The 71,100-nt window shown below is 45.9% G+C and overlaps 2 protein-coding genes across 3 annotated transcripts; both read right to left on the bottom strand.

Annotated features, from left to right (window-relative positions):
• Positions 1 to 10,742: 10,742 nt before the first annotated feature.
• PLPBP (pyridoxal phosphate binding protein) lies at positions 10,743 to 23,748 on the bottom strand. Its single transcript, XM_001513208.6, has 8 exons — positions 23,640 to 23,748; positions 19,723 to 19,830; positions 19,568 to 19,603; positions 17,850 to 17,925; positions 14,964 to 15,098; positions 14,130 to 14,272; positions 12,474 to 12,572; positions 10,743 to 12,170 (listed from the first exon to the last, which is right to left on the bottom strand). The coding sequence occupies exons 1-8, from the start codon at positions 23,736 to 23,738 to the stop codon at positions 12,042 to 12,044; spliced, it is 825 nt and encodes a 274-aa protein (XP_001513258.2). The 5' UTR covers positions 23,739 to 23,748; the 3' UTR covers positions 10,743 to 12,041.
• A 10,025-nt stretch (positions 23,749 to 33,773) lies between these two features.
• Positions 33,774 to 53,355, bottom strand: ERLIN2 (ER lipid raft associated 2). Of its 2 annotated transcripts, none has more exons than XM_007669862.3 (12): positions 53,268 to 53,355; positions 50,086 to 50,205; positions 48,927 to 49,008; positions 47,608 to 47,654; positions 45,820 to 45,881; positions 45,478 to 45,603; positions 41,768 to 41,841; positions 41,550 to 41,608; positions 40,924 to 41,015; positions 39,731 to 39,820; positions 37,926 to 38,005; positions 33,774 to 36,981 (listed from the first exon to the last, which is right to left on the bottom strand). In XM_007669862.3, the coding sequence occupies exons 2-12, from the start codon at positions 50,190 to 50,192 to the stop codon at positions 36,784 to 36,786; spliced, it is 1,017 nt and encodes a 338-aa protein (XP_007668052.2). In that variant the 5' UTR covers positions 50,193 to 50,205; positions 53,268 to 53,355; the 3' UTR covers positions 33,774 to 36,783. The 2 variants fall into 2 exon arrangements, with proteins under 2 accessions (XP_007668052.2, XP_028921346.1); XM_029065513.1 differs by lacking the exon at positions 53,268 to 53,355 and adding an exon at positions 52,678 to 52,768.
• Between the last annotated feature and the right edge of the window lie 17,745 nt (positions 53,356 to 71,100).

The raw sequence follows: 71,100 nt of genomic DNA, 5'->3' as shown, positions 1-71,100 counted from the left end.
CCTCAGTTATCTCATCTGTAAAATGGGGATTAAGACTGTGAGCCCTATGTGGCACATGGACTATGTCCAATGTGATTACTTTGTACCTATCCCAGCACTTTAGAACAGGGTCTAGCACATAAGTGCTTAACAAATGCCATAGAATAAAATAAATAATAAATAAATTGATCGATTGAGCAAATGCATATGTCAGGGGTGAAGGCAGGACTTAGCTGTGATTTTCTGAGGAGCCACAATCCTTCATCCAATTTCCAAGGGACTTTCTACCCCATACCCCGCCCCCTGCCCTCAGGCCGATTCTTTGGCTTTTACTAGTCACCCGCCATTAGGGTGGGAAGTAGGGGGAAGGCTGTCAACTTTCCCTCTCTGTTGCTTAAGCCCTAGGCGGACCTCAGCATCTTACCTTCTGATTCCCTCTCCTACTCTGACCAAATCAACAAACCGATCAACTTCCTCGGGGTTCTGGCTTCCTCATTTCCTACTCTCTTCTGCATCCCTCTGACTTTCTCCCTTTGCTCTCTCCTCCTCTCCCAGCCCCACAGCACTTATGTAAATATCTGTAATTTTATTTATTGTATTGATGTCTGTTTATATGTATTGATGTCTGTCTTCCTCCCCACCCCCACCCCCCAGACTGTGAGCTCTTTGTGAGCAGGGATTGTCACTGTTTATTGTTGTATCGTACTTTCCCAAGCGCTTAGTACAATGCTCTGAACATAGTAAGCACTTAATAAATATGATTAAATGAACCTCTGTGACTCTATCCTGACCTGCTGGTCTCCCCCTTCAGCTGCCTTAGCTGGTCCTCATTCTCTCCTCCACAATCTCTCCTAATCCTCCTGCCTGCTGAGAGCCCAAGCACAGTTTGCCTTCTGCCCTGACGCACATCTCCTTAGTGGACTCTTCTTCTCATTTGTGGGTCTCAGTTGTTTTCTCTAGACTCTGCTGTAGCTCCCGATGTAGACTGATTGGGTCCAGCAGATCTGGAGCCTGGTTCCGCTGGGACCTGGAACCTGGCAATGAGTGCATTCTGGTTTCTGAAAGAATAACACACTGGATTTCCAAGGTGCCTTTCTTTCACAGAGCACAAGGCCTCCCACATATATAGTCTCATTTCATTCTCTGTCAGGTAGGGAGGGTCCCGGGTTCTCGTTCTTTCACAGATGAATAACTCGAGGGATTGCAGATGTGGAGTGACTGACTCATGGTCACTAAGTGGTGGGGGTAGAGTCAGATCAGAATTCAGGCCCTGTGGCTTCCAGCAGCACCCTCTCTCCATTAACCAAACCCCCTCCCCTTGTGAAATCTGCCCCCACTGAGTTTTCTGGGGGTGTTACCTCAACTCTTGCAGTTCTTCAGTCATGACCTCTCCCATGCCTATCATGGAGCTGGCCCAGGAGGCTGGACCCTTTAGCTTTACCTTTACCTGGCGAAGCAGCGTGGCTCAGTGGAAAGAGCACGGGCTTTGGAGTCAGGGCTCATGAGTTCGAATCCCAGCTCTGCCACTTGTCGGCTGTGTGACTGTGGGCAAGTCACTTAACTTCTCTGTGCCTCAGTTCCCTCATCTGTAAAATGGGGATTAAGACTGTGAGCCCCACGTGGGACAAGCTGATTCCCCTATGTCTACCCCAGCGCTTAGAACAGTGCTCGGCACATAGTAAGCGCTTAACAAATACCAACATTATTATTACCTCTTTTTGTAGCCCAGGGCTGTGAAGCTGCTGGTCTAGAACTTTGGCATCAGCACTTTTCTCTCTTGGGAGTGTTCTCAAATCTGTTGCATAAAGTTCTTTATATGAAAGGATTCCTCAGAGCACAAACAGTGGAGGCCCTGTTCCCTCCATTTTGGGTTGGGGATTGCCTTGCCAGAAAAAAACAAAAACCAACAAACAGAAACGGGGCTGGGAGCTTAATCAGTGACCACAGTAGTGATGGAGAGGTAACAGAGTAGACACCTGCCCAGAGTCTGGGTTACACATACGTCCCCACCCAGCAGAACCTCTGACCTGTACATATAGGCACCCCTTCAAGCTGAGGCACAACTATGTACACTCACAGAAAGACAGGAGCACAAATGTATGTTCACATGGACCAAAATACATATGCCTAAAAAGCAGAAACATATATGTCCTCCCCTGTGACATATCCCAAACACAGAGACTCACTCTTCTTGCACACCCACCCAGAGACAGAGAGACAGGCACATACATACCATCTTACAAAACCTTGCAATTAGAATGTTGTCTTTTGGAAAAGCCCCTACTTCAACCCTCAGATCTCCCCCTAAACACACTGGCCACCAGATGATGGCATACATTAGTGCTGAGAGGATCTGGTGCCACATCAAAGGGAATTAGGGCAAAAGAGCAACTCAGCCCCCTCTGAGCAGCCCAGACCATCGGCTATTTTGGTCTCTGGTGGCATAATGAAGATGGGAGTGGGGGGAGGAGACTCTGTGTGTGTGTGTGTGTTTGAGAGCGAGAGAGAGAAAAGCAGCATGGACTAGTGGAGAGAGAATGAGATTGAGAGTCAGAGGACCTGGGTTATAATCCCAGCACTGCCACTTGTCTACTGTGTGAGACCTTGGGCAAGTCACTTAACTTTTCTGTGCCTCAGTTACTTCACCTGTACAATGGGGGTTAAGACTGTGAGCCTATGGAGGCGGGGACTGAGTCCAAACCGATTATCCTGTACCTACCCCAGTGCTTAGTACAATGCCTGGCTCACAGTAAGTGCTTAACAAATGTCATTAAAGAGAGAGGGAGAGACAGAGAGAGAGAGAGATTAGGAAAGGCAGAGAAGCTGATGGACTGATGGAGACTAGAGGTGCTCTTTATGGGCAGGCGAATGGAGAGGAGAGTTGGCAGGGCTGGAAACTCTAAGGTGTAGAGATGTTTTGTCCCCGCCCTTCCTTCTGGCCAGAGCTAGAGGTTCTTCCTTTCTGGAAGTCAATGGGAAACGGAGATATACTCGAGGCTCCAGAAGCCCAGCTCCCCTGCCAGCCCAGTTGAGTTGATTCCAGACCCCAAGCAGAGCAGCCACTCTCTTTGGGAAAGGCCACAGGCCGTCTCTGGAAGACCTGTGCCTACAGTGGGGAACGATGCAGGAAGAGAGGTCTGAAATGAAAGCCAGAAGCAGGGGTTCGGGTCTGGCCAGCAACGACCCTGCCTAGGCCTCTTCGTCACTGAAACTGCGAGGCCAGTGTCGGCAGCAGTGTTTGCGTGCAGATCTCTGGTTTGGTCTGCCAGACACATTGCAATGATCAGTCCTCAGTCCTGTCCCGCTGCAGTCTTCCCAGATCCACAAGCTACTCCTTCCTGGACGCTCCTGCCCTCATCCAAACTAAAAGTCCTAGGACTGCTCTCTGGGTGCCTCTCTGGACTCCCCTTGTGAGCCCCCCACTCCCAAATCTAAACTTTGGGACTTTCACCCCAAATCTAAACTTTTCCTCAAACACATACCAGCCCAAGCCAGGCTACTCTACTTCCACTCTCCCTCCACCCCCTCCTCCTCATTCTTGGGGAGCCAACTGCCGGCCTGCCCCATCCAAGCGGCAAAACACCCTTTGGCGCCCCTCGTTTGGGGGAAGCTGAATCAAAGGCAAATTCTGAATTCCTCTCACTCGCAGCCAATAAAAACCTTGCTCTGGCCCCGGCTTCCTCCACTGAAATCAGATATCTAAGTAATAAACAAGACCCAAGGAAGGAAAACGCTCTCTCTTCTCTCTTCTGATTAGTTGGAAAAAAAAAAAATCCTGCTCGGCAGCAGGATGCCAGCCCCAAGAAACGCAAGCCCAGAGCCTCCTCCCCCATCCCCTCCTCCCTAGCCCCGCTACGCCCACTCCCACCCGCCAACTATAACATCTGGGCCCGGGTGGGGCCCCCTGCTCCCCGGGAACTGGGACCCAAGACTATGGCAGTTGAAGGATGTTCAAGAGAGAGAGATTCCTGGGAGGAAGGCTTGTCTCTTCTCCTCCTACTTCCCCGCCTCAGGCCCAATGGGCCTCAGCCCTTTAAAGTCCAGGATGGGTCTTTTCTACTTTTATAAGATAGGATGGGGGGAGGTATTTTCCAGAAATGACTTCCGCTCTAAGACCTTCCCTCCCTGGGGTGCTTCCAGTCCCGCTCCAGCACAGGGGTAGAAAGACCCTCCGCATTTCTTGGAATGGCAGGGAAGGTCATAAACGACAAGGGCCCCTAGGAGTTGGGCAAATGAGGGCAGGCAAGCCAGACCAAAGGCCAACAGAGGTCAACGGAAGACGAGGCCTGTGGCAGTAGCTCCTGAGGTCAGCTTGACATAGGCTGCAGGGCTGACCTCTGTCCCCCTGCTCGCCCCCCGTCCCCCTCCCTGTCACGTCTCCAGAGTAAACGTTTCTCCACATGTGCCATCCCTGTCAGCCATGCGTTCTCCCCCAACACGCTGACATCTCTGCCGTTTCTCCCCAGATAGGTTTTTAAGTGACTTTGCCCTCAGAAGATGCTGTTTGGTTTGTTTTTCCTTCTGACATTATCTCTCCAGAGAGTTTCTGGTCGGGAGAATTATGTCGAGGCTGCAGATTGCAAGAGAATTGCGTCTAATGGGGAACAGACAGACAAGACACCTTTCATGTCCAGCCAAGTTTTTCTTTTTTCTTTTTTTCCTTTCCTTCCCCCCTCCCCACAGCGAGCCCTTCCCTCCCCCTTCCCTCATCTTCCCTCCTTGGCTTCAAAGTTGGTCCTAGCGTGTGCTCGTTCCTTTGAACATCTGGTGAATAAGGTCACACATTTATTTTATTTTGCAGTTCGGCAATGGGGTCAGCTTGGATCCAGAGATGCACAACAGTGCGGTGTCTGTCTGTCAGTGATTGGAAACCAAGTCAGCTTCTCTTGGGGTAACGATAGAGGCAACAGGCAGAAGGGATCCTGATCACCCTCTAGGGCTGGTTAAGGAAGAAGCAGAGTAGGATAGTTTCCTAAAGAGCCTTGGGCCTGGGAGGTGGCTTGGCTGCATTTCTATGAACCTGATGGAAGTATGGAGAAGCAGCATGGCTCAGTGGAAAGAGCCCGGGCTTGGGAGTCAGAGGTCATGTGTTTGAATCCCGGCTCTGCCACTTGTCAGCTGTGTGACTGTGGGCAAGTCATTTAACTTCTCTGTGCCTCAATTTCCTCATCTGTAAAATGGGGATTAACTCTGAGCCTCACGTGGGACAACCTGATTACCCTGTATCTACCCCAGTGCTTAGAATAGTGCTCTGCACATAGTAAGCGCTTAACAAATACCAACATTATTATTATTATGGAATTTGATTGGATTTTTTTTTTCAAAAGGAGGAATATACCTCAGTTCCTTCTTACCCTGTTAGCTCATCCCTTTTCACCCCAGAAAACAGAAACAGATCTGAGACCTTGGGGGGGATCCAGGAATTAAAATGGGGGGCTAAATGGAGGCCATGGCCCAGGACGATTGAGTTTTAGGCTCCCCCAGCCACCCACACCGCTCAGTTGTATAAAATACCATTCACCCAAACTAACAGTTTATGCGGGGCAAATTGTAAAGAGCACTGACTTTACTGCCCTTGCATCTCCTATAGCGAGGGATGGCCACTAAAATCTTTTTGTGAGCTGGTGAATTTTTTGTACTTAGCTGCAAGGCTGATTTAACTGTATGTATGGGATTTAATGGAATGGCAGTCATGGTTCCCAAAATAAATCATTGTTAGTGAAGTCTCCATCTGATCTAAGCCCTGGAGGAATCACTAAGGGGAGAGATGATGGGTCCTTCTTCTCCTCCTCCACTTCTTCTTCCTCCTCTTCCTCCTTCTGCTCCTCCTCTTCTGGGATGAGACCACAATAATGGGAATACTATTCTAGCCCTCCTAACTGGAATCAGAGTGCTGTCCAAACTACTGGACAGCACTGGATTGATCAGTGTCTTAAATCCCAGCTCTTCCACTTGTCTGCTAGGAGCCTTGGAGCAAGTCACTTAACTTCTTTGTGTTTCAGTTTCTTCATCTGTAAAATGGGGATTCAATACCTCTTCTCCCCAGTCTTTGGACTGTGAGCCCCATATGAAATAGGGACCATGTCCAACCTGATGATATTATAGCTGCTCTAGTTTTAGTATGGTGCTTGGCTGATAGCCTAAGTGCTTAATAAATACCATGATGATGACAATTTTATTACTTATTAGATGGTCCCATTGTCAGAGGATGGTCTGTGATTCCAACCCTGGGTCCCCAATTTCAATTTGTGCCATTGAGGACCCCAGTTTTAAGGGGCAGCCTGGGAAATTAACTCTTTCTTGGAAGCCATTCCTGGGAGGAGCAGAGTAGAGTCTCCCCATGGTCACAAGGAAGGCCACTTGTGAATGTTGGCGGTGAATGTTGGTGGTGGCCAAGGGGTCCCTCCCACTAGCCCCAGTGCTGGAGGAACAGCATTGCCATTTGGCTGCTGTGTGTCCTTGGGCAAGTCACTTCACTTCTCTGTGCCTCAGTTACCTCATCTGTAAAATGGGGATTAATAATAATAATAGTATTTGCTAAGCACTTACTATGTGCCAGGCACTGTCCTAAGCTCTGGGGTAGATGCAAGGTAATCTGGTTGGACACAGTCCCTGTCCCACAAGGGGCTCACTGTCTTAATCCCTGTTTTATAGATGAGATAACTGAGGTCCAGAGAAGTGAAGTGACTTGCCCAAGATCACACAGCAGACAAGTGGCAGAGCTGGGATTAAAACTGTGAGCCCCAGGTGGGACAGGGACTGTGTTCAACCCGATTTGCTTGGATCCACCCCAGCGCTTAGTAGAGTGCCTGGTACAGAGTAAGCACTTTTCAAATATGATCAAAATAATAAGAGTAATAATAATAATATCCCCCAGTGTTGGCCCAATTCTAGCCTTTAGGATTAAAACCCATTTTCTTGTTTCAGAAGAGCCCAGGCCTGAATGATGAGCTTGATTATATACGTAGCGGGTTGAGTAGGTGAACAGTTAGATCTTACTTGGGAGTTTACCTTATTTGGGAATTAGAATCTCTTGAGCTCAGTCTATACAATAACACAATCAGGATTCATTCATTCATTCAATCATGTTTATTGAGTGCTTACTGTGTGCAGAACACTGTACTAAGCACTTGGAACGTACAGTTCAGCAATAAAGAGACACAATCCCTGCCCACATCGGGCGCATAGTCTAGACATCAAAGACAGGATATCAAAACAACAGGATGAAAACATCTGGAAACCTATACAAGGCAATCATGCCAGGATGTAGCACATGCTTGGTGCATAGGAAGGGCTTGACAAAGATCACAATTATTATTTTTATTACTGGACATTTACAAATAAATACAGGACATCAAGCTGTCTAGGGCTCTCTAATTGCCACAGAGGAGACAGAACACTGAAAACCCGTCGATCTAGGATAAAGGTAGGTGGCTGCCCATCTCCCAGACCCAAAGGACTTATGTACATGTCTGTAACTTATCTGCTTGTATTGATGCCTGTCTCTCAGCCTCTAGACTGTAAGCTCACTGTGGGAAGGGATTGTGTCTGTTGTTGTACTGTACTCTCACAAGTGCTTAGTACAGTGCTCTGCACACAGTAGCGCTCAATACATACGATTGAATGAATGAATCTCCAGGCTGAAAGTAAGTGTGAAGGCTGGCTAGAGGTACACCGGTGGAGGACACCAAGTTTTGCTGCTGAGCCACGGAGCCTTCTTGCTCTTGCTCCTTGTAAACGGCTGAGCTGGGAGGACCAGGACAAGAACAAATGGGAAGTTGTGTTGTGTTTGGGGGTCTACCTCTATTTCAACCTTTTTTTTTCGTTCATCCACTGGGTGCTAAAAACACACACCTCAGAACTCACTGCAACAGTAATTTATTTATTTAGATTAATGCCTGTCTCCCCCTCCAGACTGTAAGCTCATTGTGGGCAGGGAATGTGTGTCATATTGTTGTATTGTACTCTTCTAAGTGCTTAGTACAATGCTGTGCACACAGTAAGTGCTCAATAAATACAATTGATTGATTGACTGATAGCAAGAAGGGTCCTGGGCTCAACCCCTAAACTTGGTGTGCCTCTACCCAGCCTCCACCCCTGCTTTCAGTCTGGGCGTGGGCAGCCATCTGGCTTTACACTAGATCGTCTGGTGTCCAGCTGGTCTGTCCCCTTTGTGGCACCGTGAGAGCACTAGACAAGTTTGATGTCCTGTATTTATTTTTAAATGTCCGGCAATAATAATAATTGTATTTGTAAAGCGCTTACTCTGCACCAAGCATGTGCTTCATGTTGGAATAGATACAATACAGATTGGACACAGTCGTTTTCTCATAAGGGGCTCACGATTTAAAAGGGAGAATATGTGTTTTATCCTTATTTTACAGATGAGGAAACTGAGAGGCAGAAAAGTTAAGTGACTTGCCCAAAGTTACACAGCAGGCAAGTCAGGCAGCATGGCTTAGTGGAAAGGGCCAGGGTCTGGGAGTCAGAGGACCAGGGTTCTAATCTTAGTTCTGCCAATTGCTTGCTATGTGACTTCTCTGTGCCTCAATTCCTCATTTGTAAAATGGGGATTAAATCTTCTCTCCAGTTTAGACTGTGAGCCCCATGTGGGGCAGGGACTGTGTTCAACCTAATAAACTGGTATCTACAAAAATGTCACCAGGAATGGACAGAAAACAAGCAAATATGTAGACTTTTTTGAGTTTGTTATTATTATAACTTATTAAAATAAAAATGTGGGAGGGGCTGGTAAAGGGTGTCCACCCCACCTTCGAATCCCTCCTAAAATCACACCTTCAAAAGGCCTGCATCACTGTCAACAGTGGTATTAATTCAGCACTTACTGCTCTTACAGCTCTGTACAAAGAGGTTGGGAGAGTACAATGCCTTCTTTGACCAAGTCCTCATTTTCCCCTATTTGCCTTCCTTTCTGCATTGCCTAGGCCACTTGGCTCTGTACCCCTTAAGCCCTTCATAATCACTCACACAGCACTGTATGTACCTGACCTTATCATCTCCCATTTCCCCTATCTCTAATTTATTTTGATGTCTGTCTCCTCCTCTCGTCTGCAAGCTTCTTGCGTACTTGTATTCTCGCAAGCGTTTACTACAACGCTCTGCACGTAGTCAGGGCTCAATAAATACCATCACTTGAGTGAGTGAAGCAGCACTGCCTAGTGAATAGGGCCAAGGTCTGGGTCTCAGAATGACCTGGGTTCTAATCCTTACTTTCCAAGCACTTAGTACAGTGCTCTGCACAAAGTAAGCGCTCCGTAAATATTGACTGACTGAATGAATGAATCCTGGCTCTGCTATGCATCTGCTATGTGACCTTGGGTAAGTCGCTAAAACTCAGTGCTTCAGTTATCTCATCTGCAAAATGGGGATTAAGATTGGGAGCCCCATAGGGGACAGGGGTTGTGTCCCACTGGACAACTTTGTAGCTACCCCCAGTACAGTGCTTGGCACATAGCATTTAACAAATACCATTGAACCCCCCCCCTCAAAAACAGCCCAAAAACCCCCCCCAAAAATTCACTTTACCTCTTTTCGGTAATGGAACAGTGCCACCTAGGGGTATATGTAAAATATTACATTTTGGTCACTTGGATTCTTCTCTGGAATGAGGTAGCGAACAGCTTTTTGAAATGCTTTTTCTCTTATGTCCAGAGAAATTCCAGTCAATCAGTGGCATTTATTGCGTCCTTATGATGTGCAGATCACTGTACTAAGCCCTGGGAAGAGTACAACAGAATTAGCAGACACGTTCCCTGCCTATAATACGCTTACAGTCTAGAGGGAGAGACGGATGTTAAAATACAAATAAATAATGCCCTCGATGTCAACCAGGGGCTAAACCGCCTCCTAGCTTTGTCTTCTCCTAAGGTCAGAGGTCAGCCTCCAGGCCACTGGCAACCTCATTCGTATTTCGGGGAGTGGGGGGGGGGGAGAGAGAAAAAAGCAAATCTTTCCTACTTTATCCAAAATGGGGGCGGGTGGGACCCCTTCCCGTATTTCTTGTGTTCCCTGGGGCTGCAAAGTGAGATTCCACAGTCCCCTTGATTCATGAGCTCTTCATCCAGTGGCCCTGGAAAAGTTGGGCACAATAATAATGGGGGAAGGGCTAAAGGGGCCTGCCCTCCCTGGGATCAGAGGTTCGGGCTTGCCTAACTAGGCCGGACCTCATGGCCTCAGTTAATAATGATAAAAGTATTTGTTAAGTGCTTATTATATGCAAGGCACTATATTAAGCACTGGGGTGGAAACAAGCAAATCGCATTGGATACAGTCCCTGTCCCACATGGCGTTCACAGTCCTAATCCCCATTTTACAGATGAGGTAACTGAGGCACAGGGAAGTAAAGTGACTTGCCCAAGATCACACAGCAGCTACATAGCACAGCAGGGATTAGAACCCACCTCCTTCTGACTCCCAGGCCCGTGCTAGGGTTGGCAGACACGTTCTTATAGTTTGCAGGGGAGACAGACACTAATATAAATATACTATATGATTTAAAGATTCGTACCTAAGTGCTAAGGGGTTGAGGGTGGGGCAACCATCAAACTCCCACAGGTCACAGATCCAGTCATCACAGGCAAAGGGTCTTTTCTACTCATGGGTTGAATAACTCCTACACTAGAAGTGCGAGGAAAACTGTGCTCCAAAGGCAGCTAATTTTATAAAAGGACGATTTGATAGAAGCGGCTCTTCCCACTGATTTCAGCTCCCCCCGCACCCCGCCATAAATGCAATCACCACACTTGAACATAAAAAAATTACATCTTTTAATTGCTTTGTAATTGGCACAGATGGTATTATTCAAACACATTTTAATTTAACAGGCTATGAAATATCACACTGTACAACTCTGATTAAAAGTTACATTCAGCACTATGTTCAGGAAGTCACTTCATAAAACAGTCCTGTGCTTGCATGAAGGAGGGGACAAGCCACTAAAAAGAGACACCCAAAAAACAATGCACACTTGAAGCCTTTTGTCATGAATCTGCAAATGCTCTTTCTGTGTAATTCTCTACTCACTACCTCTCTTCTTTTTGAGCAGACAAATAGGGAGACGGGGAAAATTTGGATTTAGAGAGCAATTGCCTACAAGCATTTGTCTATGCAGCTAAATGCTCTCCAAGGAAAATGAATCCCAGAGAGTGACACCTCACTGACAGGCTTCTTGGTTTGGCTCTGAAGGGTCTTCTCTCCATTTCAGAAGAACCACTGCGATTGGAAGATTTATTGTTGAGCTTAAATACCACCCCACGGGGTGCAGCCTAATCCAGGGGGAAAAGATGCAAGACTGCCAACCACAACAGTCGTTTTAATGCAATTCCGGAAAAGATGGGCCAGCGCACAGTTCCAATCAGAGCCCTTCCCCGGGGGCAGGTCTGGATGAAGACATTTCTTGGATGAGTGGCTTAAACCACTGAGTGTCATCCTGTATCAGCTGCCCCAAGGAGAGGGTGCAGAGACCATTTGGTCATCCTTGCGGGGAGGATGGGACGGGAGGAGGAGTAGCGGACAACAACCGCCTATCCCTTCTTCCGAGGCAGGAAGCGTGATGCTCTGCAGGCGAGTCTATTAAATGCACAGTCACCGAGAAGCCTTGGAAGCCCCATGAAAGGTGAGAGGCTATTAGTAGACGTGACAGCAGGGAACGTGGTTTTCAAGGTAACACGTGTCAGCCTGGAAAATATGCTCCTGATTAGTTGGTGCTGCTGGGCTGGATTCTGGAGGAAATTTGGCTTCCTTGCTCGGATTTCTGAACCTTCTCCGCTGCAGAGTCTGGATTCTTCAAATCTGGGGGGCTCCAGAGGCACAGCTCTAGATGAGCCTCTAATGCAGTCGGGGCACGAAAGTGAAGGCGACTCCCACCCACACAGACAATCGTCACTAGCACCCTCTGGCCAGGTCCTTTCCCCAAAGAGGAGCATTTTAGTGTTCGAACAAAGGGATCTGAAAATTAAAATCTGGGTTAGTGCATAGTTAAGTCTCCTGCGATGAGGTTTTCAGGTTGGCACCTGCAAAAGGTGCTTTTCTCGTTTGTTGGCTCAGAGTTCCTGCGCCATTCCCTCTTTGGCTTTCATGTCCATGGCCTTGTCCACGGCGGATTTCTTTGCGTAATCTCGTTCTCCAAAAATGGTGCTTCCGATTCGGACGTTTGTGGAGCCCACCTCGATCTGCGGGGAAGTGGAGAGGGACGTGAAGGGCTGGACAACAGAGAGCAGGCGGGCAGGGTCCCTGTGGCTCACTGCGAAGGGATTTCCCAGGGGGCAAGGAAAAAATAGGCTAAGGGCCCCATGTCAGATCCAGCCTTTGGGCTGTTGAGGTGTGTCCTCAGGGGATGGTGAAGGAGCTCGTTGTGGACAGGGAACGTGTCTATTGTTCTACTGTCCTCTCCCAAGCGCTCAGTACCGTGCACCGTGCAGAGTAAGTGCTCAGTATATACAACTGAATGAATGAAGGAGTAGAGGGAAGCTTACCGCATGCTGGAAATCCATGGACATGCCCATGCTCAGCTCCACGCTGTCAGTGGACATGTTCAGTTTCTCACATAGCTCCTTCCGGAGGGACACCAGCATCTGGCAAGAAAATCGGTCAATCAATCAATGGTATTCAATGGAATCAGGAAAGAGACGGACTTATGGGTAAACTCTGTTTCATTCCCACCTTCTCCAAAGGCGCTCGGTCGGTAAAGTCAGTGATTCCTCTGTAAAAGGTCGACATTGCTCAGGTATAAAGATTCAGAGGGGTCTGATTCAGTGACCAGGTGAATAAGGTTTCAGCGAATTCTTTTTAACTGCCTTCCCTTCTCTTCCAGCCCCAGAAAAATTAGTCAGTAGTAATACTATTAATGATTAATAATACTTAGTGTACTTGTTAAACGCTTACTATGTGCCAAGCACTGTTCTGAATGTTGGAGTAGATACATGTTAATCAGGTTGGACATAGTCCCTGGTCCCACATGGAGCTCACACTCTTAATTCCCGTTTTACAAATGAGGTAAATGAGGTCCAGACAAGTGAACTGACTCGCCCAAGGTTACACAGCAGACATGTGGCAGAGCCAGGATTAGAGCCCATGACCTTCTGACTCCCAAGCTTGTACTCTATCCACTGAGCCACACTGCTTCCAGTGTGGAAGTACACAGCCTAACCTTTCCTCGATAAACAGCAGCGTGGTCTGGTGGAAAGAGCGTAGGTCTAGGAGTCAGAGAACATGAGTTTGAATCCCGGGTTTTGCTACTTGTCTGCCGTGTGATTTTGGGCAAGTTGCAACTTCTCCTTATCTCGTTTCCTCACCTGTAAAATGACAATTAAATATGCGTTTCCCTGACCCTTAGACTGCAAGCTCCATGAGGGACAGGGGCTGTGTCTGACCTGATTGTCTTATATCTACCCCAGCACTTAGTACAAGATTTGGCACATAGTAAGCGCTTAACAAATACCACAAGTACTCATTATTATAAATCTCCTTCTCTCAAGTTCCAATTGGCTTAAGGAGTTTGGGGAAGCAGCTCCTTCCCTGCCAGGGTGGAGTCGCTTCAGACATTCCGTTTTGTCACACTGCGTGTTTTCGCTCCGCGTTTTGGCTAGAATGTATCCGTAGAATCAAGGATGATCCCTCCTACCACATGAGCCTATCTTGATATAGATTGGTGCAGTGCCAGAGGAAATGATTGTAAGCAGTTTTCCTAGACGTGGGGGTTCCAAAAAATGCAGCCCCTCGACTGCCAGGGAGCAGGTCCATTAGCCTTTACTTGGCAAAGGTTAGACAGTTACTACTTAACAGATGGGAGTAATAATAATAATAATAATAATGTTGGTATTTGTTAAGCGCTTACTATGTGCAGAGCACTGTTCTAAGCTCTGGGGTAGACATAGGGGAATCAGGTTGTCCCACATGGGGCTCACAGTCTTAGTCCCCATTTTACAGATGAGGGAACTGAGGCCCAGAGAAGTTAAGTGACTTGCCCACAGTCACACAGCTGACAAGTGGCAGAGCTGGGATTCGAACTCATGACCTCTGACTCCAAAGCCCATGCTCTTTCCACTGAGCCACGCTGCTTCTACGGCAAACCTGACACCGCTCTCCACTAAGTTATTACTGCCCAGGCTAGTGTGACTCCCAAACTGTACCTGGAAGTCCGGGTTGGGTCCCTGACTGAGGTCATGTCCAAAGCTCCCTATTGTCATCAGCCCCACGAATTCCAGGCTAGGACACTTGGTATTTATATGCTCCACTGTGGCCACTGTGTCGGCAGGCAGAAGACCATGTTTACCTTCAGGGGAAGAAAAAAACAAATGCACATGCAAATCAGTCAGGGATCTGCATCATTCTCCACCCCTTCCAGTCCCAAAGCCGCCAAATCTCAGATCAGGAGATACTCTTCTCTTTGAAAATTCCCATGCTACACTCTAGGATGCATTTACACTCAAAGTCCAAATTAGGGAAAACAAGATCTGGGCTCTGACCCTCTTTGGCAATTCAGGTTTTAGATTTTTGAAGGCAACCTCTGTCAACTGGCCTCTCTCTTCCTACCCCAGTACAGCTGCCTCATGTTATTCACGGGTGATTGGTTAGAGAAACCCCTGCTCTGTCATGAGGTGAAATCCAGGAGGAATGGGGAGAAAATGACAGGGGTGGCCATCCAGTCCCTGAAGAGGTAAGACTGTGGCTGCTGGCAACTAAAGAGACCCTCTAAAGAGGCTCAGTGCCACTGCATGTGTGAGTACAGCCGCTGCAAACAAAAAATCTACAAATGCCAAGAGACTTCTTTAACTCACCAAAGGGCTTGAACTCAGGAGACTGTAAGCTCCTTGAGGGATGGGATTTGTTTCTACTAACTCTACTGTGTTGTGCTTTCTCAAGCCCTTAGTGGAGGTTAAGGAGCACTTACACAGTAAGTGCTCAATAAATACTAATGACTGAACCTCAACGACTCCAGAGGAAGGAAAAGCTTGGCCACTTACTCTCTTCTCCACTGGTGTTAACCTGCACCATGACCTTCAACCTCTCAGGTGAGCCTTTCTTCTGCCAGGAGCTGTTCACTCTATCGGCCAACTTCACAGAATCCACTGTTTCCAGCATGAAGAGGTTAGGGACGGCTACAGGACAGAGGAAGAATTCAAGAGGTTTTCTTCCTGTGCGTCATCGACATTTCCTGAAGGGCTTCTCTGGCCAGAGAACTGAACTACGTGCTTGAGAGAGGTGGGGGTGGGGTTGTGGGGCGAGGGATCCTCTAAATTACTACTCAACTGGTCCAGAAAACTGCATCTTCAAGTTGAGATGTTGTCAGAACGAAATTTTCCAATGTTATAAATGGCAGTTTGGTTCCCAAGCCAAAGCCGGAGACCCTATTTTTACCAAAATATCACCCAAAATTGAATGCTCAATTACAAATGAGTAATAGAGCTATACTAATGTATCTGCATCAGGTGAGAGGATCTATGATAGGTTAGTCAACCTTTACCTCACTGAAAGTGGAAGAGGCATGTTGCCCTCTGATGACTCACCTGGGGATCGGGTAACCTCTTCACCCACCCCTGGCTTTAACTTCCTCCCCTTTTCTTCCCTCATCATAGCTTTCATAAAATTAAGTCTCCATTTCCCTATGGGTCACACAAGCCAACCCCACACCCCTGGAGCTAGGAGGAGCCATAAAGGAGACTAGTGCTTTTAAGGTCAAAACCTGATGCACTGTACAACTGAAAGGGTATAAGTTTAGAAATGTTTTAACCCTGAACCATCTCAAGCCAAGGGCTTCCTCTATACGTAGCACTTACGGCTTAAGACCTCATGCCAAGAGCTTAGAACAGTGCTCCGCACATAGTAGGCGCTCAAGAAATACCATTGATTGATGCCTCATCTTAAGGAGCTTACATTCTAACGGGAAATTGAATTGAACAGATAGATCATGTTTTTTTCCATTCCAGGGTCGCTGGTGTTTGTCGCTGAATTTTGCACTTGGATCTGTGACCTTTGGACATTTGATATTCATCTCATCCCAAACCCCACAGCACTTATGTACATATCTTTAAATTACATATTATACATTACTTGTTTATTCATAGTAATGTCTGTCTCCCCTTCTAGACTATAAGTTCGTTATGGGCAGGGAAAGTAACGGCTAATTCTGTTGCACTGTGCTCTCCCAGGTGTTTAGGACAGTGCTGTGTACACAGTAAGCGCTCAGTAAATACCACTGATTTATTGAGGTCCACGCCAAAGGAAAAAGCCACACAATCAGGCTAGGGGAGAGTTGCCTGGTTTGAGGAAGGAGGCCACAGTAATAATTATTGTATCTGTTAGGCACTTATAATGTGCCAGGCACTGTACTAAGTGCTGAGGTGGATACAAGAGAAGCAGCATGCTTAGCGGAAAGAGCCCGGGCTTGGGAGTGAGAGGTCGTGAGTTCCAATCCGGGCTCTACCACTTGTCAGCTGTGTGTCTTTGGCCTACTCACTTAACTTCTCTGTGCCTCAGTTACCTCATCTGTAAAATGGGGGTTAAGACTGTGAGCCCCATGTGGGACAACCTGATTACCTTGTACCTGCCCCAGCGCTTAGAACAGTGCTCGGCACATAATAAGCGCTTAACAAATACCATCATTATTATTATTACAAGCAAATCAGGTTGGACAGAGTCCCTGTCCCACAGGGGGGCTCAGTCTCAAGCCTCGCCTCCTAGAAATAGCTCCCCACCATACCAACAGGAAAGACTAAACATGGAAAGGGGAATACAGACTCACTGGGAACAAACAGTATCTCTGTCTCTTTTTCAGTGGCCTAAGAGAACTGGCAACCTGAAGCATTCGGTTCCTCACCCAAGCTGAGCAGGAGCAGGTCTGGTTGACTGCTGGGGGTTAAAAACGGTGTGAAGCCAGAGACCAGTTAGCCAGGTTCGCACCTTGCCAGAATGCCATGCCAACACAAACCCCAGGAATAAACCAGGGACTAAGTGAAATTGGGAAATCAGACACAAAGACGGGTAATTACCAAAACTGCTCCTTTTTTAGCTTAGGCATTGACTCAAATGTCCTTCCTACAATAGGCCGACCCTTAGAGCCTCCCTGCAAAAAGACCTAGAGTGGAATTAAACCTTCCCTGAGATTAAAAAAAGAAAAAAAAAGAAAGAATCTTCCTAACAGAACCAATACTGAACACAGAGGGATTTAAGCTGCAGTTTATTATTTCACACCTCTTAGTGTCTGTTGCCAAACACTCCCCCTGGCATATTTTGAGATTATTAGTTCCTGGAGGCCCAGGGAGTGTGCCTGTCACTTGTGTAATTTTTCCCATGGTTTAGTACAGTGCTCTGCTCACAGTAAGTGCTTAATAAATACTACTTCAGATTGCTACTATTCCCTGATTTCAGATGAATTCTTCTGAGTCCAGGAAGGACGAGATGATCTGGGGCATGATCAAATACTAGACTAGCTAGTAGACAGTGGGATTTTCTTTCCTACTGTGATTTTGGATTGTTTCAGCAGGAGCATAACAATAAAAACAATAATAATAATTGTGGCACCTGTTAAGTGCTTTCTTTGTGCCAGGCACTGATTTAGGCGCTGGGGTAGATACAAGCAAATTGGGTTGGACACCATCCCTGTACCAGATGAGGCTCACAGTCTCAATCCCCATTTTAAAGATGAGGTAACTGAGGCACAGAAAAGTGAAGTGACTTGTCAAAGGTCACTTAGCAGTCAGGTGGCAGAGCCGGGATTAGAATCCATGACCTTCTGATTCCCAGGTGCCTGCTCTATCCATTATGCCATGCTGCTTCCCTGAGTATGAGCTTCTTCTCATACTCCCCAATATGTTCAGGAGAAAATGGGGATAAAGCAATTCCCAACTTACTGATCAGTTTGTTGACGTTGTGCTTTTGCAGGTGGCCAATAAAATGCCATTTAATCTCAGGACAAGATGACAGGATCTGATGAAGGAGAAAAAGAGGACAGAGAAGTCATGCATTAATTTGGAGCAGAAAGCTCGATGCTTTGACTTTTTTTTAAAACAAATTCAGAAAAGACCTTTTCTCCCTTCCCAATTTCTCATGCTACTGCTAGAATCCAACCCAGATTCCGCTACGGTGCTGTATGTAGAGTTGCTGAGCCTGGGTGGGCTTTCTCCATCCCCTGTGCAGGAAGGTGGTCCCAAGATCGATAGCCTGGGGAGCCTGCTGGCACCTGACTTCCTACACTAGTCATCATATGTTTCCAGTGGCTAGAGTTTTCAGAATTACAGGTTTTAATAACAGTAATAATAATAATAGTATTTAAGTGCTTACTATGTACCAGACACTGTACTAAGTGCTGGGGTGGATACAAGCAAATCAAGTTGGACATAGTCCCTGTCCCATGTGGGGCTCACAGACAATCCCCATTTTATGGTTGAGGAAACTGAGGCACAGGGATGTAAAGTGACTTGCCCAGGCTCACAGCAGGCAAGTGGCAGAGTTGGGATCAGAACTCATTACCTCCTGACTCCCAGGCTCATGCTCTATCCACCACACCATGCTGCTTGAGCGCATTACACAATGAGCCGCCGGGCCCATCCTCTGACCCCACTGACTTTGTCATCCCAACCCTCACCCTGTATACTCTGTTGATGAGACGCTCCTGGTCTCATCTTCTCCAAAATGCAGCAACTGCAAGGAGGGTCTAGTCTACCATTTGTCCAGACCAACTTTCCAACTGCAGTAAAGGGGAAGGTTCAGGGACACTGCTCAGACTATTTCCACTCGGCAGTCCCATCATGTCCGGACAGAGCTGAGATGTTCAGATAAGGTCCTGCATGGGGCAAATATGGGAGTCCCTCTACTTGATGTAGCCTGACCTTTCTAGGTCATAGCTACTCATGAGGAACAGGGTTCTCACATTAGGGGGTGCTACGGATGGGCAAAGGTGTGACTCTTGGTCATCATGTTGAGTAAGGCCATGAAGGCCTCCACTGGCTAAAGCACCTGCCTTTCTGAAGAAATTTGGGCCATGCAAGGTGCTATTTAAAGCTCTTTAGATTCAAGCTACTATCATCTCAAACCAAGAGACAAGAAAATCCTGGTTAGATCTGGGAACTCCCAAGGTAAATGCTTAATACGGTGCTCTGCACACAGTAAGTGCTCAACAAATATCATGTGATTAATAATAATTATGGTATTTCTTAAGCACTTAAGTGCAAAGTATTAAGCACTGGGGTAATTACAACATAATCACATCAGATGGTCCCTGTCCCCTATGTGACTCGCAGTCTAAGGGGAAGGGAGAACAGTACTGAATCCCCATTTTACAAATGAGCAAACTAAGGCAGAAATAAGTTAAGTGACTTGTCCAAGGCCACACAGCAGGCAAGTGGTACAACTGGGATTAAAACCCAGTCTTCTGACTCCCAGGCCTGAGCACCTTCCACTAGACCATGCTGCTTCTCAGGAGATTGTCCTCTGATTGGGGAATATTCAGGACTAAAGTGAGAGAAATCAACCTTCCCCAGAAAACAACCCCAAAACTTAAGGTTTCAACTGAGGGTAGGGGGCACAGGATTAGAAGAGCGACAGAGCCCAGAATTTGAGAGACACTTACTTTAGCATTAGATGCCTTTTCTAACAGCTCCTGAACCTACAGGAAACCAAATGAAAACAGTATGAGTTAGAAAGATGGCAGGGAGGTCGCTTTTAGGGGCTAGTCTAGCAAGCTCTTTCCAGCCCATAGAACTCAGAAAGATAAAGGGCACTTACGTAGTTTTCCCCAAAGCTGCGTTGTCCATGAATATAGGCCTCAATCACCATATCAGCGGGCTTGGTTTTACTGACAGCCACTAGCCGGGGCTGGACGGCAGGGAGGTCCTGCCAGGAGGGAAAGAAGTTGAGTAAGTGAAGGGCTGGGGGAATTACCTTGGATCAGATCAGTGAGAGCTAAATTCAAACTCTCCACCTATGGATGGAAATCATTACTGGCCTTAAGCAATATTTAGTTGGTGCATTTGGTTCTATGACCTTCCCCTACTGAGCCAGATGGAAATATCACAGTGGAACTCCCATACGAGGAATCAGACTCTTCCTGGCCTCTGGCACTGCAGGGAACTAGAAGCCTTTGAGTTTCGTTCTGCATGGGTCGGTTCGGTTCATTCTGCACGGTTCTGTTCGTCCTCTTGTGAGTCGTAAAACTGACTCACTGCAGTTCTGAAGATGGGAGTGGGCAGGGAAAGAGAGATAATTACTGGGAACTTGTGACTCAGCGTTGCTTGGGGGAGCAAAAAGAAAAAAAAAATTCAAGCCTGGCTAATCTTGGTTTGCTTTCCTCACAACAGTCTGGGGAGAATCCACTTCTGCAGCAGTCTGAGTTTCCTGCTGCACAGGGGCATGGAGAACTTAAAGACACAGCCCCTCATTCCAAAAGGGGCAGACTTGAAAAGACCCACCCACTTCTGCTGCAGCAAGTACAAGATTTGCTTTTTAAAACTGTTTCATGGTATTTATTAAGCGCTTACTATTTGCCAGGCACTGTACTGAGCGCAGGGGTAGAAACAAGCTAATCTGATTGGATACAGATCCGTTTTCCACATGGGAGCCACAATTTTAATCCCCATTTTACAGATGAGGTAACTGAGGCTTGGAGAAGTTAAGTGACATGACCAAGGTCACACGGCAGACAAGTGACGGAACGAGGATTACAACCCAGATCCTGCTGAATAATAATAATGTTGGTATTTGTTAAGCACTTATTATGTGCCAAGCACTGTTCTAAATGTTGGGGTAGATACAAGCCCCTGTGTGGGCTCACAATCTTCATCCCCATTTTACAGATGACGTAACTGAGGCACAGTGAAAAGAGCACGGGCTTAGGAGCCAGGGGTCATGGGTTCTAATCTCGGCTCTGCCACCTGTCTGCTGTGTGACTTTGGGCAAATCACTTAACTTCCCGGTGCCTCAGTTCCCTCATCTGTAAAATGGGAATTAAGACTGTGAGCCTCATGTGGGACAACCTGATTACCCTGTACCTATCCCAACGCTTAGAACAGTGCTCGGCACATAGTAAGCGCTTAACAAATACCAACATTATTCATTAATAAGTGTCCTGCCCAAGATCACACAGCAGACAAGGGGTGGAGCCGGCATCAGACTGTGAGCCCGTAGTTGGGTAGGTCAACCTGATTAACTTTATCTGTTGCCCAGTTGTACTTTCCAAGCGCTTAGGACAGTGCTCTACACACAGTCCGTGCTCAATAAATCCGATTGAATTCATTCAATTGTATTTACTGAGTGCTTACTATGTGCAGAGCACTGTACTAAGCGCTTGGAATGTACCATTTGGGAACAGAGACAATCCCTGCCCAATAACGGGCTCACAGTCTAAACGGGGGAGACAGCAAAACAAAGCAGAAGAGAACAGGACAACGTCATCAACATAAATAGAATCAAGGGGATGTACACCTCATTAAGAAAATAAATAGGGTAATAAATAATATATACAAATGAGCACAGTGCTGAGGGGAGGGGAAGGCAGAAGAGTGGAGGGTTGGGGGGGAAGGGAGGGAAGGGAGAGCAGAGGGAAAGTGGGGCTCAGTCTGGGAAGGCCTCCTGGAGGAGGTGAGCTTTCAGTAGGGCTTTGAAGAGGGGAAGAGAGTTAGTCTGGTGGATGTGAGGAGGGAGGGCATTCCAGGGCTTTATTCCAGGGCATTCCATTCCATTTATCTTGATGATGCATGAATAGGAAGTACTCAATAAATACGATTAAATAGATGAGTAGGAAGCGCTCAATAAATATGACTGAATGAATAGTACACGCCCAATAAATGATTGAATGGATGAATGGTCAGCGCTCCATATATGCTATTGAATGAATGAATGAATAGGAAGCACTCCATAAACACTATTGAATGAATAGTAAGTGCTCCATAAATACAAATGAACGGATGAATGAATAATAAGTGCTCAATTAATATGATTGAACGAATGAATAGTAAGAACTCAATAAATACTATTGAATGAATGGTCAGCACTCCATAAATACGTTGAACGAATAGTAAGCGTTCCATAAATACACTGAATGAATGAACAGTAAGCGCTCCATATATACGACTGAAGGAATGAGTAGTAAGCGCTCAATAAATGTTATGGAATGAAAGAATAGTAAGCCCTCAATAAATACTATTGAATGAATGAATAGTAAGCCTTCAATAAATACTGCTGAATGAATAGTAAGCGCTCCATAAATATGATTGAAAGAATGAATAGTAAGCGCTCAATAAATAGTATTGAATGAATGAATAGTAAGCGCTCAATAAATAGTACTGAATGAATGAATAGTAAGCGCTCCATAAATACAATTGAATGAATGAATGAATACTGCTGAATGAATGACTACTACTGAATGAATGGTCAGTGCTCTGTAAATACAATTGAATGACTGAATGAATACTGCTGAATGAATGACTACTACTGAATGAATGACTACTACTGAATGAATGACTGAATGACTGAATGGTCAGCGCTCCGTAAATACAAGTGAATGACTGAATTAATACTGTTAAATGAATGACTACTACTGAATGGTCAGTGCTCCATAAATACAAGTGAATGACTGAATGACTACTGCTGAATGACTGACTACTACTGAATGAATGACTGAATGGTCAGCACTCCGTAAATTCAAGTGAATGACTGAATGACTACTGCTGAATGAATGACTACTACTGAATTCATTCATTCAATAGTATTTATTGAGCGCTTACTATGTGCAGAGCACTGTACTAAGCGCTTGGGATGAACAAGTCGGCAACAGATAGAGACAGTCCCTGCCGTTTGACGGGCTTACAGTCTAAACTGAATGAATGACTGAATGGTCAGCGCTCCGTAAATACAAGTGAATGACTGAATGACTACTGCTGACTGAATGACTACTACGGAATGAATGACTGAATGGTCAGCGCTCCGTAAATACAAGTGAATGACTGAATGACTACTACTGAATGAATGACTGAATGGTCAGCGCTCCGTAAATACAAGTGAATGACTGAATGACTACTACTGAATGAATGACTGGTCAGCGCTCTGTAAATACAACTGAATGACTGAATGACTACTGCTAAATGAATGACTACTACGGAATGAATGACTGAATGGTCAGCGCTCCGTAAATACAAGTGAATGACTGAATGACTATTGCTAAAATGAATGACTACTACGGAATGAATGACTGAATGGTCAGCGCTCCGTAAATACAAGTGAATGACTGAATGACTACTGCTGAATGAATGACTGAATGGTCAGCGCTCCGTAAATACAAGTGAATGACTGAATGACTACTGCTGACTGAATGACTACTACGGAATGAATGACTGAATGGTCAGCGCTCCGTAAATACAAGTGAATGACTGAATGACTACTGCTGAATGAATGACTGAATGGTCAGCGCTCCGTAAATACAAGTGAATGACTGAATGGTCAGCGCTCCGTAAATACAATTGAGTGACTGAATGAATACTGCTGAATGAATGAATGACTGAACGCCCCCCCCCAGGCTGGCGGAGGTGACCAGTCCTTCCTGCCGTGCGGTGGGGTGGCTGTGGCTGTGGCTGTGGCCGGGAGGCCCGGCCCTTTCCTCCCCGCCGGCGGCCGCCTCCCCCTCTCCCTCCCCGTCCGGCCGGTGTCACCTGCGGCCTCCGCGCCGCCGCCTGCTGCACCCGCTCGGTCACGGCCCGCAGCGCCAGCCCGAGCCCCGGCTCCCCCGCCATGCCGCCGATCCTCCTCATGCCCCGCGGCGGCGGCCCCTCTTTGCCCCCCCTCCTTCCGGTCTTCGGCCCGCCCACCGCCGGCAGCCCGACCAATCGCCACGCGCGGTCCGGGGACTCCCCGCCAATGGGAGCGCAAAGGCCGTTTGACGGACAGGAGGCGGCGGGGCTCGGGCGGGAGGTCGCGGCGGCCATCTTGGGGAGGTCGCTCTCCTCCGTCGCCCGGGGCGGGGCTAAATTCTCGCACTAGATGGGCCCGGGCCATTATTCACAATGTTGGTATTTGTTAAGGGCTTACTAATAATAATGTTGGTATTTGTTAAGCGCTTACTATGTGCAGAGCACTGTTCTAAACGCTGGGGGAGAGACAGGGTAATTAGATTGTCCCACGTGGGGCTCACATTTTTTAATCCCCATTTTTTTACAGATGAGGTAACAGGCCCAGAGAAGTTAAGTGACTTGCCCACAGTCACACAGCTGACAAGTGGCAGAGCCAGGATTCGAACCCATGACTTCTGACTCCCAAGCCCAGGCTCTTTCCACTGAGCCACGCTGCTTCTCATGTGCAGAGCACTGTTCGAAGCGCTGGGGGAGATTCAGGGCGATCAGGTTGTCCTACGTGAGGCTCCCAGTCTTCATCCCCATTTTCCAGATGAGGTCACTGAGGCCCAGAGAAGTGAAGTGACTTGCCTACAGTCACCCAGCTGACAAGTGGCAGAGCCGGGAGTCAAACTCATGACCTCTGACTCCCAAGCCCAGGCTCTTTTCCACTGAGCCACGCTGCTTATTACTGGTATTATTATTACCACTAATAATAATAGTGGTACCTGTTAAGCCCTTACTCTGTGACTGTGGGGAAGTCACTTCACTTCTCTGGGCCTCAGTTCCCTCATCTGAAAAATGGGGATGAAGACTGTGAGCCTCACATGGGACAACCTGATTACCCTCTCTCCACCCCAGCGCTTAGAACAGTGCACTGCACATAGAAAACGCTTAACAAATACCAACATTATTATTGATTAGACTGTAAACTGGTCAGTGGGCAGGGACTGCCTCTATCTGTTGCCGATTTGTACATTCCAAGCGCTTAGTACAGTGCTCTGCACATAGTAAGCGCTCAAAAAATACTATTGAATGAATATGCCAAGCCCTGTTCAAAGCGCTGGGGTAGATACAAGGTGATCAGTTTGTCCCGCGTGGGGCTCACAGTCTTAATCCCCATTTTACAGAGGAGGTAACTAAAGCCCAGAGAAGTGAAGTGACTTGCCCAAAGTCACACAGCTGAACAAATGGAGCGGGGATTAGAACCCAGGACCTCTGACTCCAAAGCCTGGGCTCTTTCCATTGAGCCACGCATCAGCTTCACTATGCCTAACGTACAGTCTGAAGAATGAGATGTTATACCCCATGAAACAGGCCCCCACTTTACCCTCCCACCATTCCCTTAATAATAATAATAATAATAATAATAATGGCATTTGTTAAGAGTTTACTATGTACCAAGCACTGTTCTAAGCGCTGGGGGGATACAAGGTCATCAGGTTGTCCCACATGGGGCTCACAATCAATCCCCATTTGACAGATAAAGAAACCGAGGCACAGAGAAGTGTGACTTGCCCACTTTACCCTCCCACCATTCCCCTTAGCCCCTGTGTGGTTCAGTCAACTGCATTTATTGAGCTTTGTATGCAGAACACTGTACTAAGTGCTTGGGAGAATACACCCTAACTATATAAAAGACATTCCCTGCCCTCAAGAGTTTACAGTCTAGATGTTGCAGTTGCGTAATCTGTAAAATGGGGACAAGGTATCTGTACTTCCTCTCAGATTATGAGTCTGCCCTGCCATGGCTTACTTAGGACCTAATAAGCGCTTATTAAATGCCACTACTGTCCAAGTCTTTGGGTGCTTGGACTTTGAGGAGCCTGTCCCGCCCCACCAAAAGACACAAAAAACCAAAAAAACACTCCTTTTTATTGCTATGGTACTGGGTTACTATCTCAAGAGAGCCTTGACTATAGGCATATCACCCAACAGACCTCAAAGCCCTTTGCCTGGTGGACTTTTGAAAGCACTGGCCCTCTGATACTGCCCTTAATGTAAATTATACTAGCTCATTTCTGAAGAAAAGCAAGGTAGGCTTGCAAGGTCATTCTTCAGTCAAATCTCTTAGATTCAGGATAGGGTATTGTACTTAATTTCCGAGGTTGCCAAGGTTACTGTAGTTAGTTTGTTCATATTTTCACCCCACCACATCTCAATTACACTCACAACTACCTGTAGCACTTCTGTATATAACTGGCACACTTAAGTATTAAAGTAGTTCTTTCCCCTTTCTAAATTAGTTCGTGTCTGTCTTGCCCATTGGATTGCAAATTCCTTGAAGGCAGGGTTCATGTCTTCTATTTCTATTGTATTCTCCTAAGCACCTAGTACAGTGCTTGCCCCACTCTGTGTGTTCAATATTTTGGGAGCAGCCAAGCCTCACAAACTGAATAGCCTCAAACACCAAAACATAATATAGTCCAGAGCCACGGCTCAGAAAAAAATTCTTTAAACTGAAGAGGTGAGCCAGCATTCTTAAAGGATGGGGTGGTGAGGGAAGGAGGGTAGGTGTCAATGGTTAGTAGGGAGTGGTGCCCAGCAGGGTGGCTGTGCAAGAGAGTTCTTGGCTAGGGATAAGCTCCCCAAAAGGCCGGTGACATAAATAATGAAGTATATCGTTCCTTGTTTTTCCCCATGAAACACTTTAAATGAAGAAAAAATACACATACCTTGCAAGCTGCATTTCGATCACCCTTTGCCCTTAAATTCTGAGGTAGACAAGTCTGGAGTGAAAGAGCCACTATCAGAGTGGCCACTCAGTACCTAGATTTGTTTCCCTAAGTTCTCATTTCCTCTTCTCCCATTTCCTTCTGTGTCACCCTTGCTCTTGTATTTGCATTTATGTACACAGCATTTATGTATATATTTGTAATTTATTTGCATTAATGCCTGTCTCCTTCTCTAGACTGCAAACTCCTTGTGGACAGGGAACATGCATACCCACTCTGTTACACTGTACTCTCCCAAGCACTTAGTACAGTGCTCTGCACAAGGTAAGCACTCAATAAATACATTTGATTGACGTAGTGATTGATTACTACTTGTAATTTATACATCAAATTGAACTTTTATCATGTCTTCAAATGCATTTAGTTCTTTGAAAAGCATGCCATGATGGTCTTAATACGGATCAAACTTTTTTATTATATTCTGATGTATATAGTTAAGATTTTTAAAAAATTTTGTCATAAAACCCTAGAAGTTTGGATCTGGCCTGCTGCGCAGAGGCCTAGAGTTAGCACAGCTGAATGTTCGCTTCTAATAAACTGCTAAGGGCGCAAAACCATCAGGGACAGGGACTTGTGATTTGCTTCACCCATCAGACAGATATACCTGTAGATAGCAAAGCCCATGTTATCTAGAGAGGTTACAAAAGAAATATACTGAGAGGGAAAGGAAGAGATGGGCTAAGCACAGTTGGAACATGCCACTGTACTGGCTGTCCTTGACTTAGATTTTGAAATCCTGTCACTCTCTCTAGATTATAAACTCCTTGAGGGTAGGGATCAGTTCTGCTACCAAGCAGTAAATACAGTGTTTTGTGCTCAAATGATTGAATAGGCACCCATTTTTCTTCCACTATTCCTCAGCTCATAATCTTTGTCCCTCTCTAGCCACTCTACTTTGTTCTTGTCTCTCCCATTGTCGACCTCTTCCTCATGCCTTTCCCCTTCCTGCCTGAAGGTACCTCCCTCTTCAAATCCAAAAGACAACGCTCCTCATTCTGAAAGCTTTTGAATTTCTGTTTTCTCCAGGAGGCCTTCCCCAACTCATTTCTATCCCTCCCAACTGTCACAGCAGTACTTCTGCACAGCCTACTGTAATAATTATGGTACTTGTTAAGCATTTACTATGTGCCAAGCCCTGTGGAAGTTACAAGATAATCTGTTTACTACCTAATATAGAATTTACATGCAAACCTTAGAGATCCTATTAGTTAAGCACTAATGTATAAATCCCCTTTATATCTCTCACCTCTCTGTAAATTATTTTAAAGTTTGTCTCCCCATTAGATTGTAACATAGCTTAGTGGCAAGAGCACGGGCTTGGGAGTCAGAGGTCGTGGGTTCTAATTCTGGCTCCATCACTTGTTTGTAGTGTGACCTTGGGCATGTCACTTAACTTCTCTGTACCTCAGTTGCATCATCTGTAAAAATGGGGATTAAGACTGTGAGCTCCACATGGGATAACCTGATTACCTTGTATGTACCCCAGCGCTTAGTACAGTGCTTGGCACATAGTAAGTGCCTAAATACCATAATTATTATTATTAAACTCCTGGAGATCAGAGATCATGCCTACTAAATCTATTGTGCTTGGCCAAGCACTGAGGTATTCAATAAATACTACAGATTGAGTTACAACCAACATCTCATAGTGGTGTCATCTTTGAGGAGGAAAAACAGTTTTGTATATTTTGAATTATTTTTCCCTAGGAACATTATCTTGCATGTATTCATGTTGGAGTTCAACATGAGAGGCCATTTTCTGGTCCACTCAGGTTTATAAAGTTTTTCTTATCTGCACAGCACTTTACCACCTGGAAAAGCTTGGTGTCTTCTGCAATCACTAGTACTGATCAAGTGTCTACTAGTGCAAGAGTACAAAAAGAGGTAAAAGGCGTGACCACTGTTCTTAAAGAGCTCACAGTCTGATGGGGAAAGACAGTCAAAATAGTTTACAGCTAGGAGGAAGAGAAAGGTGGATATGTGGTTCGACAAGTGCTTAAATACTAGATAAAAATTTATTTATTCAAGCGTTACAGATGTCAGTGAGTGCATGACATGCTGAGGCGGTAGCTGAGAGGAGATGACATGAGAGAAGAAAAATTAAATTGAGGAAGTCCTCTCGGAATAGGTGAAATTTCAAGAGAACTTTGAAGCTAAAACATGTGCCGAATGACATTTTAGAAAAATCATCTTAGCAGTGGAATGATAGGCCTAGAGAGGGGAAAAGACTGGAGGCAGGGAAACCAGGAGGAGACTGGTACAGTAGTCTAGCTGGGATATGATGAGAACCTGGACCAGAGTGAGGGTCATTTGGGTAACGAGGAAGTGGAGGATTTGGGAAGTGCTCTGGAGGAGAAACAATGGGATTTTCTGATAGACAATGTAAGAACTGAAAGAAGGAGGAGTGAAGGAGCATACCAAGGTTGTGGGTGTGGAAATTTTAGTGCTCACCTCCTTTAAGGTTCACTTCATTTATTCAATCATATTTACTGAGCACTTACTGTGTGCAGAGCACTGTACTAAGAAGCCATTAAACAGATTCAAAGAAAAGTAGATGTAGCTTTCAAAGCAATAATTTTTTTAAAAGCTATCAAAAGCAAACAGAGGGTTTTTTAGCCTAGATGGACAGAAACAAGGAGAACCACATCATGACAATAGAAATTCGAAGATGTTCTGATTGATTTCCTCTTTTTTTGATAAATCTGAACATATACATTTCAACTCCTCTTTTGAACACAATATATCACTTGTTGGCCTATAAAAGGGATTTACTCTTTATGCAAATAAGCAATAAATGGGAAGTTAAAGCTTTGATGGATGGGTGCTCATCATTTAGAGTTGTGTTTCTGGGAAATCTTAAGAAAATGGAAACAGAGCACCAGCTTTTTTTTTTTTTTTAAAAAGGTATTTGTTAAGTGCTTACTATGTGGCCAGGCCCTGTACTCAGTGATGGGGTAGATACAAGCTAATCAGGTAAGACACAGTCTATGTCCCACATGGTATTCCACAGCCCTAATCCCCATTTTGCAGATGAGGTCACAGACACAGAGAAGTTGATTACCCAAGGTCACACAGCAATCAATGGAGTCAGGATTAGAACCAGATCCTCTGACTCCCAAGTCTGTGCTCTATCCAATAGGCTATATTGCTTCTCAGGTCTTGGTTCAGAAGTCAACCGATCTCTAGGTCATCACAAACAGCAAATGGTCAGTTTTGTCCTGGGTTTTCAACTTTGGCCAAGTTTTTAAACTACTGGCTTTTGTATTATATTTTACATTTTCTACTATATTTCTCTCTCTTACCAAAGTAGGCACTTAAGACATACCAATGATTGATTGAAACAAACAAGGAAGCAATCCTTACTGATGAGATTTCCCTCCTTGTTCCTCATCAGCAAAGACTATTTCTTTAAAAACAGAGAAAAGATCACAAAACACCCAGCTGAATAGAATTTATCTGTGCCCACTCCCAAGAGAATGGCATTAAGCTTTTACATTTTTCACTCAGTAGTCCAAGCCCATTGAATTATGATGAGTATGTTAGAGCTCTAAATTGGCTCTGAGAGTCTTCACACTGTGATTTTCTTTTGTGGGAATTTAAAAAAAACAAGATAAAATAATGGCAAATTATTCTCAGTTGCTTGGTTACTCTGCTCTGACATATGGGGGAGAACAGAACAATGGTACTCCAGCTTAAATCGATTCAGGTAGCTAGGTCACAGCTCTGACTGAGGTATCTTAGAGAAGATGGAGTTGTGGCCAGGGAATATCTCTTTGTTGCTGAATTGTACTTTCCAAGCACTTAGTACAGTGCTTTGCACACAGTAAGCGCTCAGTAAATACGATTGAATCAATGAATGAATGATTAGCTTCTATCTACCCCAGCGCTTACAGGGTCAGGGTGAGATCAAGTGCTGCCCCTCTTTTCTGTCTTGTTCATGGCCTGACTCCCCCCAGCCTCTCCCCCTTCCTATGTTTTTAGGGCCCCTAAGAGACTGCAGAGTACCAGTTTCTCTGCCTGTCTACTGATTCCCTGCCCTAAGCTGGGGAATGACTTGCATTGTTCTACTAAGGGGTGGCTTCCATGCCTCCAAAGAAAATGAGATCACGTCAGAAGCATTAGAAAGGCATGCTGAGTTTGCATAGCATGACAGTAGATTAGATAGCATCCTTGAGCTGGCTTTCTCCAAAGTAAACAGTGAGAACACCTAATAAAGGAAAATATTTCCCAATATTAGTGCTGGATTGAGATTTCTTTGGTCATGCACTACAATCAGTGGTATTTATTGCACGCTTACTGGGTGCAGTGCACTGAACTAAACTCTTGGGAGAGTACAGTACAAGAATAAGAACAAGTATAAGAATATTTATGTAAGTGCTGTAGGGCTGGAGGGTGTATCAAAGTGCTTAAGAGGTACACGGCCAAGTTCATAGTTGACACAGGAGAGAAGCAGTGTTGATCTAGCAGAGAGAGCAGGGCCTGGTAGTCAGAAAGACCTGGGTTCTAATTCCAACTCTGCCACTTGCCTGCTGCACGATCTTGGGAGAGTCAATTGACTTCTCTGTGCCTTGGTTACCTCATCTGTAAAATAGGGATTAAGACTGAGTCCCATGGACGACATGGGCTGTGTCCAACCTGATTAGTGTGTATCTGTTCCAGTACGCTTAACACTTAATACCATAAAAAAAAAAGAGGGAGGATAGGGGTAATAAAGGTCAGGAAAGGCCTCTTGGAAGAGATGTGACTTTTGGATTGTTTTCAAGGTGGGGAGAGTGGTGGGCTGTCAGATATGAAGTGGGGGCTAGATCCAGGCCTGAAGGAGAACATGAAAAAGGGGTCAGTGGCAAGATAGACAAGATCTTCTTCATGATTTGTAAGCTCTGGCTGCATGCCTCTGGATCAAATCCACCTACCAATTTATCTAACAGTGACTTGGGATTCCAATCCAAGCTCCCAGCTCCCCTTTTTCCTTCTCAGAATAGTCATTTCCATGCCAACTTTGCTTATTTTTTTGCTTCCTTGTAAGCCTCAAATTCATCATAGTATATTTAACTGGCCAACAAGTTCTAGTGGGAAACCATTAACAACTCACTAGTGCAAACAAACACACATGTACTGAAAAGGCAGTAGATGGCCAGCCTCCTGGAGCTGCATTGTCAGGGGGAGCATTGCCAGAATCTTTATTCAGCTCGTTTCCAAACCAGTACTTATAAAACCTCCACTGCACTTAATTCAGTGATCTACAGGTATTGGATTCTCAACATTCATCATGATATGTATCATTTGACAACCTCATTTTGCCACTGATGTTGTTTGACAGCAAGATCACAGCCAAAGGGTATGCTTTAAAAACCTTTCCAACGGGCTTTGTGAAGCAGCATGGGCTAGTGGATAGAGCACTGGCCAAGGAGTCAGGACATGTGTTCTAATCCCACTCCACCACTTGTCTGCTGCATGACCTTGGGCAAGTCATTTCACCTCTCTGTGCCTCAGTTCCCTCATCTGTAAAATGAGGATTTAGACTGTGAGCCCTACGTGGGACCAGACTGTGACCCACCCAATTACCTTGTATCTAGCCTCTAATATAGTGCCTAGCACACATTAAGCATGTGATACAATTATTATAAATAAAAGCAGACAATTGAAAGGACAAGAAACTTACTTTGGACAGGCGATGTGTCTGCTAATTCTGCTGTACTCTCCCAAACACTTAGAACAGGGCTCTGCCCATAGTAAGTATTCAATAAATACCACGGATTAATTGATCAACAAGAAAAACTACAGGGCTTAGGACCAAACGTTTAGTCTACCTATCCTCCCAGAATGTCCCAGTTGGTGCTGGGAGGTGGTTTGCCTCTCCAACGAACTATGAAAGAGCTCCACCTTCTCTGGGAGGAGGTGACTTTGGGGATATGACTCACCTGCTTTCCTACTGGCCATCATGGAAATCTGGGTCTCCCCAGATGACACTGCTTTTTCTGCAGTTGTCTCCTGAAGGACTTTCATCTTCTCCCTCTCCCCAAGACTACATATTATTCATATTAATGTTTCCCCCCTCTAGACCATAAGTTCATTATTGGCAGGTAACCTGTCGGCTTATTCTCTTGTATTGCACTCTCCCTGGCGCTTAAACCAGTGCTTTGAAAATAGTACAAGCTCAAAAGCCTTTAATGGTTGCCCATCTGTCTCCACAAACAGAAACTTCTTATCACTGGCTCTAAGGCAATCAGCTCTCCAGTCCTACCTTCTACTACAACTCAACTCACATACTTTCCACTTTCAAAGCCCTACTAAAATCATGTCTCCTCAAAGGGCCTTCCCTAAGCTTTTATCTCCCCTATTTACCCTTCCTTCTATATCACCTTTACACTTGGATCTGTACTCCTTTAAGCACTTGCTCTTCCCCCATCCCCAAAGCACTTATGTACATATCCTTATGTTCTCCCATTACCTCTTATTTTAATGCCAAGCTCCTCATCTAGACAGTAACCTTCTTGTGGTCGGGGAATGGGTCTGCCAACTCTATTGTATTGTACTCTTCCAAATGTTTAGGACAGGGCTCTGCACACTAAGTGCTCAAAAAATATCACTGAATGCTCTCTTGTCCTACTTTTCCCTGATGTGTTCCTGCCAGGGTGAGATCCTACCAGATTTCCATGCAGTGATGTCATTTTATGTTTAAGTTACAATTAGGGTTTAGGGTACTAGGGTGATCTAATTAAGGGATATTTCTACATAATGGCTATTCCAACCCTTTGCTCCAGGATAAAGTCTTGGGCCCAAGGAGTCCATGTGACCAGGCACAGCAATTTTTTGTGACCAGGTAACTAAGCTTTGAATATGTGGCTGTAAACTTCAGTTTTTCTATCTCTGATGATATGCTTTCCATATTGTAATACTGCTTAAATCTTGCCTTTGGGAACCAAGTTCAGCCATGGTGACCAAGGCCTTTGGAGAGCTACCAGTGGGATCCTGGATGGTTTTCCTAACCTCTCCATTACTGTGCATCTAGGACACCGCTCCTACTCCTTGTAATTTTTTTTTTATCCCTAGTTCAGTGTTTATAGAGCTAATTGAGCCCAGTGGTGAAGGCTGGGCTTCCCAGGGTAATGAATATCAACCTCGACTTCAATACCAGCAATCTCTCTCCAGTAGAGCTTCAACACTTACCCAAATATGTCTCCCTCTCGGCATCTGCAAGTCATGCTTATAAAAAAGAGGCTACAACTTAAAAGCCCATTTTATTCAGTGATTACAAACACAAGACCACTAGACATTTAAATTCAGACAGAGCTTGCATTAGTGTTGACCTAAACTCCCCCTGCACAAAAAGAAACTCAACAAAAATGAACTATATCCTCTCCAAACTTAATCCAGTGCAATCAACCCAACTTCATTATCTGAGGGATTGCTAACACAAAAGGCATTTCTCAAGCACAAGGAGTAATACTTATTCATCTAAGTCCTTGGGGAAGGAAAACTATTTTGAATATAATCATTTGTTTTCTGAAAAGGGGAAATAAAAGAAATAGAAATGGATGACTAGGTCTTGCCACCTCATTTATCAGAAATAGGAACAGACAAGCAGAGAGTGAACTCCAGAGACGCAGAGAGACTGATAAGGTCTCTGCCAGGTCTCCTGATCACAGAAGCACTATGATAGCTTCACAGTTTGTTACATTTTAAGCCAGCAACTCTGACCAACAGGATTTTGCTGTTAACACCTTTAGAAAGGCAACCAAGTAGTTGAACATTGTGCAGAATAGTTTTGATACAAGAGGTACAAATCTTTTTATAAATATTGCCTATTTTTGGAACTTGCATTGCTATGAATCTGTCAAGTTTTTTCCACAACAATTCAAGGACTTGGACTATATCAGAATCCACTTTAGTCATATAAAAACTATCAATGTACTTTGGCTCATTTGCAATTATTCTGCCTTAATTTTAAATGCTATCATTTAAATTCAGTACAATGTTCATTTCTGTAAATCCTGATGAGCAAGAAGTTCAAAGTGATTTCACCTAAACACCAAAATGCCTTGAGATTGACACATTTGGTTGCTCTTTCAGTTTACACAGCTAAAAATATTTTTGCAAGCTGGCTACCTTCACATTGCATGTTTTAAAATTCAAACATTCTCTAGAGATCAGATTTGCTCAGCAAGTATTATTCACAATAAACATATTAGAAAGTGGAAAGGATGTGAATACTTAATGGACTGAGATGCAGCTCCCTTGCTGCCCAGGTGTGTTTAGAGGAAGAAGGGAACTGCCTGACAAATGTAGTGAGATTCTCCCTGGCCTCCAGATCTCTAACTCAGTCCCAAACTTCAGAGCCCAAAGAGTGGGTGGCAGAGATAAAGAGAAAATGGCTGCCTGATGTATTTTGCTGCTAAACAGCACTGACTGGATTGGCAGGACAAATGCTAGTGCCTGGATTTTCTTGAGCCCGAGGAGACGATTAAGAGTGTATACATGCACAAGTCCAGAGGATGAATTTGGGCTAATATATTGGCAGTCAGCTGATGATATTTTCAAGGGAGGAGAATGCTCCTTGAGGAAGACCATGTGGTGCTGGAATCAGGGATAGCGTGTCCTGGGGATGAAGAATACAAAATCTTGTTTTGCAAGGAATACTTGACCAGGGGGATTCCTCACCACTCGACAGGTGTTTTTCTGCTCAGTCTATATCCTGAGTCAAAAGCTCTGCTAAGCAGCAAGATGGGGGCTGGGGAAAGATAGAGAGGAATGATTTGGTCACAAGTTTTAGAACAGACACTGACATTTAGGACTCGAAGGGCTGGCCCTTTGAGTCATCTTGATCGGACAGTTTGGTCCATCCCTGAACTCCCAGTAAGCACAGTTGAAAGCTACTTCTGCGCTAGGGTTAGGATGCCTGAGACAAGCATGGCTGAGCCCCAAGTGATGCCACGTGACTGTCCACAACAGTCCACAGGTCAATTCAACTCATTAATGGCACCGTTCCACTAGGAAGGTTCTCGGTTTAGAAAGTCTCCCTCCAGTCACCTGCTAGACTCTCAGGATGGTTCAAAACTTTCCAGAGGAAGACCGGATGGAAAACACATCACATTTTACATTTGAGACCCTCCCCATAGATCTAGAGGTGATTGCGGGCCTTGACTTACATTTTCAAAGCTGCACCGGGGGAAGAGGAGGGAGAACAGGGAGACTTTAGGATCCTGGGCACCTAAGAAGTGGATCCTAAATAAAAGCACAACACTTGGGAAATGTTCCTTAACTGAGGGAAGGTAGATGTATGTTCAGATGCAAAAAGAAAGATTAATTGAGAAAACAGATTTCCTCAAATACCACTGTCAGAACCCATTTGTATCGAGGCTTCCTCATAATTAGGTTTTTGCTCTTAAAAGGTAAATTCAGAATTGCCCACATCGTTTCAGAGGAGACAGCTGGCAGGTTCATCTTCATGAGCTGACATCTGATTGGTGTGTAGCTGCTCTTCCACTGCACAATGACACTAGTGTGCGTTGCTTATTTGCTTACAAAAAACCCACAAAACAGGAGAAGGGGGAAATTAAAGTTTCAAAAGCCTGGGTGTCAGAAAGACAACCTACAAAATCAAGAGTCAGATTCTATTTAATCTTTCATATCCACAGAGTGGGCAGTGTAAGAAAAACTAGCACCAGTTCTTCTTTGAGGGCTCCGGAAAATGAACATATTCAGAAAGAAACAGCATTTAAAAAACAAAAACACACTTGGTGGAGCTGATTTCCAGCAAATTCACAGGCAAATCTCACCGTTCATTTTGTCGCCTTCTCACTCTACACTTTGTCCTTCCCTTCAACCTGAGTGATAGGCATACATTAACTCAGCCATCTTTCCCCTAGAAGAAGAAACCAAATCACCTAGAGTGGATTTGCCTTCCCTCCTCCATGAGAGCTTTTCCAGTGGAAACAGCCTTTAAAAGATCCCCATCCAGAGTCTAGATGCCAGGAAGTCAAAGTGTTTAGAAGAAACCAGGAATTTTCAAACCATATCTTTTACCTGTTTAAACACACATTGCCTCCGTGCCCCCTTCCCTCGGCCCCCTGGGTTATGGAGGAGGAGTTCAATTCCATCTTTTCTGTTCTGGAATTGATGGGCTGAGAAGGCAGTGCAGAAGAGTCAGGAGAACAGTGTTTTGTCTGCTTCATCATTAAAAAATAAATAGACTTTTTTAGTGTCATTCGAGGTCATAAAAAAAAAAGTCTTCATTTCTCCTCAGGCATACCCCCCCAGCTCTCTTCTGGGCTGGAGTTCAACTCGTCAGCCAGCCCCTCGAGCTGCTTGTCCAGGGTGTTCGCTGAGTCCATGAACATGTCGGGGATGTCTTTGCCGAAGTAAATCTTGCTGTTGGAGGCAATTGCCTTGTACTTCATCAGCTGTAGGTATTCTGGGGTCAGCTTCAGCTGCAGAGAGAAGACAGCATTCCCCGGCAAGAGAGAGAAAGAGAGAGAGAGGAGAGGCATCAGAGAAGGTCGTTTGACAAGAACACTTGTGTTTCAGCTCCATCTTTGCAATTGGACACTAAAATACAGCAGGCACAAAAGGAAGGCACTTGCAGTCAGCAGCAGGAATAGTGAAAACCCCTGTTGGCCCCTTCTCTACCAGCCTGGAGTTCTGCTGCTCTGTGGCACCACAGCAGGGAGGACGACAAACGGTGAGAGTGACTATCTGTCCTTTCTCCACCAGGCCAGACCTCTGCTGGCTGTGAAGAAAGGCTGCCCAGCCCCCACACCACTGCTCATCAGCCCCTGCTCTGCTCTTCCACACCTTCAAAATGTCAGAAACACTGACTATCCTGACTGTGGGACTCCAACCTGCAAGAGGTTTGGAACTCTGCTACTTTTTAGATCCCATACACTACTGCTTTTATTTCATCTTTGTCCTTAACTTGTACTGCTTTTATTTTTCTTACGAATGTCGCCAGTCCCCTTCCTGCCTTATTTTTAGATTGTGAGTCCCTTTGGGGGTCCTTTTCCCCAGTGCTTCGTGCTGTGCTCAACCCACAGTAAGCACTTAATTCTTCTGTCAAGAATCTCATTTTCCGATCAGAGCAGCCCTCCCTTCAATACTTCCCTTTCTGCCATCTTTCTCCCACACCTCAAGAACTACATGTAGCCACTGCATAGTCTTTTTGAGGGAAAGGAGTCCCAGTGTCCACAGTCCAAGTTATCCCAAGTTCATCCAAACGTAGAACAGCTAGTGGCTTAAAAGGAGGAAATTTTGTCCTCGAAAATTCATTCCTTATAAGCCAAAGCCTCTGGTGTGGCCGGAGCAGAGAGGATTCTGGGGACTAGGCAGCAAGAAAAGCCCTCACCTCATCCCGATCAGGTTGACCCATGCTTTTTACCTTATTTGCTTCAGCTATTTTCAGAGCTGTATAGCACTCAGCATCAGCCTTCGCCTTCTCCCGAGCCAGGAAAGCAGCATCTGCCAGGAAGGAATGCCAACTGGTTAATGTGCAGTCATGACCCCTTTCCCCTAGGGCTCCTCCAGCTGAGCTCTATTCTGCTATGTGTCTCCTGCACAGGCTGACTACTTTTTTCCAAAACCCAAAAAAGTTATTGCTGTCTCTTGGACACATTCTAAACAAATCTAATTTCTGTGGGTTTTTCTGAACCTGCTAGTCCCTGTATGGGCAGAGAGACCATGCCTCACCCTCCAGAGTTCTGAAGCTCATTCTCTCAAGTCTATTTTACAAAAGCAGCAGGGGCAAGCCAAAGAGCCATTGCACAGAGCTTGGGACAATGTGAGAAATAAGACGGCCACAGACTTCCTCCATTTTCACCATTTAGAAAGGGACTTGGGTCTGTTTGGTTTGATTTGTTCCTGCCTGGCGTAAACCCTTTTCTTTAAATACTCGTTAAGGGCTTACTATGTGCCAGGCACTGTACTAAGTGCTGGGTCTGAACAAGTTAATCAAGTTAGACACAGTCTATTCCCACATTGGGCTCAGTCTTAATCCCCATTTTACTGATGAGGTAACTGAGGCACAGAGAACTGAAGTGACTTGCTCAAGGTCATACAGCAGACAAGTGGCAGAGCTGGGATTAGAACTCAGGTCCTCCAGACTCCCAGGCCCATGCTCTATTCACTAAGTCACACTGCTTCTCTGTTGTGTTACTTCAGAGGATTCACAACATCCCATTAACATGCCCCTTAAAGGGGATGGCACTGGGTAGCTGACAGGTGGCAGAGAGTCCGGTGGGTGGTTTACCCGTCTGTCCAGGGATGAGGCCAGGCCTTTGGACAATCCCTGCAGCTGAAAGCCAGTAAGGCCTGTGATCATCCTGAAGGCGGGAGTTAGTGAGGTCACATATTTATCTCCCACCGCCAGTGAGCCTGTGGGGTAGAAGGCAACGGGCTTGGTTGCCGGCAGGATGGCTGGGGTTCTGGCTGCTAGAGCCAGCTAGGCTGGTCTTGGCACCTGGTGTCAGGTTATTTATCAGAAATCAAAACTTATTGTTGTTCTGCTGGGAACTCCTTAATGAGGAGCCGCTGATCTGTAAAATCCTAATTGGCTCCTGAATGAGCCCCTGCAAAGCTTGACAGGTCTTATAATGAGTGTAATTGGACACAGCGCCTTGCAGCTCAAAGGCTGGAACGCAGAGCCTTGGTTTGTCTTGAGGTTTGTGTGGGGGGTGGGGAGAGGGCTTGGTGGGTTCGGGAGGCAAAAGGCACACCCACACAGCCTCTCAGCAACCACCCAATCCTTCCAAAGAGCCATGAGAGTAAACACTTCCAGACTAGGTATTTTCTGGGCCAAATTCCCAGCCTCCCTCCCTATATGCCAAGGATGTGGCCATGCTTGTGCTGTGGAGGAGAGGGGCACTTAGAAGAGTAGGGAGTGGGGGAGAAAAAGAAACAGAAAAATCTTAGTGTATTAGTCTCCCAAAGCTAGTCCTTGCTGTTTGAGTACTCAGATTGAGTAAAGTTTCTAGCTTCACAAGTGAAAGTGATTCTTTATCTGAAGAGGGAAAAATTCCTGTTGGTTTACAAAAATGAATTCCTCAAAACTGCCTTAGGTTATTTTAAAAAGGGAGAGAGGTGTGAATCCTTGGAGCCCCATCCTGGAATAGTACAGAGCCTCTGTGCCAAGCAGCATGATCCCCCTCAGCTCTAAGACAGCTCCCCAGAATGGAATTTTATGCTCACCTTCAATTTCTGAAATTTTTTTCTCCGTCTCCTTCTCCATCACCTTCTGGCCATAAGTGATTTCGGCAACTTGAGCCACTTTTTCTGCCTCTGCATTATTGAAGAAAAATTTCAGCAACTGCCAAAGGCTTTAGTCCTGCCTGCCAGCACCTTAAGGCCCTCCCCAACTTTAACAAAAGCCTCAGTGCCTACGAGATGGTAGTTGATGTGCCAAGCCACGCCAAGACTCTGCCACTTTTAGAGGCCTCTCAGTCTTATACAAATGGGCAGGAGTGAAAAGTATCAACCTTAAGCAACCAACGCCCCCCCCCCCCCCCCCCCCCCCCCGCCACTTATTCATATTAATGAATGTCTCCCCTCTGAACTGTAAGCTCATAATGGGCAGGGAACGTTTCTGCTAATTCTGCTAAATTTTACTCACCCTAGCACTTAGTACAGTGCTCTGCATATAGTAAACACTCTAAAAATACCTTTACTGACAGCCGAGGGCAACATAACACTCAAAGGGGTTCTGCCACAGATGAGCTGGGTGCAAGAGGGGGACTCCAATCAGTTTTTGGAAATCATAAAGATTCTGCCCTTAGCCTCCTCCATGACTTTAATGCAGCATATCTTAAAAATAATTATGGTATTCATTAAGTGCTTACTAAAGTACTAAGCACTAGGGTAGATACAAAAATAATCAGGTCGGACACAGTCCCTGTCCCACAAGGGGCTCACAGTTGAAGTAGGAGGAAGAGCAGCCACTGACTCCCCATTTTACAGATGAGGAAAGAGAGGCAGAGAGAAGTCAAGTGAATTGCTTAAGGTCACCCAGCAGGCAAACAGCAAAGACGGAATTGCAAAGACGGAATTACACCCCAAGTTCTCTAACTCCCTGGCTCACGCTCTTTCTCCTAAGCCATGCTGTTTCTTTAAGGGTACTCTCCAGAGGAGCTAGTACTTTTTAGTTTGTGGCATAAGTGTTGCCAAATCTGTGTCCAGCTTTCTACAATTACAATTAGGAAGTCTCTACAGGAAAATTCCTTCTCCTCCAACAGGTAGCAATGAGTCTGGAAACTTAGCCGGGCACCTGCCCTGCTAGTCCCCATCAAGACCAATATTTCCTGCAACAGGAGCCAAAGGTTTTCCCAAAAAACTATCCCTTTCTCCCTTCCAGCTTTTCAACACAAAGAGCTGTAGTATCTGCTGACCAATAAGGGCTTTCTTCCGTTCTGTCTCCGCTTCTTTCTCCACCACCTTCTGTTTCTGGGCTGCAATGAGAAGCTTTGTCTTTTCACTCTCCCTGCAGGAAGGAAAGCAACCCTAGTGAGGCCACTACAAAAGCTCCAGGGAGCATTTATTGCTCCAAAGAAAAACTGAACCAGTACCCCCTTCCCTACCAAGTGGAGGGGAGCAAACTGCTCATTTTCCATTCTCTGGCTTTCTGGCCAGTTTCTGCCCCATACTGCTAGAAATAGCTGTTTCACCCCAAAATAACCTTGTCTGTTGTAAAGATGGACATTGACTGTAAATACATCCATCAGCCCAATCCACGTTTTCCTCACCTCGGACTTCACCTTTGGTACAAGCTGTTCTATAAGAACAAGGCCCACTGGTCCCCTTATAAACGGCTCAATCCTGAGGGATAGTCCTGAGGTTGTCAATGTTTAACCAGGCCAGGGAACAACGCTGGAGTGTGTTTTTCTCCAGCTAAGAGTGCAGCAGACTGCAGCAATAGCAGGAGGAGAGGGGGTTATTCCCCGGCAGGGTTAAGCCTGAGACAGAAGAGATGCTGCAAAAGAGAAGCTCAAAGCTCACACAAGGAACAAACACTTACATTAACTCATAGTTTCTCCGGATCGCCTCGGGGATGTTTGGCTTGGTGACCCTCACGGCCTGAAGAAGCAGAGGAGAGAACATGCAGGAGAGAACAGGCAGAGTGTCGCTTGGCAGGTTCCATTCTTTTCCCCCTCAACCACACCCTTTGTTCCCTGGGGTTGGGAACCTGATCTGGTAAAGCCACTGAAGGGAGGACTCGCAGGGAGCACCGCTTACCTGGATGACAAGTCCGGGAGCCATGGAGGTCAGATCCTGCTGCAACGCCAGCTTGAGATTCTCATCAATCTGATCTGATTTGAGAGACAGAGACACAGAGAGAGAGAGAGAGAGAGAGAGACACAGAGAGAGAGAGAGAGAGAGAGAGACACACCCCGACCTTAAATCACTCAGTAATCTGAAAGGCTATTTTGAGGAGGATGCTGACTAGCAGGAGGGCCTATGGGAAGAAATAAGAAAGGGGGTGGAAGAGTAAAGAAAAAGCTTTCCACCTTCATTATCTCATCCTTCCCAGTCACTGGTTTTCTGGTTCTCCTTGCCACCAGGCACCTCCACCCACGGAAGAGCAGCCACTGGTCATTCTGCCTCCTGCTGGGTCCTTCCTAGCAACTTGGGCAATTCAGCAGGAGCAGGGTGGATTGACTGGGAGGGAGGTGGGCAGCTTCTCCTTATAGGGCTATGGGACAGGGGTCAGAGGAACAACCGCTTGCACCCAAACCACTGAGGGGCAGAAAAGGAGCAGTGAAAGTGGCTTCCTCCTCCTCCCCCACCTGATGGTGGGCGGCAATAGGTGAGGTGAGCACCATGGCTCTATCCTTGGTCCTCTTCTGGCTCAATGGGTTGAGCTGGGCCAGCTACAATTGCCCATCCTACTTAAAAAGTTATGGGAGAAGAAGCTAATGTCTTGACCCCTTTGATGCCAACTTCAGGGGGATGACAGTGCCCTTCAGCTCCCTGGAGTCAGCACTTAGGCTGACAAGTTCTCTTTTATTCACAGAAGAAAGAACAAGAGAAAAGAAAAGCCTGTTGCAGTGATAAAGTTCAGACAAGATCTGGTCTTTTGAGGTGTCTTTAAAAAAAAAAAACTATATCAAAAAGACAGTCACCTTTAACCGAAAAAGATGACCTCCTGAGGTACCCTTCCAGCCCTGACTAGTCCAACTAGCCAGAGTCATGAGGTTAATGGCTTTGTCAATGTAGCATGGTCAATGATTCACCCTAGGAAAACAAGACTCTTGCAGGCTGCTAGAATTTTGGGTAACCCACGTTCTTCCAGTATTGGCTCGCAGAGGAGTAAGAAAGAGAAGCTCGAAGTCCTGATGGATGTCAGAGGTGAAATTTTCACATCAGGCCATAGCAAAACCTTGCAGCACAGCGTACAACACTGAACACTGTGAGGCAAAGACCCGAGGTGGAAAATACCAGCTCTGGTTTAAAGTGGAGCTCCATGGTGGTTTCTGTTTACTGGAGTCTTCACTGAGAAACAAGGAAAGGAATACAGATTTATACATCAGACAACCACCACAAATTATTCGGTCCATTTTTGCTTTTGGCTTTGAGTTCCTGGTCTGCCACACGTCCCTCACATGGAAATTTCTAGAAGAGCAGAGAACACCTGCTTCCTGCACCTGGTTGTGGGGTGGCCAAAAAAGGACATCGTCAAAGGGGTGGTGAGCCACACGAGGCAGGGGGATACAAGCCTTTCCATATTCTATTTCTAAACTGAATCACTCTTTAGAGCTTTTTTTTTGTTCCACACGGGGAACATCTGTGAGATTTAAGTTAAAAAAAACTGCAGCAAGCTGCAGATCCCAACTCCAACTGGTGGGTGATGGAGTGCAGGTCATCTCCTTCCCAGGCAACTACTTGTCTGCCGTGTGACCCTGGGTCTCAGTTACCTCATCCGTAAAAGGGGGATTAAGACTGTGAGCCCCATGTGGGACAGGAATTGTGTCCAACCCAATGTCCTTGAATCTACCCCAGCGCTTAGTACAGTGCCTGGAACCTAGTAAGCACTTAGCACTATTATTATTCCTGGTCTGGGATGTAGCCTGGAGCTTCAGCCAAAAGGGATGCCCCACCACAATCCCTCCTTTGGCCAATCTCTATCCAGAGGAAGATGTGTATTGAAATTCAGGTCTTTCAGATTGAACTGCTTTCCTCTTCTTCCCCACAGAGAAGTAGGCAGATACTTCTACCTACAGAACTCTCGGCATTTATCCTGACTGCACTACGAGGTCACAAATGTGGTTGGAAAAGGGGAACTGCAAACCAGGCACTGATGATGCAAGGAGGCCCTTAGGAAACTTAACCCCAAAGTGACTACCCCCGCAGGAAGCAATCAACAGTCTTGAACTCAGGGCACTGAGAGGCAGCTGTTGCGGAAGGCATAGTAATGACTGGGACGTGTGAACCTGGAAACAGAGAAGCATGCTAGGAAAGCAAAGCAAGAAAACTGCAGAAAAGCAAAGTTATCGGATCTCTTGATGAGGCACGTGGAGTAGAGGAAATAGCGAGGACCTAGAAGGTCCACTTTCTGGCTGTGTGACCTTGGGCAAGTAGTTTAACATCTCTGTGCCTGTTTTCTCATCTGTAAAGTGGGAATTCAATACCTCTTCTCCCTTCCTTCTTAGACTGCGAGCCCCATGTGTGACAGGGACTCTGTCTGATCTGCAGATATTGTATCTACCCCAGCACTCAGTACATAGTAAGTGCTTAATAACAGTTATCAACTCTAGTTCTGTCCCTTCAAGGCCAGAGCAGGCTGGCTACCCAACAAGCTTTTTTCCATCTAGTTCTAGATTAGCCAAATTGCCATTTTCATCATCTCCCTGGAGACACCTGTTTTCCTTTGGAAGTGATCACTCTTATAAAGCCGTAGCCTATCTACATATCATGCAATACCCTAATGAATTACTCTATTAGCCAATCATATACTAACAACAAGCAGAAGTGAATCAATATTGGAAAAGTTATGAAATAATCTCCTACAGTACTACAGTGGCTGAAAACCCTACCTTTCCTCATCTCCTACTCCCTTTGCGTCACTCTGACTTGCTCCCTTTGCTCTTCCCCCTTCCCAGCCCCACATCACTTACGTACATATCTGTAATTTTATTTGTATTGATGTCTGCCTCCTCGCTCTAAACTGTAAGCTCATTGTTTGGAGGGAATGTGTCTTATTGTTGCATTTTACTCTCCCAAGCGCTTAGTAAAAGTGCTCTGCATACAGCTAGTGCTCAATAAATATGATCGAATGAAAAAAAAAATCCCTCGATCTTTACTGAGTGCCTACTGCGTACAGACTATACTATGCACTTGGGAAAGTACAACAGAGTGGGTAGGCAGGATCCCTGCCCGCAGAGAGCTGTCTGTTCCTTCCAGAACCTGAGCCTATTAAGTGCAACTTGAAGCATTAGAAAGGCAAGGCTTTCCATCATTTGGGGAAAAAAAATCTGGGGGGTAGAAGCACATGACTGATCTCTGGTCTGTCCCCAAATCCCAATCTTCTTTCTGCTCAGACCTTGCCTGGCTGCCTACCCTTCTTTGCCCAGGAACCAACTAATAATAACAGTACTTGTTAACCGCTTATGTGCCAAGCACTGTTCTAGGCACCGGGGTAGATACAAGTTAATCAGATTGGACACAGTCCTTGTCCCACATGGGGCTTGCACTCTTATTCCCATTTTACATATGAGGTAACTGAGGCCCAGAGAGAAATGAAGTGACTTACCCAAGGTCACAAAACAGACATGTGGCGGAGCTGGGATTACAACGCCAGCCCTGATTCCCAGGTCCGTACCCTACATGCTAAACCATGCTGTTTCTCAAGCAATCCTCCAGAATTCTTCCATTGGTCTCTATGTAAGCCTAAAATTCTGAATCCAAGTAGAGGAAAGCAGTGCTGGAGAAGCATAGAGAACTCTTACCAAAAAGCTCAATGTAGACTTCTTGGAGGGTGTGTACGCTGCAGAACTGATTTAGCTCATGATGAATCTTGTTGAAGATAAGGGCCTTGTCATAATCGGCGGTATAATTCTTCACTATGTCATAAACTGAGAGAACAGAGAAGAAAAGGGTTAAGTCAAAGACCAAACGTAAGGGATGTCATTTTCTAACAATGACATAAGTTAACAATGACAAACTGTGATCTAGACAGAATACAGATCCTTTGCTCTAGATCTGTCCCTTCAGTGAAGGAACTTCTCCTGTCTAGATTGCAGAGAGCAGGAGAACGAGCAGCAGACGACGGGCCAGCAGGGAGAACTCACCTGCATTTGGGACCAGGAAGTTCACTACTTCAATTCTGTCGAAATAAATCATCACACCACCACTGTTGGAGAGAGAAAGGGCATAGGACTCAGAGATGGGCTCGAGAATCCAAGACCATCCTTTGGGAGGTGGTAGAACAAAAGGTGAGAGCATTTTGGATAAGGACTGGAGGGGTTTGTGACCTCACAGTCTCAAATGGGGCATGCGTCTGAGCTTTGCAAAAGCAGATTCATTCAATCGCATTTGAGCGCTTGCTGTGTGCAAAGCACTGTACTAAGCGCTTGGAAAGTTCAATTTGGCAACAGATAGGGACAATCCCTACCCAACAACGGGCTCTCAGTCTAGAAAGAGGAGACAAACAACAAAACAAGCAGACAGGCATCAACAGATGCTTTGTTTCCAACCTCTGTGCCCAGGCTGAACAGCTCGAGATTCCAGAGACCAAACAGAGATCCAGGATGTGTCCATCGTGGAGATGAGACCCTCTAGTGGGTTGAGAGGGGAATTTTGCAACCTAACTGAAAATGTCAGTTCGCTGGCCCACAGTCATATCCAAGGGAAGGGGGCAGGCAGCAAGTAGCTGGCTTTTTCCCCCAACCCAAATCTGTCTTTATAGAGAAAGTCAATCACCAGTTCTCCATAGAGTGAGGCAGGAAATCGAGCCCTGCTTGAGCCCAACCCTTTCCAGGTTCATTGCACGGGCATGGCTGTGCCATAGTCGGCATGCATGTACTGGGCCCCGCTCCTCAGTCCAGAGAGGCCTCAGCTACAACGACAAGTCCATCTCCCGTTACCTCAAAGAGACCTATGTGCAGAGCACTGTACTATGTGCTTGGGAGAGTACAAAGCAACAGAATTAGCAGACACATTCCCTGCCCATAATGAGCTTACCTCCCACCACCTCCTCAGCACTTTTGCATAGCTGTTTAATTTCTCTTTTATTTTGAGCACTTCCTCTTGTCCTCTCCCCACCCCTCAGACTGTAAAGTCCTGGTGGGCAGGGATCATGTAGCTTATATCTATTATACTCTCTCAACTGCTTAGTGGTGGCTCTCCACACAGCAGATGCTAGATAATTGATTAACCTGCCTTTTTGAGGCGAGGACCCAGGGAAGGAGCTACAGGTAAAGCAGATGCTCCCAGTGAAGTAGGGGGAAGAGGAAAAGGGAGGGAGAAAGAGAGGGAGACTACATCAGTGGCTTCTGCTGACAGCCACGAGAGTGATCCCACAGACTCCGGCTTGAGATCCCAGTCAAAAGCCTGGGATTTAACAGAGTAAATAAAGGTGCGGAAGGGATCAAGGTTGAAATAATAATTATGGCATTTGTTTAGCACTTACTATGTTAAGTGTCAAGCACTGTGCAAATTGAGTTGGACACAGTCCCTGTCTCTCATGGGGCTCACAGTCTCAATGCCTATTTTACAGATGAGGTAACTGAGGCACAGAGAAGTGAAGTGACTTGCCTAAAGTCACAAAGCAGACAAGTGGCAGAGCTAGGATTAGAACCTATGACCTTCTGACTCCCAGCCCAAGCTCTATCCATTAAACCATGGCGCTCACCCCACCCAAAAAGCGATTTGAGATACCAAGGACTCTGCCCCAGCTAAGAATATTAGTGCAGATAAGTTACTTATTGCAACAGGGGACCAAAGGAATGAATGGAGCAAAGTGTAGAGAGAGAGAGAAAGCAGAGAGATAAGTAAATCATAATCGGATAAAACAAACAGAGGGGGAAAAACCTGTTTTCGTATCTTTGGGTCCAGGGACTTTACTCTTGAAAACCTACCTTGTTCCACAAGGGACATTCTTCACTTCATCTGTCTGCAGTGTGGTCTGTAGAGAGAAAAAACAGAAAAAGCTGAAAGGATTGGGTAGAATGCCGCAACAACGTAAGCATTCTCTCCAGCTAAGAACGAAGCTACTTTATCTTTGAGCAAGTCACTTCACCTCTCTGTGGCTTAACTCCAACTGTAAAATGGAGACAACTATAACCCCATAAGAGATGAGGTGAGCACTTGGGGCTGCTTGAGCTCATTTTCCTGTCTCTATCCCAGGCTTGTCAGATAGTACGTGCTTAACAAATATCATAATTAAGTTTTGAAAAGAGGCATATGTAATACTTTGGATTCAAAATTATTACTTACAACAGGCATACGTCAAAGGAGAAACCCAAGGTGTTTCTCTTCAGACGCTGGGAAATAGCATTGAGAGTCACCCTCTCACCTTTCTAATATCCCCATGATAAAAAAGTGCCCCCCCCGACAAACCCTCCCATCCTTCCATTCTCAAAGCCTGTGGTCCTCCACAAGAGGAAAGGATTTGGGGGGGTGGGGAAAGAAGGGGAGGAGAACAGCCAGGAAATTCATTCCAATCATGCTGTACTGTAATAATAGTCGTATTTGTTAAGCTCTTACTGTGTGCCAGGCACTGTACTAAGCACAGGGGTGGATACAAGGAAATTGGGTTGGACACAGTCCCTGTCCCGCCTAGGGCTCACAGCCTTAATCCCCACTTTACATATGAGGTAACTGAGGTCCAGAGAAGTAAAGTGACTTGCCCAGGGCCACACAGCAGACAAGTGGCAAAGCCAGAATTAGAACCTATGACCTAGCTGTCAGGCCTGTGCTCCGTCCACTAGGCCATGCTGCTGCACTGGAGCACTCTCTTACTCAGGGTTAGGCCACAGAGGTTAAACTCTGCAGAAGCAAACACTAATGTCAGAAGGCAAAACGACCCTTATTATGGCTGCCAGGAGCCTGGCTACATTCTTCCTTCCCCACCTTCACAACAGAGTCCTTCCAGATCTGGGCAGTGAAGTTAGCATCCCAGGCTGGGACTCTGCCTGGGGAAAAGTTATGAAGTCTCCAATCCAAATGAAAAATTCTACTGAAGAAGAGACGAGCTAGGATGGAGACCCTGGACAACTTCCTCAACAAGCAGGCAGCGCCAACCATACAAGTTGGATTTCCCCAGAAAACATCTTGTTAAATTTCTTTTTTAGAGATGTTTCTTCACCCCAAGGCCAGAGAAACCGAGATGCACAACTATGAATGTCCAGCTCCAAGTTCTATAGTCACATACACCACAACTGATAGGCAGAAGTACCTGCACGGATTTATACGACGTGATGAAAGGGAGCATGAGATGGAAACCAGGGCCACTGGTGGAAGTCAGCAGTGCACCGCCTCTGCAGGAGAAGACAACATGCACCTTAGTTTAACCAGAAGGGTTATGAAATACCTTTGACAGAAGAACCAGCCTCAGGACATACCAAACTCTGGGCTCCAGGCACCTTCCCCCTTTTCAAAAGAACATAAGAAATGCTGCCTTGGGGCCATCAAATAGCCCATCTAGCCCAGTACTGTCTCTGCCAATGCAACAGTAAGCTTGGAGGAACCATGAGGTGGCTGCCATACACAGATTCATCCATGAACCTATCTAAATCCCCACTGACTACTGATTTTGCTGCAGAAAATCCCACATGCTCACCACCTGCTTTGTGAAGAAATGCTTTTTTATGACCCTTTCACCTGCGGCCTTGATTCCACAAATAATCACTGCAAAGTTACTAAGCTCCCTGTTGCTGCTGTGTGGAGCAGAAGGCAAATATGCTAGCCTAAGTGGCTGTAAGGATGGAAATTAACTCTGCCACAGGTCTCACTCAATAGCCTGTCAGGACGTGACAATTTGGGACAACTGACCTGTAGTATAGCTCCCCAAAGAGAGAGTACGGAAAGCTTAGAATCCTCCCTTTTCCTGTAATATGTCCCTGATATTTTTAATATCAGGAACACGGACTGGTGACCATAATGCAGGAGGAGGAACAGTCCTCTAAAGCACCTTTCTGAAAACTCAAATTAGAGTCATTCTCCTAAATTCACCCTAAAAAACGTTTAAAAACTGGCCCGAGGAGTCATTTCCAGGACCAAAAATCATTTAGTCCTGATTATGCAGAACAGGTATGTTATCTTTCATTCTGCTGTCAGGGGCAGCAAACTGGATGACTTCTGCAGGGACAATACAGGAGCCAAAAGGCCCTCAGAGGAAGTGAAAGGATAAGCGGCTTTTGAAACCAGTGTGAGAATCAGAACTGGTTGTTCCTTTTAGTAACCGAGTTAAGGCAAACTTGATAATCTGGGATTTTATTTCACACTAGAATTAGGCAACTGTTTGGAAAACTTTCCTCCTGTGGATGTGGTTTGTGGCGAGGCAAAGAGGGAGAGAAAGGAGAGGCTAGAGAATACTACTCCACAGAGTCCTCTACCTGTAGTACACCCCTATGTGTCCTTCTTCGATCTTGTGCACGGCCGAGAAGAGAGCGGCGCAGAAGAAGCTGGCGGCCACGGCCACAACTGCTCCCAGCTGTGCCATTGCTGAGCTTTACCTTAGGGAAGAGAAACAAAATCCCAACATCAAACACGAAAAGGAAAGAGGTGAGAGCAAGTGAGAGACTCTGCGAAAAAGTGCACGCTGAAGTGATGTGCACTTGCTTTCGCGTCACCTCAGTGTGCTCTTCTTTCACACAGTCTCACACTCCTCCCCTATAGTCATTTGAACATCATGATAGAATTAACTCCTGCTCTAGACTGTAAACTCATTGTGGGCAGTTAAATTTAGAAACTCATATTACACTTTCCAAGTGCTAAGGACAGTGCTCTGCCCATAGTAAGCCATCAATAAATGACTGATGTCAAAAAAGTCACTCAGGAGCACAATAATTCATTCATTTCAGATCTCTAACACAGGAATTCCACAATCACCCTCCTCTCACTTCCCAGTTTCTTAAAGTAGAGGTAGCTCCTGTGAAAGCCTTATGCTAAGGTAAAATTGATAATCACCAGGCAGAGAGATTGGGGTGCACATTACTCTCCTTGTAAGCTAATTACCCCAGGCCTGTCAAAGAGCACACAGCTGGACTTTCAGCTGACCAAATTACAGAGGAAGTCAAAAGGAACAGGCAGCTGTGGCTCTCTAATTCTTGCTTATGCTAATTGCTAGCTGTTTCAATGAAAAACCGTCATTGGCTCCCATCGAATGTCAGAATAGATGCAGAGTGGGGCTCCAGGGCAGGAGTTTTGGGCTATCTTCATTTGATCACATTTATTGAGCGCTTACTGTGTGCAAAGCACTATACTAAGCTCTTAGGACAGTACAACGACAAATTCCCTGTCTGCAACTCGTAAGGCCCTAAACGGGACAGGATCGAGAACCTTTTTGGTGCTGATCACACCCCACCACACCTAATACACACCAGCTAGCTGTGCCCTCATCAGAAGTGCCAACGTATTTCCACAAAGCAGATATCAGGCCAGTCTCTTTGATTAGTCCTGAATAACTTGTAGAGGCCGAGGCCCTAAGAGACCCTAGGGATTTATGGCAAAGGGGATATCTCCTCCTGATTACTGTTTGGAGCAAATACAGTCTTTTGTCACAGTGCAACAGTTTCCATAGTGACACTCTGCTGTCACTGTCACTCAGTAAGCCTTGAACCAGTCTGGAGGGAAGACTTTAAAGTGGGTAAGGAGCTACTTAGACTGGGAACCCCATGCAGGACAGGAACTGTGCCCCACCTAATTAACTTGTCCCTACTGCAGGGCTTAACAGTGTTTGACACATAGCACTTAAACACCATAAAAATACCATAAAGAAACAGCATATGCCAAGAACTTCAGCTTCAATATATATGTATAAAAAAAAGATAAAAAATCAGACTACACCCAGAAGGTCACTGCACTCACCCCACCCAGTTGTACTAGCCATACTTTCGCCATTAGGAAAAGGGATGGCACTGGTCAGGACAGCTGGCCTCAACCAAGCAAGACAGTGGGCATTCTGGCGAATTGTTCTCCAGATCCAAGAGCCCTCCCCTCCTTCCCCTCCAAGTACTTAATCCCAGGCTCTTGTTTCTGCTGGGGAGGGAAAAGCCATAAGGAAGTTTTAGACTGTGAGCCTGTTGTTGGGCAGGTCTTTATCTGTTGCCACACTATACATTCCAGGCACTTAGTCCAGTGCTCTGCACAGTCAGCCCTCAATAAAGACGACAATCTGTTGTCTAATTGTACCTTCCAATTGCTTAGTCCAGTGCACTGCACACAGTGCTCAATACAATCAAATGAATGAATCTGTGGCCCAACTGTACCTTCCAAGCGCTTAGTCCAGTGCTCTGCACACAGTCAGCGCTCAATACGATCGAATCTGTTGCCCAACTGTACCTTCCAAGCACTTAGTCCAGCGCTCTGCAGTCAGTGCTCAATACGATTGAATGAATCTGTTGCCCAATTGTACCTTCCAAGTGCTTAGCCCAGCGCTCTGCACACACAGTGCTCAATACGATCAAATGAATGAATCTGTGGCCCAACTGTACCTTTCAAACGCACAGTCCAGTGCTCTGCACACACTCAGTGCTCAATACGATCGAATGAATCTGTGGCCCAACTGTACCTTCCAAACGCTCAGTCCAGTGCTCTGCACACACTCAGTGCTCAATACGATCGAATGAATGAATCTGTTGCCCAATTGTACCTTCCAAGCGCTTAGCCCAGCACTCTGCACACACTCAGCGCTCAATACGATCGAATGAATGAATCTATCGCCCAATTGTACCTTCCAAGCGCTTAGTCCAGCGCTCTGCACACTCTCAGAGCTCAGTAAATACGATCGAATGAGGAACCCATACCCGAGTCATTCATTCAATAATATTTATTGAGCGCTTACTATGTGCAGAACACTGTACTAAGCGCTTAGAATATACAAATCGGTAACAGATAGAGACAGTCCCTACCCTTTGACGGGCTCACAGTCTAATCGGGGGAGACAGACGGACAAGAACAATAGCAATAAGTAGAACTGCACTTACGGACAATCGACTTAGGAGGCAGAAAGAGGGGAGGAAGAGAAGGAGAGAGGGAGAGGCACGACTTAGGAGGCAGAAAGAGGGGAGGAAGAGAAGGAGAGAGGGAGAGGCACGACTTAGGAGGCAGAAAGAGGGGAGGAAGAGAAGGAGAGGCACGACTTAGGAGGCAGAAGGAGGGGAGGAAGAGAAGGAGAGAGGGAGAGGCACGACTTAGGAGGCAGAAGGAGGGGAGGAAGAGAAGGAGAGGCACGACTTAGGAGGCAGAAAGAGAGGAGGAGAGAGGGAGAGGCACGGTTTAGGAGGCAGAGAGAAGAAGGAGGAGAGAAGGAGAGGCACGGCTTAGGAGGCAGAAAGAGAGGAGGAAGAGGAGGAGAGAAGGAGAGGCACGGCCGCGTTCAAGCGAGAGGAGGGGGGCTGTCCCAGGCCTGCAATCCAAAACGGCTAGAAAGCGGTGGTGGGGAAAGGGAGCTGGGGAAAAGGAGGAAAGGGGAAGGCCTGCAGGCTTTGGGGCTGGAGGCAGGCTCTCGGTGGACGGGGGGCAAAGGGGGGGGGGGGAGAGAAAGCGGGGAAAAGCGGCCGGTCCCGCGCTGTACCCAGCTGCAAGAGCGTTGTAGCAGCCACGCACCGCCGCGCCGCCCACGTTTCCTCCTTCCGGGTCTGGCGCTCCTCTTACGTCATCAGAGCGCGCGAAGACACGCCCCCTCCCCCGAGGCTTCATTCATTCATTCATTCATTCATTCATTCATTCATTCATTCATTCATTCATTCATTCATTCATATTGATGGAGCGCTTGCTAGGTGCAGAGCACTGGACTGAGCGCTGGGAATGGACAGAGAGAGACAGTCCCGGCCCAGTGATGGGCTCACAGTCTCATTCAATCGTATTAATTGAGCGCTTACTAGGTGCAGAGCACTGGGATAATAATAATGTTGGTATTTGTTAAGTGCTTACTAGGTGCAGAGCACTGTAATAATAATAATAGTGTTGGTATTGGTTAAGCGCTTACTAGGTGCAGAGCAGTTAAGCCCTTACTGGGTGGAGAGCACTATCATAATAATTATAATGTTGGTATTTGTTAAGCGCTTACTAGGTGCAGAGCACTGTAATAAGAATAATAATAATGATGTTGGTATTTGTTAAGCTCTTACTAGGTGCAGAGCACTGTAATAATAACAGTGTTGGTATTTGTTAAGCGCTTACCAGGTGCAGAGCACTGTAATAATACTGTTGGTATTTGTTAAGCCCTTACTAGGTGCAGAGCACTGTAATAATAATAATGTTGGTATTTGTTAAGCTCTTACTAGGTGCAGAGCACTGTAATAATAATAACAGTGCTGGTATTTGTTAAGCGCTTACTATGTGCAGAGCAGTTAAGCCCTTACTAGGTGCAGAGCACTATGATGATAATAATAATAATGTTGGTATTTGTTAAGCGCTTACTATGTGCAGACCAGTTAAGCCCTTACTAGGTGCAGAGCACTATAATAATAATAATAATGTTGGTATTTGTTAAGGGTTTACTATGTGCAGAGCACTGTAATAATAATAACAGTGTTGGTATTTGTTAAGCGCTTACTAGGTGCAGAGCACTGTAATAATAATAACAGTGTTGGTATTTGTTAAGCGCTTACTAGGTGCAGAGCACTGTAATAATAATAACAGTGTTGGTATTTAAGCGCTTACTATGTGCAGAGCAATTAAGTGCTTACTATGTGCAGAGCACTGTAATAATAATAATAATGTTGGCATTTGTTAAGCGCTTACTATGTGCAGAACAGTTAAGTGCTTTCTATGTGCAGAGCACTGTAATAATAATAATAATCTGTTGGTATTTGTTAAGCGCTTACTATGTGCAGACCACTGTTCTAAGCGCTGGGGGAGATACAGGATAATCAGGTTGTCCCACCTGAGGCTCACAGTTAATCCCCATTTTACAGCTGTACTAAGCGCTTGCTTCCCCCCCTTCCTTCTGCTCCTCCTCCCCTTCCCCCCACCCTCTGCTCTTCCCCTCCCCTCAGCACTGTGCTCATTTGTATATATTATTTATTACCCTATTTATTTTGTTAATGAGGTGTACATCTCCAGTGATTCTATTTATCTTGATGATGTGGTCTTCTTTTGTTCTGTTTTACTCTGCTGTCTCCTCCGTTTAGACTGTGAACCCGTCATTGGCAGGGATGGTCTCTATCTGTTGCCCAATTGTCCATTCCAAGCGCTTAGTACAGTGCTCTGCTCATAGGAGGTGCTCAATAAATGCTATTGAATGAGTGAATGACTGTACAATAATAATAATAATAATAATGTTGGTATTTGTTAAGCGCTTACTATGTGCCGAGCACTGTTCTAAGTGCTGGGGTAGACACAGGGGAATCAGGATGTCCCACGTGAGGCTCACAGTCTTAATCCCCATTTTCCAGATGAGGTAACTGAGGCACAGAGAAGTTAAGTGACTTGCCCACAGTCACACAGCTGACAAGTGGCAGAGCTGGGATTATTCATCCACAGATAGAGTCCACCCCTGCCCAACAACGGGCTCATAGTCTAAACATAATAATAATAATGTCATTCCAGGAGGTGATGGACAGCAGAAATCCTGAGCATTCAAACATCATTTAACATTTCTTAATGTTGTTTAGACCCGGGAATTCTATTTCTAACTTGTTGAATCACTTCCCAGCTTGGGTTGGTCTCACATAGCACTTCAAGGACCCTGTGGTGAACTAATAATAATAATAGTGATATTTATTAAGTGGGGATGTGCCAAGCACTGTGCTGGACATCATACACATATTAGAAACTGCCTTTTTAATGTATTTGTTGAGAGCTTACTATATGCCAGGCACTTTACTAAAGTGCTAGGAGTAGATAGAAGCTAATCAGGTTGGAGACAGTCTATGTCTTACCAAATTTTCAAAGTTTTTGGGAAATGTTTTCATCACCATCTGTCCTGTAAAAAAAAAAAAAATCCAGTTTAAAACACACCTGAAATGCCCAAGAAGCAACTGCCTACGCAGCTGAGCAAGCGGCAGGATCCGATTAGTGCTTTCCCTAAGAACGCAGCCCTCTATGCCATTCCAGGAGCTGATGGACAGCAGGCAACCTGAGCATTCAAGCACCATTTAACATTTCCTAATTTTGTTTGGACGCGGGAGACACTCCAGGGCAACTGGTTTCAGGGTTGGAGCTGGGCACCCATCAGAACCCAAAGGGGGGAAAAAAGGGTCGTCAATCCCCCCTCTTTCCATTGCATCTGAGAATCATAATAATAATGCTGGTATTTGTTAAGCGCTTACTATGTGCCAGGCACTGTACTAAGCGCTGAGGATACGAGGTGATGAGGTGGTCCCACGTGGGGCTCCCAGTCTCAATGCCTATTTTCCAGATGAGGTAACTGAGGCGCAGAGAAGTGAAGTGACTGGCCCAGAGTGACCCAGCTGACAAGCGGCAGAGTGGGGATTTGAACCCACGACCTCTGGCTCCCCAGCCCGGGCTCTTCCCATTGAGCCGCGCTGCTGCCCCCCGGGGCGGGCTGGACCATCTGTAACGGCGCTCCGCCGTCGGGGGGCGCCCTGAGCCGCGGGGTCAGATCTGCCCGAGGCGGGGCTGTTTTGGGGAGGGGGTGGGGAGAGGCCTGGGAGCCCCCATCACGCTCCCCACCCGAAGGAGCTAGGGCGAGGTACTCATTCATTCGTTCAGCACAGCTCAGTGGAAAGAGCCCGGGCTTGGGAGTCAGAGGTCGTGGGTTCTAATTTCGGCTCCCCCACTTGTCAGCTGTGTGACCTTAGGCAAGCCTCTCAACTTCTCTGGGCCTCAGTGACCTCCTCTGTCAAATGGGGATGAAGACTGGGAGCCCCACGTGGGACAACCTCATTACCTCGTATCAACCCCAGCGCTTAGAACAGCGCTTGGCACATAGTAAGTGCTTAACAAATACCATTATTATTATTATTTCAGTCATAGCAGAAGCGGCATGGCTCAGTGGAAAGAGCACGGGCCTGAGAGATAGAGGTCGTGGGTTCTAATTCCGGCTCTGCCACTTGTCAGCTGTGTGACCTTAGGCAAGCCTCTTAACTTCTCTGGGCCTCAGTGCCCTCATCTGTCAAATGGAGATGAAGACTGGGAGCCCCACGTGGGACAACCTCATTACCTCGTATCAACCCCAGTGCTTAGAACAGCGCTTGGCACATAGTAAGTGCTTAACAAATACCATTATTATTATTGTTATTTCAGTCGTAGCAGAAGCGGCATGGCTCAGTGGAAAGAGCACGGGCCTGGGAATCAGAGGTCGTGGGTTCTAATCCCCTATCTGCCACCTGTCAGCCGTGTGACTTTGGGCAAGTCACTTCACTTCTCTGGGCCTTAGTTCTCTCATCTGTAAAATGGGGATTACGACTGGGAGCCCCATGTGGGACAACCTGATTACATTGTACCCCCCCTTCAGCGCTTAGAACAGTGCTTGGCACATAGTAAGCACTTAACAAATGCTATCATTATTATTAGCCAGCACCTACGGAGTGCAGAGTACTGTACCGAGCGCTCGGAAAGACAAGGCAGCAATAAAGAGAGACATTCGCTGTCCACAACGGGCTCACAACAGAGAATCTCACAACAGAGATCCGGTTTCAGTTAGTCTGTTTCCTGTCCAATATGGATGAGGCACCTGATGTTTTTATGTCCATTTAAAAAACTTGAAATGTCCAGACCCCCCCCCCTCCACTGCTCATGTCGCCAAGTTCCCCAGCTCAGGCAGAGTGCCAATTTTCATAGTCACTGATATTTATTTAGCAGTCACTGCATGCAGTGGACTGCATTTAAGCACCTGGGAGAGTACAATACGATAAAGTTGGTAGACAATGTCCCTACCCACAAGGAGTTTACAATCTCCCAGGGGGAGACACTAAAATCAATTACATATGGGGAAGGTGGCAGAGTATAGGGATGTATACACAAATGCTGTGAGTGGGGTGAATATCAAAGTGCTTAAGGGATACGGACCCAAATGTATAGGTGACATGGAAGGGAAGAGAAATAGAGTGGGGAAATGAAAGGTTAGTCAGGGAAGGCCTCCTGGAGGAGAAGGTGGGGAGGTGGTGGGATCTGTCAGATGCGAAAGGGAAGAAGTTCCAGGCTAGAGGGAGGATTTGGGCAAGGGGTCGACAGCAGGAGAGAAAAGATTGAGGTAGGTTGGTGAGTAGGAGCAAAGTGTGAGGGGTCATTCATTCATTCATTCATTCATTCATTCATTCATTCATTCATTCATTCATTCAATAGTATTTATTAAGCGCTTACTATGTGCAGAGCACTGTACTAAGCGCTTGGAATGTACAATTCAGCAACAGATAGAGACTATCCCTGCCCAATAAATGGGTTTACAGTCTAAATGGGGGAGACAGGCAGTAAAGCAAAACAGAACAAAATAATATTATCAAGATAAATAGAATCATGGAGATATACACCTCATTAACAAAATAAATAGGGTAATAAATAATTTATACAAATATGTACAGTGCTGAGGAGACGTAGAGGGCGGGAGAGGGGTCAGTTGTAGTGGGAGGTTAGCCAGGTTGGGAGGGAGGTGTGGTCCTGGAAGGGAAATTCAAAGGCTCGGCAGTCAATGGGGAGTTTAGGGGTTCCTCGGGAGAAATGCTCTAGGATTGCACAGAATTGATATGATGCTGCTGAACAGTATTTGGACATCATCATGTTATGCCTTATGCCCAGCATAACAAAAGTGAGGTCTTGGTGTGTCTAGGGTGGCCGATGGGAACAATATGCATAACAAGCATGTTGCCAGAAGTGTACAAATCATGTTCCCTGCCCTCCAGAAGCTAATCATCAAATTGGGTGGATGACAAACATTATTTATCAAGAATAGCGACATAACAGGAAGTAGTTCAATTCCATCAGGATGAAAAAAGTTGAATAAATGCTTCTATATACAAATAAAACTATACACAGTTTGTATGCGCTGTGGATAAATGAAGAAAGGAGTGGAATATATAAGTCCTATGGGTGATGTTGGGTTAAGGCGACTGGGAATGGATAACTAAGCAAGAAAAACTTGCTTTTTTAAGAATTTTGAAGACGGGGAGAGTTGTGGTCTGGTGGATTCTGGTGTGTGTGTCTGTATGATTGTGGGGGATGGGGGTGGGGGCAGTGAGTAGAATTCTAGGATGGGAAAAAAGTGAACAAAAGGCCAGAGGTGGGAGAATTGAGAATGAAGTACAATTAGAAGTTGAGCTCCAAATAATAATAATAATAATAATGATGATACCTGTTAAGTGCTTACAATACGGCAGGCACTGTACTAAGCACTGGGGTGGATACAGGCAAATCAAACTAGACACAGTCCCTGTCCCCTGTGAGGCTCACAGTCTCAATCTCCATTTTTGCAGATGAGATAACTGAAGCACAGAGAAGTGAAGTGGCTTGCCCAAGGTCATAAAGCAAACCCAAGTGGCAGAGCGAGATTAGAACCCAGACCTTTGGATTTTCGGACCCGAGTTCTACTATGCCAGCAGGAGTCAAGAGTATGAAGTGAAGATTTGCAGGTGGAAGCAGCTCATTTGTAAACTAGAGAAAGCTGGTGGAGAGTCTTGTGGCCAACGATAAGGGATTTCTACTTAATACAGCGGAGGTGGGGACCCATTGTAGGGATTTGAGAAATGGAGAGATGGAAGCAGAGTGATATTTCAGGAAGATGATTCCTGTGGCAATGTTTAGCCGGGATAGGAGGGGGGAATGGCTGGAATCAGGGAGCCCAGTAAGGTGGCTGATTCAATAGTCTAACCAAGATATGCCAGGGGCTTGGACCAGGCAGTGGCCGTCAGGTGGAGAGGAAGGGGCAGAGGCAGGAAAGGTTTTGGAGGAAGAATCAGCAAGGTTTAGCAGCTCCATAGACTGACCATGGTCCTTTCCCCTGTGCCTGTCAGGAAATAACAAAAATGAACTGGATCTGAGCTCCTGTGAGGTGGGCTCAACTGAAAATGGGGCACCACCTCAAACTAAGCCAAACTCATCGGAGCCAGAATGGTAATGAGCTTCTGATGTAGGTGTCGGGATTCTTCATCCTGGACTAGGGAAGACTGGGGGTGGGGAAGAGGGAGGAAGGGAATGAGAGACAGAGAGAGCTCTACTTTACCAAAACTGGAGACCAGCTGTTCTCTATCTCCAGTGAGGAGATTGGGCTTAAGCTGCAGCATGCAGAATTTAGATAGGAGACTTTCCTGACAGTGAGGATTGTAAAGTGCAATGTCCTCTCTAAGGTCTTTAAAACCTAGATCTGAGCTCATCTCTCTTGGTGGGGGGAATTATGTGTGGTATTGCCTGAAGGCAGGAGGATGGGCTAGGTGACCTACAGAGATCCTTCCTGTCTGCTGATTTTTGTGATGAATTTCAAGTCGGGCTAGTTTTACTTTGATACAGATCCGGAAGTGGTGTGAAAAGCCTGAAACATTTTCCTCCCCTCACTGCAGAAAAGAGGAACGGAGGAAGCACACAGCTATTCCAAGGAAAGGAGACTACTTTATTTCCAGTCGGCCCTCTGGAGCCAGGCTAGCTGAGAAGCAGCCTGGGAAACTTCAGTTCTTTGCCTTCTTATTATTCAAGTTCAAATTCATGGGAAAAGACTTTCTATCAGGATTTAAATTGGGAGAAGGAGAGAGTGATCTCACAGGGTCTAGGATCCAGTCTCCCCGTTCCCCCCCCCCCCTTTTTTTAAATGGTATGTGTTAAGTATTTACTATGTGTCAAACACTATTCTAAGCATTGGGGAAGATACAAGTGAATTAGGTTGGACACAGTCCCTTTTCTGCATGGAGCTCACAGTCTAAGTAGAAGGGAGAACAGGAGAACAAAGGCACAGAGAAATGAAGTGACTTGCCCAAGGTCACACAGCAAGCATTTGGCAGAACCAGTATTAGGACTCAGTTCATGTGACTTCCAGGCCCAGCTCTTTCCACTAGACCATGCGGCTTCAAATTTTTAATGTGTTCAGGTAGGAGGGCTGGGAAATGCATTCTTAGATGCAATGGAAGGAGGGGGATTGACAATCCTTTTATCCCTGCTTTGGTGGGTTCTAATGGGTGCCCAGCTCCAACCCTGAAACCAGTTGTCCTGGAGTGTCTCCTGGGTCCAAACAACATTAGGAAATGTTAAATGATGTTTGAATGCTCAGGATGCCTGCTGTCCATCAGCTCCTGGAATGGCATAGAGGACTGCATTTTTAGGGAAAGCACTAATCGGATCCTGCCGCTTGCTCAGCTGCGTAGGCAGTTGCTTCTTGGGCATTTCACGTGTTTTAAACTGGATTATTTTTTTTAACGGGACAGATGGTGATGAAAACATTTCCTAAAAACTTTGAAAATTCGGTAGGACATAGACTGTCTCCAACCTGATTAGCTTATTATCTACTCCTAGCACTTTAGTAAAGTGCCTGGAATATAGTACGCTCTTAACAAATACATAAAGAGAGGGCTATTTCTAATACAATTGCATGATGTCCAGCACAGTGTTTGGCACATCACTGCTTAACAAAAATCACTATCATTATTATTATTATTATTAGTTCACCACAGGGTCCCTGAAGCTCTATGTGAGACCAACCCAAGCTGGGAAGTGATTCAACAAGTTAGAAATAGAACACGAGGAGTCTTGATTCTCAAGCTAGGGTTATTTCCAGGTTTTCAAACTTCATTTATTCTTTCAATCATATTTACTGAACACTTACCTTATGCAGAGCATTGCACTAAGCACTTGGATGAATACAATGCAACAAGAAACTGACACATTCCCTGCCCACAATGAGTTTACAGTTCAGAGTTCTCCTGGTGGGGAACTGGGGAAGTCTTCATGACTGGAAGATGCTTTTAGACAGAAGGAACAGAAAGCAGAGAAGAGAAAGGAGTTCTTGAGTCATAGGAAGTAGAGATTAGGAACTATTATGTTTTGTAGGAGTCTGGAAGGAAGGCCTTCTCTGGGGCATGAGGGGAAATTTCTTAGCCTGGAACACTTAAAGGAGACCGGATGGAATGTATTAATACTATCTTGAAAAGCATTGTGTTAAGTGCTCAGGTAATTACAAGGTAAACAGATTAGACTCAGTCCCTGTTGCGTTTATGACACACAATCTAAATGTGGGTAAACAGACTCTTTAGAAGAATAACAAAGGAAAACAAAACAGCAGTACATTACAAAATCAGCAATCCAAAGGACATTGGCAGGAATCCTTGGCCTGAAACCCACCCTTGAAGTCTCAGCTGGATGAGTCGCAGACGGACACCCTCCGCCCCACACTCTACAAGCCCCCAGACCACTGCGAGTTGTGTTTTAAATACACCTAGGAATTAGGGTTCAAACAATGTAATTGATCCATGAGCCTAGATTATCCTGCAAAACATTTGCTTGGGAGAGTGTAAGATAGTTGGAAGACACACTCCTTCAATTAATGCTATTTACTGAGTGCTTACTGTGTGCAGTGCACTCTACTAAATCATTTTTTTTTTTGGTGGTATTTGTTAAACATTTACTATGTGCCACGCACTGTATCAAGTGCTTGGGTAGGTACAAGTTAATCAGGTTGGACACAGTCAGCATCCCACATGGGTCTCACAATCTCAATCCCCATTTCACAGATGAGGTAACTGGGAACCAGAGAAGTAAAATGATTTGCCCAAGGTCACACAGCAGAGGTGGCAGAGCTGGGATTAGAACTGAGGTCCTTCTGACTCCTAAACCCATGCTCTATCCAATATGTCATGCCGCTTCTCAACTGATTGAGAACATAAAATGCAATAGATTTGGTAGATGCAATCCCTGCCCAGGAGGAGCTTACAATCTACCAGGAGTTTAAAATTCTAAAGGGAGAGGACCACAAAATCATTTTCAGATAGGTGGAAAAAGAGTGTGGTACAATGGAAGTAGTAGAGTACATAAAAAGATACATGACCATAAATACTATGATTGTTTGTTAGTCCATAAGTGCTGAGGTGTCCATTAAGAAGATATGACTTGGAGATAGGAAAATTCATCGGGGAGGGAGGATTTCAAAAAGGATTTGATGAAGGGGAGAGCCAAATGGCTTTAAAAGGAAAATGAGTTCCAGGTAGTGGGGAGAGGAGGAGCAAAGGATTGGAGCCAGGAGAGGTGAGAGTGAGGACTGGGGAGAAAATTCCCCTTACAGGAGTGTAGATCTTGGGCTGGGGGAGTAGAGGGTGAAGAGGACAGGTAAATAAGTAAGCTCAGCCTCTAGACCATAAATTCTTTGTGGGCAGGGAATGTGCCTACGAACTCTGTTATACTCTCCCAAAGTACAGTGCTCTGTGCACAGTAAGCACTCAATAAACAAGTTTGATCAATTGATTAAGAAATAGAGAGGTGGGAGAGAGCCTTGGAGCTCATGATGATGATGATGGTATTTGTTAAGTGCTTACTATGTGCCAAGCACTGTTTTAAGCGCTGGGGGAGATAATCAAGTTGTCCCAAGTGGGACTCACAGTCTTAATCCCCATTTTATAGATGAGGTAATGGAGGCACAGAGAAGTTAAGTGGCTTATCCAAAGTCACACAGCTGATAAGTAGCAGATCCTGGATTAGAACCCATGACCTTTGACTCCCAAGCTCAGACTCTTTCCACTAAGCCACGCTGCTCATGTTCCAGAGATGCTGCATGGTGCAGGGAGGAGCGATTAGCTATTGGAGGTTTTCGAGGAGGGAAGAGGTATGAGCAGAAGGATGTTTTAGTATAAACATCTGGAATCTAATATGGACTGAAGAGGAGAGAGCTGGAGGCCGGGAAAATAGTCAGCAGACTGAAGCAGCAGTTTGAGAGATGGCAAGAGTTGAACCAGTGTGGAGGCTGTTGGGCGGAAAGGAAGGAGTAGAGTGAGGAATGCTGTGGGGAAACAACTGACAGGATTTAGTAATGGGCCTAATGGTGAGGAGTCTGACAGAAGTTAGTGGTTGACCGAATAGTGAAGAGTCAAAGATGATCTTCGGGTTCTTGGCTTCTGCACAAAGAGGATGGTGGTGGTGGTGTCCCCAGAGATGGGGAAGTAAAGAGCAGGGAGGCATGTTCAGTTTAAGAATAACAACAAGTCATCCATGGAATAATTGTGGTCTTTGTTAAGCTTTTACAATGTGGCAATATCAATACTAGGGACTGGGACAGGTAATAATAATAATAGTTGGGTATTTGTTTAAGCACTTATTATGTGCCAGGCACTGTACTAAGCTCTAGGTGGATACAAGCAAATCAGGTTGGACACAGTCCTTGTCCCATGTGGGGCTCACACTCTCTATCTCCATTTTACAGATGAGATAACTGAGATGCAGAGAACTAATTAATTCATTAAATTTATGGTATTTGTTAAGTGCTTAACTATTCATTCAGTAGTATTTATTGAGCGCTTACTATGCAGAGCACTGTACTAAGCACTTGAAATGTACAATTAGGCAACAGATAGAGACTATCCCTGCCCAGTGGCGGGCTCACAGTCTAATCGGGGGAGACAGACGACAGACCAAAACAGAACAAAACAAAAACAACACAACATTATCACAATAAACAGAATCAAGGGGATGTACACCTCATTAACAAAATAAATAGGGTAATAAATAATATATACAAATAAGCACAGTGCTGAGGGGAAGGGAAGGGGGGAGGAGGGGGAGGGGCAGAGGGAAAGGGGGCTCAGCTGAGGAGAGTTGAAGGGGGAAGGGGAGGAGCAGAGGGTGGAGGGGGAGCAGAGGGAAAAGGGGGTAGCTCAGTCTGGGAAGACCTCTTGGAGGAGGTGAGCTCTCAGTAGGGCTTTGAAAAGGGGAAGAGAGTTAGTTTGGAGGAGGTGAGGAGGGAGGGCATTCCAGGACAGCGGTAGGATGTGGGCCAGAGGTCGAGGGCGGGATAGGCATGAACGGGGGACAGTGAGGAGGTGAGTGGCAGAGGAGTGGAGTGTACGGGGTGGACAGTAGAAAGCGAGAAAGGAGGTGAGGTAGGAGGGGGCAAGGTGATGAACAGCTTTGTTCCAGGCACTGTAATAATAATAATAATAATGATGTTGGTATTTGTTAAGCGCTTACTACATGCCAAGCACTGTTCTAAGCGCTGGGGTAGATACAGGGTAATCAGGTTGTCCCACGTGAGGCTCATAGTTAATCCTCATTTTACAGATGAGGTAACTGAGGCACAGAGAAGTTAAGTGACTTGCCCACAGTCACACAGCTGACAAGTGGCAGAGCCAGGATTCAAACCCATAATAATAATAATAATGTTGGTATTTGTTAAGCGCTTACTATGTGCAGAGCACTGTTCTAAGCGCTGACGTAGATACAGGGTAATCAGTTTGTTCCACGTGAGGCTCACAGTCTTAATCCCCATTTTACAGATGAGGTAACTGAGGCACAGAGAAGTTAAGTGACTTGCCCACAGTCACACAACTGACAAGTGGCAGAGCCGGGATGACCTCTGACTCCGAAGCCCAGGCTCTTTCCATTGAGCCACGCTGCTTTCCACTGTACTAAGTGCTGGAGTGGATACAAGCAGATCAGGTTGGACACAGTCCCCATCCCACATGGGGCTCACTATCTTAATCTCCATTTTACAGATGAAATAACTGAGGCATAGACAAGTTAACTGACTTACCCAAGGTCACACAGCAGACAAGTAGCAGAGTCGGAATTAAAACTCAGTTCCTCTGACTCCTAGGCCTGTGCTCTTTTCCCTAGCCCACGCTGCTTCTCATTCTCATTATACATTATCATTCTCATCATACATTGTATCATTATACTTTACTATTTCCCCTATCTATAATTTATTTTAACGTCTATCTCTTCGTACAGACTGTAAGCCCCTTCTGGAGAGGGATCATGTCTACCAACTCCATTGTACTGCACTTTCCCAAGTACTTAGTACAGTGCTCTGCAAACAGTAGGCACCCAATAAATACTTCTGGTTGATTGATACTGGCAATAATAATTATGGTACTTGTTAAGTGTTGACTACGTGTCAAGCCCTGGTCTAAGTACTGGGGGTAGATACAAGTTAATCAGGTTGGACACAGTCCCTGTCCCACATGGAGCTCAGTCTTAATCCCCATTTTACAGATGAGGTAATTGAGGCACTGAAAAGTTAAGTGACTTGCCCGAGGTCACACAGCGGACATGTGACGGAGCTGGGATTAGAAGCTGGGTCCTTCTGACTCCCAGGTCCACACTCTATCCACTAAGCCACGCTGCTTCTCTATCCACTAACCCATGCTGATCGATGGTGAGGAGGATTGGGCCAGACCGAGACTTGCCTATGACCTTTGGGAGTTTGCTCACAATAGAATGGGAGATCCACAGGCCACATTTCACTGTGGCTGTTAGGGCAAGAGGGAGAAGTGGCCGCAAGGGAGGAAATGATAAGTAATGATAAGTAATGGGGGACATTGTCAGGGATGGAAGGATGTAGACTGTAGACTGTAAACTGGTTGTGGGCAGGAAACACGTCCACCGACTCTGTCGTATTGGACTCTCTCAAGCCCTTAGTACAGTGTTCTGCACACAGTAAGCACTCAATAAATACTGTTGATTGATTGATCGATGGAAGGATGGAAGGCAGCAGCAGTGGCGAGAGAGGAAAGCTGGGTTGTGTGTGGCGGGCAGAGGTGACCATGACCGGAGACCCGACGTATCCTGGGGGGAAGTGAGTCAGGTCACCCCAGGGCCAGGAGATGGGATTGGCAGACGGAGAAATGGGCAGTTGGGAACAGGACCGAGCAAAGGAAATCTGGCAGTTTTAGACACTCATGATGTTTGTCAGCCCCCATTTTTACTGTTCTTAAATAAGAGTGCAGGGTGCACAGGATAAAATATGGCAGGTATTTGATTTAAAAAGCCTGCCCAGATTTAATGTCCTGATAAAATGTATTAAATCTTTTAAGGTTTTAATGAATCTAGTATGTGTTTCATAAATCAAGGAGCTCTGCTAAGCCGTCTCCCAGTTTAATAAGAGTAAACTAGGAAATTGCTCTGAGCAGAAGCAAAATACATTTATATCACATTGAAAAGTAATAGATTTTTAAGCGTAGGGGGCTTCCTGGTCTTTCCAAGCTGATTGCTTATTACATTGCTCTGACTCCTTCAAATATTAAACCACAGGCAAACACGTGCTTAACTGTATCAAGATGTGAACTAGCAAAAAGGTAAATATTATTTGTGAGAAAACAAAGCCAATGGTTCGTTATTTTCAGACTTGGGGCCAGGTTGTTTGTCTGCACAGAAACTCTGGTTTTTTAATGGAGCCAAGGGCTGTGGGATTAAAAAAAAAAAAAATTATGAGCCGGGTTTATACTCCCTTCGCCCTCAATTCCCCTGCACGCTCCACCCCACCTCCTCGACTGATTGAAGTGGTGAGGGTGTAAAAATAGTTTGCAAGTTTTCCCACTGAGTTCACGGTGATAGGTGAACCCAGAGGCTGGGTGGCTTTGGAACTGGCCCATTAGGTGCTCTGACCTGCAGGCAGACCATTCGGGAGGGAGGGCAGAGGATCGCCACCCCCAACCTGCTCCCTTTAACCCCCTAGGTGGGGAATGTTTGGCTTCGCTCCTCGAGCCTAGAGAGTGGAGAATGTCAGGAAGGAGGACTGGGGGAGGGTGGGCCGTCCCAGGCCGCGAGGGCTCCCTGGTCTTTGTCCCAGGTGGGATGGGGTCGAGGGTGAGCATTCCTCTGCTGCTTATGCACAAAAGCTGGCAGTGCTGGTCTGCTCTGCAGGGGAGGGAGCAGAGGGCCCCTTAAAGCTCGGGGAGGAGAAGCCTGTCCGACCTCATTAGCTGTAACGGGCAACAATACCGATCTGGCAATAAAGGCGATTCCAAACCTGTTGGTCATTAATCATTCGCCTGACAGTTGCGAATGGAGGTAGGAAAAAAAAACAACAAAACCTCCCCCCTCCTCTCCTCAACCCCTTCCAATCTCCCAAAGCCAGCTCCTCCACTGCAGTTTATGTGCGTTTGCATGTGACTGCAGTGTGCATGACTGTTTGGGTTTGTGTGCTCTGGGTGTCACTCTGTAGCGATGTGTGTGTGTGTATGTGTGGTTGGTAGTGAACCCTGGAAGACTTTCCTGATGGCCACGATTGCCTGGCGGGGGACTGGGGGCCGTCCGATTAAATAGTCTAGAAACCTCAGGGGTCCACAGTCCCGCCCAATCAAATGAACTCTGATCTCCCTTTCACTTCTGGGTATACGCCCCCCTTCAAGAGGGGCCAGGCTAATTCTGACAAGGCCCACCTGAGGAGTCCAAGGGGGACGTAGGAGACTGGAGGTTGGCAAGGGACTGGCCAAGGAGTCGAGCCTTCCCAACTCAAAGTCCAGTCTGCGGAGGGGTTGGGGGGGGGGGTAAAGCGAGACCCTCCACCACCCAGGAGAGGAGCTCTGTGAAGACCTGGGCAACTGAGCACCTTTAAAACCCTTGTCGGGCAGTGGGGTCTGGAGAGGCAGTTGACTGAACTGAGCTCTCTCTAATGTTCTTTTCTCATCTGGTGCTTCCTCCATATCTGTAGTTTATTTTAGTGGCTGCTCCCTCACTAGACTGTAAGCTCCTTGAAGACACAGATCATGTCTACCCACTCTATTGTACTCCCCAAAACTCCAAGTGTGGTTCTGCACACATTAAGCACTTGAATGCTATTGATTGATTGATTTTTCTTTGCTATTCTGGACATTTTCTGTAACTTTTGTGCTTCATTTCTCCTTCACCCATTTCAGATTGGGACCACAGTGAGGTCAGGAGTCGTGTCTGCTATCTTCACTGAATTTCTCCTAGTAACTCATTGGAATTCATCTAATGTATTACAGTGCTGATAGTGATGATGATGATGACGATGATCATCTAGGAACAATCAATCAATCATATTTGCTGAGCACTTACTGTGTGCAGAGCATGGTACTAAGCACTTGGGAGAGTACAGTATAACAGAATTGGAAAACACATTCCCTGCCCTCAACAAACCGACAGTCTAGAGGAGAGGGGAAATGACCAAGTCACAGTGAGCTACTAGATTAGAATTCGCAACCTTTAAATTTCAGTCTTAAATCCCCTAATCAAATAGTCATTCATTGGTATTTATTGAGCACCTCCTATGTGCCGAGCTCTGTACTAAGAGTTTGGGAGTGTGCAATAAGAGGAGAAGACCCAGTCCCTGCCCTCAGGGAGCTTACCATCCAATGGGGAAGTCATGAAGACAAAATTATTTTCAAATAGATGAAGTAGGCAGGAGAACAAAAGTATGACAAATAGCCATAATAGGGAAATAGATGTATAAAAAGTGAATGAATAGGTAGCATACATAAAACTTATAAAATACTGATCTTTCTGTAAATATATATATGAATATATATGGTATATATCATAAGCTCATTGTGGGCAGGGAGTGTGTCTGCTTATTGTTATACTATACTCTCCCAAGTGCTTAGAACAGTGCTCTGCACACAGTAAGTGCTCAATAAATACTATTGAATGAACATTTATATTCTTAAGTGGAGAGGAAGCAGTAAATGTGTGAGTGCTAAATGTTGTTATTAGGTTGAAGTGACTTGGGTAGGTGGAATTAACCAGGGAAGGGTTTCTGGAGCAGGTGGGATTTTTTTTTTAAGCTGGTAATAGCTGTGGCCTGGCAGATTTGAAGTGGAAGAAGTTACAGGCAAGAGAAAACTGTTTGAGCAAGTGTTTGGAGGTGGGAGAGAAGAGAAGAGAGCAAGGTCAACTGGGAAGAAAGAAGAATGAGAACTGGGGTGAACAGAGCCAATATGTACAATGGAGAGACCTGATGAACAGCCTTACAGCCACCATGAGGAGTTTTTGCAGAGGGAGATGAGTAGCTACTGGAGGTTTTTAAGGAGTGGAGAAATGTATCAGGAAGATGTTTCAGAGAAGTAACATTGGTCTAGTGGAAAGAGCGCAGGCCAGGGAGACAGAGGACCTGGGTTCTAATTCCAGCTCCTTCACTTGTCTGCTATGTAAACTTGGGCAGAGCCACTTAATTTCTCTGTGCCTCAGCTACCTCATCTATAAAATGGGGATTAAATCCTTCTCCCTCTGATTTAGACTGTCAGCCCTAGCCGGGAGAGGGACTGTATCTAACCTGATTATCTTGCACCTATCCCTGCAATGAGAACAGTGATTGACATTTAGAAAGTGCTTAACAAATAATATATTTTAAAAAATCTGTCCAGGAGCAGGTAATATGGATCAGGATTGGCAACCTTGTTATTCATTCAAGCCAAACAAAATGAAAACTTTGAACAGTTGGTAGACAAAGAGCCAGTCATATCATTTAAACACACAATAACATAGCTTATTTCATTATGAATCTAAACTGCTGTAAATGCTCCATCCCTCAACATGAACAGCAGCAATGGTTTTAAATGCTTCATCCCCCAGAACGCCAGCTTGGTGACGTCTGAACCGGATTAACCCCCATGGGGGCCCAGAAGTTACTTGGATTTATGGGGCCCCAGTGTGATACACGAAGTCATTGTGTCACGCTGCGATAACATCACTGGGCCATGAGGCGGATTCATAGCAGCAGCTGTGGCTGCCAGTGGGTGAGGGGAAAAGGGCAGAAAAGGAGGAAAAAGAGTGGGAATTGAGAGAGGAAGGGGTAAAGTGGGGAAGGGAGGAAGAGAGGGGAGAAAAGTCCTTATCCAGTTCCTCCTTTTCTTGCACTGCCCCTCCTTCTGCCCCACCTCTTATCTTGCCCCTATCCTCCTCCTGCTCCTGCTGGTCCTCCCCTCTTGGCTCTGAAGACGTCCTGGGCCTGTCGGAGCCTCCTGGGTGGAATGCGAGAGGATTTCTCTGCCTGAATGATGCAGGCTGAGCTGCCTGAGCAGTGAGAGTCTGATCCAACCCAGGGCCACACAGCAGACCCTGAGTCCTCCAGAGCCTCTGGGGCCCCTGAGGTGGAGCACTGGGTCTGTGTCCTTCAGGAGGTCTGTGCCAAGGGCACTGGGTGGGCTGTCTGTACCGACTCACCCCACCTTCCTTCTCTTGCTCCTGGCATCGATGGGCAGATGAAGCCCAGCAACCCCATGCCACCTGACATGACATTCAAGCAGGTTGTGATGGCAATGCCAAATACCTAATAATAATAATGATATTAGTGATGACCGTGATATTTGTTAAGTGTTTACTATATGCCAGGCACTGTACTAAGCACTGGGGTAGATACAGGTTAATCAGTTGGGACAAAGTCCCTGCCCCATGTGTGGGTCAAAGTCTTAATTCCCATTTTACAGAGGAGGAAACTGAGTCATAGAGAAGTGAAGTGACTCACCAAAGGTCACATAGCAGACAAGTGGTGGAGCTGGGATTACAACCCAGGTCTTTCTAACTCCTAGGGCCATGCTCTCTCCACTAGGCTATGTTGTGGTGCTATGCATTTTTGGGGT

Source organism: Ornithorhynchus anatinus, chromosome 5 (genome assembly GCF_004115215.2).
Source record: "Ornithorhynchus anatinus isolate Pmale09 chromosome 5, mOrnAna1.pri.v4, whole genome shotgun sequence".
Classification (NCBI taxonomy): domain Eukaryota; kingdom Metazoa; phylum Chordata; class Mammalia; order Monotremata; family Ornithorhynchidae; genus Ornithorhynchus; species Ornithorhynchus anatinus.
Note: the sequence above shows the minus strand (reverse complement) of the source record. Positions and strands in the feature narration are given on the sequence as shown.

Bases quoted from the DNA above. Each gene is read 5' to 3' on its own strand.
- PLPBP (XM_001513208.6), bottom strand. From the start codon at position 23,738: ATGAGGAGGATCGGCGGCATGGCGGGGGAGCCGGGGCTCGGGCTGGCG. The intron at 19,604-19,722 runs GTAAGTGCCCTT...GGTTTCCTGTAG, and splicing joins GCAGCTTTGGGGAAAACTAC to GTTCAGGAGCTGTTAGAAAA. The intron at 14,273-14,963 runs GTAAGTGGCCAA...CTTCCCCTGAAG, and splicing joins TAACACCAGTGGAGAAGAGA to GTAAACATGGTCTTCTGCCT.
- ERLIN2 (XM_007669862.3), bottom strand. From the start codon at position 50,192: ATGGCACAGCTGGGAGCAGTTGTGGCCGTGGCCGCCAGCTTCTTCTGC. The intron at 47,655-48,926 runs GTACTTCTGCCT...TTCTCTCTACAG, and splicing joins CGTCGTATAAATCCGTGCAG to ACCACACTGCAGACAGATGA. The intron at 45,604-45,819 runs GTGAGTTCTCCC...CTGTTCTCTCAG, and splicing joins CTTCCTGGTCCCAAATGCAG to TTTATGACATAGTGAAGAAT.